At 37.5% G+C, this 72,089-nt stretch overlaps 4 protein-coding genes and 1 pseudogene across 5 annotated transcripts in view; 2 read left to right on the plus strand and 3 right to left on the minus strand.

Moving 5' to 3' along the window:
• Positions 1-164, plus strand: part of LOC143608308 (cytokinin dehydrogenase 6-like) — a 3,748-nt gene extending 3,584 nt beyond the window's left edge. Inside the window, exon 5 of the mRNA XM_077083370.1 lies at positions 1-164. This exon is cut by the window's left edge and continues 578 nt beyond it. The gene's annotated coding sequence lies outside the window, so the exon portion shown is untranslated.
• Positions 165-32,716: 32,552 nt separating this feature from the next.
• LOC143608309 (putative LRR receptor-like serine/threonine-protein kinase At1g07650) lies at positions 32,717-41,077 on the minus strand. Its single transcript, XM_077083371.1, has 7 exons — positions 40,921-41,077; positions 34,674-34,744; positions 34,129-34,263; positions 33,836-34,046; positions 33,530-33,761; positions 33,296-33,446; positions 32,717-33,106 (listed from the first exon to the last, which is right to left on the minus strand). The coding sequence occupies exons 1-7, from the start codon at positions 41,075-41,077 to the stop codon at positions 32,717-32,719; spliced, it is 1,347 nt and encodes a 448-aa protein (XP_076939486.1).
• A 6,460-nt stretch (positions 41,078-47,537) lies between these two features.
• LOC143608351 (uncharacterized) lies at positions 47,538-48,238 on the minus strand. The gene is made up of 2 exons (XM_077083403.1): positions 47,960-48,238; positions 47,538-47,755 (listed from the first exon to the last, which is right to left on the minus strand). The coding sequence occupies exons 1-2, from the start codon at positions 48,224-48,226 to the stop codon at positions 47,612-47,614; spliced, it is 411 nt and encodes a 136-aa protein (XP_076939518.1). The 5' UTR covers positions 48,227-48,238; the 3' UTR covers positions 47,538-47,611.
• Positions 48,239-48,895: 657 nt separating this feature from the next.
• Positions 48,896-55,013, minus strand: LOC143608310 (glycosyltransferase-like KOBITO 1; annotated as a pseudogene). The gene is made up of 11 exons (XR_013149238.1): positions 54,757-55,013; positions 53,221-53,370; positions 53,011-53,063; positions 51,753-51,861; positions 51,520-51,654; positions 51,153-51,197; positions 50,394-50,581; positions 50,103-50,244; positions 49,972-50,018; positions 49,805-49,892; positions 48,896-49,724 (listed from the first exon to the last, which is right to left on the minus strand). The product of XR_013149238.1 is annotated as a glycosyltransferase-like KOBITO 1 (transcript).
• A 6,444-nt stretch (positions 55,014-61,457) lies between these two features.
• On the plus strand, positions 61,458-66,673 carry LOC143608343 (ubiquitin carboxyl-terminal hydrolase 24-like). The gene is made up of 7 exons (XM_077083398.1): positions 61,458-61,630; positions 63,115-63,657; positions 63,840-64,021; positions 64,107-64,354; positions 64,427-64,569; positions 64,992-65,168; positions 66,187-66,673. Exons 1-7 carry the CDS (start codon positions 61,613-61,615, stop codon positions 66,373-66,375), a joined length of 1,500 nt encoding a protein of 499 aa, XP_076939513.1. The 5' UTR covers positions 61,458-61,612; the 3' UTR covers positions 66,376-66,673.
• Positions 66,674-72,089: the final 5,416 nt, after the last annotated feature.

A 72,089-nucleotide genomic window follows, 5' to 3' on the forward strand; every position in this document is an offset into this window, starting at 1 on the left:
CTTAGATTGATGTAAATTATTATTTTACAAATTTAAGAAGATCTCTCTCTGTTTTCTTTTTTTCTAATGCATTATTAGTTAGACTATCAGTAGTTATTTAACTAAATATGGTGTATTTGAAAAGCTATAAACGAGGTTGTATTTGAAGGAAATGAGGCTAATCAAAGTGGTGTAGCGGGAGAAATAAAGCCGTTAAGTTTTCTTTGGGTCTATAATCTATACTATATATAATACATCAAACAAGGACAAATTAAGACACAAATTTTTAAGTAATTTACAACACTTAAAGCATGAGGTATATGTGTTAGTAAGGGTAAACATGTCTTTTAAACACAATCCATTCAACTTACAAATTTGGTCCTTCATCTTTAACCATATTATATTTTTAGTTTAACTTGTAAACTAACTTCCCACCCATGATTTTTAAACGACTATAGCCTTTTCATACATTAATATTTTTATAAACAAATTGCACCATAAAAATGAGCAATTTATTTCTTTAATTTAGATATGATATTGTTGTAATTTTTTTTTCGTTTTAAATAAATTAATATGTTACATAGGGGTGTTCAGTGTCGGTTTTGATGGTTTTTAATTTAAACTTGTGAGTCCAACCGTTAATACCCAAAACCAAACTCAACCAATGAAAGTTGAAACCGAATCGTTACTAACGGCCTGGTTCCAATTTGGTTTCACAGTTTAAACTTTAATAATAAATTTAGTTTAAAATAATTAATAATTTAATGTACCATCAATTCATTTTAACTAAAAACCAACATAATCAATGTTTTCAAAATCGGTATTTTACTTGTATCGGATTAGACTAAAAATGGTACAACCGGTTGAACCGGGTTATACCGAGAGGTTCAACCGGTTGAATAGTTTACCTTATAATTTTCTATAAATGTAACTTCAATCCAAAAATAACCAAAAACTATATGATTCCTATAATAGAAAATAATCTTAAAGTTAATCCATATTAAAAAATTAATGCAAAAGCACTCAATTTAAAAAACAATAATTATAAAGTTTACACGTTTGAATGCTAATTGTTGGATTAAAAGTAATTTTGAAAAAATATAGGCCGTAAATATCAAAAAATTCTCGGGCTTAAAACCGGTTTGCCGGTAAAAACCCGGTATTTTAGACAAAAACCGCCGGTACGATGTTCAAACAAACCGGTCAAAAATGCCGGACTTAAAATACCGGCCTACTGTGCGAAATCCGGTTCAACCGGCCGGTTTGAACCGGTTTTTAAAACACTGAACATAATATGATACTTGAGATGATCATAAATAAAAAATGATAATTTTAGCCACATAAATAGTAAATATTAATGGAAGATCTAGGACGTGAAATAATAACAACAAAGATTACAAAAAGGAATCATGTTGCAATTAGGTTAATTTACAGTCTTTTCTAGCTTCATATGTCCGGTTGCCTATATAAACTGCGAACCAACCGTTCACTACGTTTTGAAACTTTTGAAACCGACCAACAAACCGAAAGTAAAAAAAAAAGAAAAAAGAGTCAAACCAATGACCGATTTAAACGATTTCAAGGTTTTAACCGAACTATAAGCACTTATATTTCTACGTGATTAACAGGTTCAAACACCCGCTGCATCGCGCGGGCAACCGTTAATGAATAATTATTTATACATATTTATTGCATCATTTTATACCTAATGCATGTTATTTTCTTGATAATATTATTGAGAATCGGTTCTAATAAGTCTTTATTTGTTTTTATAGGAAAAATGAGCTTAGAAAACCAAACATGATGAAAAACAAAGAAAATAATCAAGAAAAATGAAAGACTGTCAGCTAAGCATGAGCCAAGCCTTAGCCAGCCAGGCCCCATGTCCATCTGAAGACACATCAGCTAAGCATGGGCCATTCCTTAGCCAGACATGCCCCACGCCTCCTCCTCAGAAGATGACAAAATAAAGTACACTGTTGATTGTCCCCCTTTTTGAAGACACACAGGGTCATGCCTCACCAGGCATGCCCCATGCCAATCAAGCTACCAAGAAAGTACAAATCAGTATCATGCGCATTTAATGCTTGAGGGACCAGCACAGACCATGCCTCACCCAAACATGCCCCGTGCCTAGCTATATGCCAAATAGTACATCAGAGAGCACGTGGTGTACTACAAGAGGACCAACATGGGCACACCCCTTCTAAGCATGGGTCATGCCTGTGCACAGTGAGCCTATATAAAGACCATGCATGTTGCTCATTTGGTGTGCACAATTTTGGAGAAAAACACATCCATTTTCACTCTCATAATTCATAGAAGTAAAGAAAGAGAAGCTCTTGAACCTTCATACAACATCAAGAAGAAGTCTTAGCATCATCATAATTATCTAGCTTGGTTAGATTATCTTAATATTAAACATGAATGCTAATTTCTTCTATTTTGGTGTATCTTTTATAATTATCATAAGCTAAAACTCTTTATATCACCTTAACTCATGATGAAACTTGACAACTTTTGATGGTTGGAATTAATATATGATAATTTTATGTTAAAATAATGACTAGTTCTTGGTTATCTTTTGATGAAATATTGTGTTTAAACAATTGAAAGTAATATACAAGAATTATAAATGGTACATCTTGTTATGTTGAAAGACTCTTGATTTTATAATTTATTTATAAATGTTGTTCATGCAACTTTATAACTTTTAATCTAGAAATAGTTAAAATAATTATTGTATGCTACATGAAAATTGGTTAAACACATATCCTCATGTTTAGATTTGAAAAGATTGAACATTTGTTATGAATTGATATTCTTGTCAAGTAATATTATAAATAATTTGTTAACACAACTATTTTAATATTACACCTGGGTTGAAAATTCATAAATCAAAGGAATACTTGAACTTAGTCTAATTTAATCAACCATAGGTGGATTATGTGTTTTGTTCATGTAATCTTTCCAACCGGTTGTTAGATTTGAGTTTCGTAATTGAATGATAATATATATCTTTAAATTTCAACATAAAGGTTCACTTACATTATAGTATGATTTGAGGTGATTAGTTTGTATAATTCATACTAAGTTTTTCAAAAAATCATTTGGATGGTTATCTATAACTAGAAACTATTCTTTTTAAAACAAAATAGTGAATTTATCATATATTTAAGTTTACCATCATTAGGAGTCAAGTGGATTCTAAGTTAAGATGATAGCTTCTTAATTCTTGTTTATCTCTACTATCGTGTTGCTTGCTTTAATTTATTGATACAAGTTTTTTCTAAAAATTAATCTTAAAAACAAATCAATTAAACTCATTTCTCATGGTTATTATATTTGCAAATGTTTGATATTAAAATTTACGTGTCCATGGATTGATACCTTGTTCTCGCCGTTACTATATTACCACACAACGGATACACTTGCTTTTTATGTGTTTGGTTAAGTCTAGGTGAAAACCATTTTTAAAACCCGACGAAGTGTGATAAATCTTTAATAAAAATATATATATATATCTCACACCACATCACCTGTCTAGTATGTCATAATATACAAGGCTATCTTGGGAAAGATGGGGGGATTTTAACTTTAAATTGTAAGGGTTATTGGCGGATTGGGTGTTTGGTTTAAGGTGGTTATTTGGTGGGTGTATTTTTGATGGGCTGGAATCTTGTTGGTCTTCGCCTTTTTTTTTCTTTAATAAATTTTTTGATTAGTCGTTCAGAAAAATAAAGTTATTTAACTAAAAAGTGAAAATGGGTTGTCTTGTAATTGTTGGGCTCTCACTAAATTTTCCAACAAAGTGCGTAATTGTATAACTCACAACACAATTACTACTTAATGTTAAGTATTAATATAAAAATGTCAGTTGGTGATTGTTATTAGTTGGAAAAAACCGGAGGCCCCAAAGATATACACAAGTTGTGAAACCCGGTAAATTCCCAATCCCTTAAACCAAGTAATCAACCTAAATATTAGGTAATTTTGTTATGTGCGCCCTGCGCGAGCGCGCCATGCTAATCAGCGCGTGCATTTGTTATGTGCGCCCTGCGCGAGCGCGCCATGCTAATCAGCGCGTGCATTTGTTATGTGCGCCCTGCGCGAGCGCGCCATGTTAATCAGCGCGTGCATTTGTTATGAGCGCCCTGCGCGAGCACGCCATGTTAAGAACCAGCGTGGGCATATGTTATATGCGCCATACGCGAATGTTTTGGCTTTATGTTTTCATGTACCTTAACGTTATGATGTCTAATGGGTTGACCGTCACGCATGATGCTAAGGCGGGTGCACCCTAAATCGTTTATGCGCGTGCGGAAGGGAACTAACCTCCCCGCATGGCGGGAACATTGAGAGCTAGTTTGTCTGAAGCTCCAAGATGGAATTGACTTCAACATAACTGATCACTATGTTGAAATACCAAGACCACCTGGAGAATCTACAAATGAAACTCAATGTCCCTGACTGCGAGAAGGTCACGCACCTACCCGCAGCAAAGAAATGTCCTTCACGCAGAAAGCTATGCGCACAAAGTAATACGCGCAGAACACTTAGTCTATTCTCCAGTTGTAAGGAGATTACTCCCGCCCAAAAAGAAACGGTAGCGTGTTTCAGAGATTTTCCACTTTTTACTGTACACTGACAAAGTACCTGAAAAAGCACACTGTAACATGAAAAGTCAACTGTCAGCCACCCTACTCCCACCAACCACAGACCTGCATGTCCTGTCCAAATCAAATCAAAATCTTTTATCCACTACTCCACTTTTAAATAAATAATAATAATTTCCATACTTTATCATCATTACACCTAGATATGAAAAGATTACAATCCCCTAAAGCAAAGGATTGTGTTCCCTTGAGTTTGCCTATAAATATGTAACCTAAATTATCACCCAAACACACTTCAAACTTCTCTCTTAAGAACTGCAAACTTGCACTAATCATCTCCCAAGCATCCATTGTTTTCGTTTCCGATCCTGTTGCTAGGTAAGCCAAGATTATAACCTTGAGATCTACTTTCCAACCCTTATATTCTCCTAATTCTTGATCTTAATATATATACTTCTTGTTATTTAATCGTATTCTAGACCTTCGATTCCGAGGCCAACACCAAGAAAACCCGAATCTCGATTAACCCCTTAACAAGAACCACAGGTGAGTCTCACAGCCCCTATTCTCGCTGTTTTCACTGTTTTTAAACTGTTTTCGGGGCGAGGGACACGTACTTAAATAATGTTTTATCATGGTATACTTACAAGCTATGCAAGCGATTATGTGTTTAAATTATATTTCATGATGAGCAATGCGAACGGTTATCTAAGGTTTTTGATGTATGTGCGCTAGAACTCGAGTAAGTGATCACTTTACCATTGGAACTCTAAGGGTAGGGACTGCTGGTTTGATCCACCCACTCGTAGGGGTCGCACCTCTTTGCATGGACGAGTGCCTAGTATGGTCATGGGGCAGTACTATGGGTTTGAGCCCGCTCGTAGGGGTCGCGCCTCTTTGCATGGACGAGCGCCTTGTTTTCCGGCACAACGTCCGCGCGTAACCCGCGGGACGGAATTATTGATTAGCTCGTAGTGGCAGCGCCACTTTGCATGGACGAGCCCATTTTCCTGAAACGTTCGCGCGTAACCCGCGGGACGGTATTACTTATTTTAGCTCGTAGTGGCAGCGCCACTTTGCATAGACGAGCACAGTTCCCAGAAATGTTCGCGCGTAACCCGCGGAACGATTTTATCAGAATATGTTGATAGAACTATGTTTTACCGAGCATGTGTTTTAATGATGCTATCAGAATTATGTTTCAGAATGATTTGTATCAAGATTATGATGCAATACGATTTATCAAGTTACTAAAACTTGTGAACTCACTCAGTTTATACTGATTCAAATGTTTTTACGTGTCTTTCAGGAGATAATTAGGTAGCGCATGGAGTCACACTTAGAGCACCTCACGCTGAACATCTAAAACTAGCTTTTTGGAAGATTTTAGTTCTATCCCTTCGATGCGCGTGGTTGTTCCCGCCGCGCAAGGGGATATGGCATGGAAATCTTCAACAGTTTTTATACTTGGATGTTTTTATGTAATTTTTAAACAATGTAATGTAATTGTATTAAACATTTCATGCGCAATGAAAATCTTTGAATGTTTGCAATGGCCCGTGCTTAATTATCAATCCCCACTCGCGCGCGCCCGGCTGTTTCCGCCGCTCAAGGCCGGGTGTGACAGATTGGTATCAGAGCGCTGGTTATAGCGAACTAGGAAAAGAAGTTTTAACCTAGACTATAACCGTTGGGGGAAATCGCATGAAATATTTTTCAAAGAAAATATTTTCAAAAGAAACTATACACACACTTAGGAACACGGGTCACACAGTGTAGTAAATAATGATAACATTATGTGCTCAAAGTACATGCGCTAAGTTTGATATATTTTCACTCTTTTAAAGCGAGAATGCCTCCAACTAAAGCCAAGGGAATTACCATGACACCCGAGGAACTCGCGGAAATAATCGCGCAAGCAATCGCAACACATGAGGCCAGCAAGGCCGAATCAAGTCAGGGTCGTCAGAATGAGACCCCAGAACCCGAATCAGGAGCCTTGGACAAAGGATGCTCCTACAAGACATTCATGGCCTGTAAGCCTTGGCCATTCAAGGGTATCGAAGGGGCCATTGGGCTCTACAACTGGATTGACAAGATGGAGACAGTTCTCTCCATTAGCGGATGTAGTGAGAACCAGAAGGTCCTTTACGCGACCTTCATGTTCCAAGAAGCAGCTTCGTCTTGGTGGAAGCTTCAAGTGAAAACCTTGGGGCGACAAGTTGCTCTTCACAAGACCTGGGAGGAACTGAAGGAAATGTTGATGAGAAAGTTCTGCTCTCGCGCAGAAATTCAGAACCTACAACAGGAATTCTGGAACCACACCATGGTAGGAACGGATATCGACGCCTACAACAACCGGTTCAACGAGCTTTGCCAGTTGGTGCCAGACATGGCAAACACGGAGGAAAAGAAGATCGAGAGATATATCTTTGGGTTACCTCCTGTTGTTAGGGTTCCGCTCAACGCCGCAGCGCCTCCAACCTTTGATGAGGCGGTAGCGCGGGCTATCACCCTTACAAGGGATACGGTCCGTGCGGGTATGTTAACTACGCGCGGAATCGAGCAGCGAACCTCTGATCCCAAGAGGAAGTGGAACTCTCACCACCGAGGGTCCGACTCCAAGCAGCCACCGTTCAAGAAGCAGGAGAGCGTAAGGGCTTACGCGATTCAGGCCGCGGAGCCACCACGAAAAGGATACAGCGGGCCTCGCCCATGGTGCAACAAATGCAAGTATCACCACGAGGGTGAATGCGCAAGAATCGAATGCGCCAAATGTGGCAGACCAGGGCACAAGACGATGAATTGCCGTGTCAGAGAAGCTGGAGCGAGCGACAACTGCTACGCATGCGGGAAGCCAGGGCATTTTAGTCGGGATTGCCCGCAAAAGGGAAACCAAGCTCGCGGGAGAGCTTTTGTGATCGGCGCAGGCGAAGCTAAAGAAGAGCCGAATGTGGTAACCGGTACGTTTTTGCTTAACGGACATTTTGCATCTGTCTTATTTGATACTGGCGCTGACCTAAGTTTTATATCCGCTGAGTTTAAAGACTCCCTAGGCCTAGCAACCAGTAGGCTAGACACACCTTATACTATAGAACTAGCCAATGGTAGGCAGTTATGCGCAAACGAAAGAACTGAACAATGTGTAATAGACATGGGAGGTCACGGGTTCAATATTAACTTGTTGCCAATAGACTTGGGAAGTTTTGACATTGTGATAGGTATGGATTGGTTAGTCGAGAACCACGCGGAAGTTATTTGCCATGAGAAGCAGGTTCGGGTCCCACTGTTGAACGGAGAAACCTTGGTAATTCAAGGGGAAAGAAGGGGAGTTGCGACGAAACTGATTTCGTGCCTAAAGGCGCGTAAGTGCCTAAGGAAAGGGTGCTACGCCTTCCTGGCGCATGTCGTAGAGAAGAAAGGAGACGAGCGAAGAATTGAAGACTTACCAGTAGTGCGCGAATTTCCAGAAGTTTTTCCTGAAGATTTGCCCGGATTACCGCCGCCGCGACAAGTCGAGTTTCGTATTGATTTGGTCCCAGGAGCTGCGCCAGTAGCTCGAGCGCCTTATCGACTAGCTCCATCTGAGATGCAAGAGCTATCCAATCAGTTACAGGAACTATTGGATAAGGGTTTCATACGCCCAAGCTTTTCACCTTGGGGAGCTCCAGTACTGTTTGTTAAGAAGAAGGATGGTTCGTTCCGGATGTGTATTGACTATAGGGAGCTGAACAAGCTGACAGTCAAGAATCGGTACCCCTTACCGAGGATTGACGACTTATTTGACCAGTTGCAAGGATCCAGTTATTATTCGAAGATAGATCTACGGTCAGGATACCACCAACTTAGGGTCCATGAGGAAGATGTGTCGAAAACAGCCTTCCGAACTAGATACGGCCATTATGAGTTCTTAGTGATGCCTTTCGGGCTAACTAATGCGCCGGCTGTATTCATGGATCTGATGAACCGCGTGTGCAAACCATACTTGGACAAGTTTGTGATTGTATTTATAGATGATATTCTGATTTATTCTCGGACCAAGGCCGAGCATCAGCAACACCTGAGATTGATTTTGGAATTGTTGAGGAAAGAAAAGTTGTATGCGAAGTTTTCCAAGTGCGAGTTTTGGCTTAGAGAAGTTCACTTTCTCGGTCACGTTGTAAACGAGAAAGGAATACACGTTGATCCTTCCAAAGTCAAGGCCATCGAAAACTGGGAAGCGCCAAAAACCCCAACTGAGGTGAGGCAATTCCTAGGACTAGCTGGCTACTATCGACGCTTCATTGAGAACTTCTCCAAGATAGCTCTACCTCTGACCGCGCTAACTCAGAAAGACAAGAAGTTTGTTTGGGGCGAAAATCAGGAAGCAGCGTTTCAAATGTTGAAACAGAAGTTATGTAGTGCGCCAATTCTGTCTCTGCCCGAGGGGACGGACGACATCGTCGTTTACTGTGACGCTTCACATCAGGGACTCGGATGTGTCCTTATGCAGCGAGACAAAGTCATAGCGTATGCCTCGCGCCAACTCAAGACCAATGAAAAGAACTACACAACGCATGATCTGGAACTTGGAGCGGTTGTCTTCGCGCTAAAGATTTGGCGCCATTACCTCTATGGTACAAAGTGTGTAATCTTTACGGATCACAAGAGCCTTCAACATATATTTGATCAAAAGGATTTAAACATGAGGCAACGAAGATGGGTTGAATTGTTGAACGATTATGATTGTGAAATAAAGTATCACCCTGGAAAGGCGAATGTGGTAGCAGACGCGCTAAGTAGGAAGGAGCGAATAAAAACACTACGAGTCAAGGCTATAAGGCTGACCATTCGCGCAGATCTCTTTACCAGCATCCGAGACGCTCAGCAAGAAGCTTTGAAACCAGAGTTTGCTAAAAACGAATCCCTTGGGGGTATGATTAAGAATTTGGAACTTAAGAACGGCAATCTATATTTCGCTAACCGCATATGGGTCCCTCTCAAGGGAGGATTGCGTGAGCGAGTATTAAACGAGGCTCACAAGACGCGGTATTCCGTACATCCTGGCGCAGACAAGATGTACCAAGATGTTAAAGCGCTGTATTGGTGGCCCAATCTTAAAGGCGCCATCGCGACGTATGTCAGTAAGTGCCTGACGTGTTCAAAAGTAAAGGCTGAATATCAGAAGCCGTCGGGGTTACTTCAGCAGCCAGAAATTCCCATGTGGAAGTGGGAACAAATCTCTATGGACTTCATCACCAAACTGCCAAGGACACCTGGGGGTTATGACACGATCTGGGTTATTGTGGATCGGCTAACTAAGTCAGCGCACTTCCTGCCGATCAAGGAAACCGATAAGATGGAAAAGTTAGCCCGATTGTATATTCGAGAAGTAGTTTCAAAACATGGAGTCCCAGTGTCCATCATTTCTGATAGAGATAGTCGGTTCACCTCAAGATTTTGGAGATCGTTACAAGGAGCTCTAGGTACTCGCCTTGATATGAGTACAGCTTATCATCCTCAAACGGATGGGCAAAGCGAGCGAACAATCCAGACATTGGAAGATATGCTGCGCGCGTGCGCAATCGATTTCGGTGGTAGCTGGGATACTCATCTCCCATTGGTTGAATTTTCTTACAACAACAGTTATCACACAAGTATCAAGGCTGCGCCGTTCGAAGCTTTGTACGGGCGCAAGTGTAGATCCCCACTGTGCTGGGCTGAAGTGGGTGACAAGCAAATGACTGGTCCAGAATTGATCCAAGAAACAACAGACAAGATTTTTCAGATAAGGGATCGCCTTAAGACAGCGCGCGATAGACAGAAGAGCTACGCAGATGTGCGAAGGAAACCACTGGAATTTCGAGTAGGGGATAAAGTACTTTTGAAAGTCTCTCCATGGAAAGGAGTCCCCCGTTTCGGCAAGCGAGGAAAGTTGAATCCGCGCTACATTGGACCATTTGAGATCCTGGAAAGGATCGGTCCGGTTGCTTATAAACTCCGTTTACCCGCCGAACTCAGTGGAGTTCATGATACGTTTCATGTGTCCAACCTCAAAAAGTGTTTATCTGATGAAACGTTGATTTTACCGTTGGAAGAGATTCACATCGACAAACAACTGCACTTCGTAGAAGAGCCTATAGCCGTAACCGATTGGAAAGAACAAAAGTTGCGCAGAAGTCGAATCAAGTTAGTAAAGGTTCAATGGAACTCAAAGCGTGGGCCTGAATTCACTTGGGAAAGAGAAGATCAAATGCGCCAGAAATACCCACACCTCTTTCAGAGCATGGCTTCTGCCAGCAACGTCTCCTAAATTTCGGGACGAAATTCGCTTAACAGGGGGAGAATGTGACACCCGGTAAATTCCCAATCCCTTAAACCAAGTAATCAACCTAAATATTAGGTAATTTTGTTATGTGCGCCCTGCGCGAGCGCGCCATGCTAATCAGCGCGTGCATTTGTTATGTGCGCCCTGCGCGAGCGCGCCATGCTAATCAGCGCGTGCATTTGTTATGTGCGCCCTGCGCGAGCGCGCCATGTTAATCAGCGCGTGCATTTGTTATGAGCGCCCTGCGCGAGCACGCCATGTTAAGAACCAGCGTGGGCATATGTTATATGCGCCATACGCGAATGTTTTGGCTTTATGTTTTCATGTACCTTAACGTTATGATGTCTAATGGGTTAACCGTCACGCATGATGCTAAGGCGGGTGCACCCTAAATCGTTTATGCGCGTGCGGAAGGGAACTAACCTCCCCGCATGGCGGGAACATTGAGAGCTAGTTTGTCTGAAGCTCCAAGATGGAATTGACTTCAACATAACTGATCACTATGTTGAAATACCAAGACCACCTGGAGAATCTACAAATGAAACTCAATGTCCCTGACTGCGAGAAGGTCACGCACCTACCCGCAGCAAAGAAATGTCCTTCACGCAGAAAGCTATGCGCACAAAGTAATACGCGCAGAACACTTAGTCTATTCTCCAGTTGTAAGGAGATTACTCCCGCCCAAAAAGAAACGGTAGCGTGTTTCAGAGATTTTCCACTTTTTACTGTACACTGACAAAGTACCTGAAAAAGCACAATGTAACATGAAAAGTCAACTGTCAGCCACCCTACTCCCACCAACCACAGACCTGCATGTCCTGTCCAAATCAAATCAAAATCTTTTATCCACTACTCCACTTTTAAATAAATAATAATAATTTCCATACTTTATCATCATTACACCTAGATATGAAAAGATTACAATCCCCTAAAGCAAAGGATTGTGTTCCCTTGAGTTTGCCTATAAATATGTAACCTAAATTATCACCCAAACACACTTCAAACTTCTCTCTTAAGAACTGCAAACTTGCACTAATCATCTCCCAAGCATCCATTGTTTTCGTTTCCGATCCTGTTGCTAGGTAAGCCAAGATTATAACCTTGAGATCTACTTTCCAACCCTTATATTCTCCTAATTCTTGATCTTAATATATATACTTCTTGTTATTTAATCGTATTCTAGACCTTCGATTCCGAGGCCAACACCAAGAAAACCCGAATCTCGATTAACCCCTTAACAAGAACCACAGGTGAGTCTCACAGCCCCTATTCTCGCTGTTTTCACTGTTTTTAAACTGTTTTCGGGGCGAGGGACACGTACTTAAATAATGTTTTATCATGGTATACTTACAAGCTATGCAAGCGATTATGTGTTTAAATTATATTTCATGATGAGCAATGCGAACGGTTATCTAAGGTTTTCGATGTATGTGCGCTAGAACTCGAGTAAGTGATCACTTTACCATTGGAACTCTAAGGGTAGGGACTGCTGGTTTGATCCACCCACTCGTAGGGGTCGCACCTCTTTGCATGGACGAGTGCCTAGTATGGTCATGGGGCAGTACTATGGGTTTGAGCCCGCTCGTAGGGGTCGCGCCTCTTTGCATGGACGAGCGCCTTGTTTTCCGGCACAACGTCCGCGCGTAACCCGCGGGACGGAATTATTGATTAGCTCGTAGTGGCAGCGCCACTTTGCATGGACGAGCCCATTTTCCTGAAACGTTCGCGCGTAACCCGCGGGACGGTATTACTTATTTTAGCTCGTAGTGGCAGCGCCACTTTGCATAGACGAGCACAGTTCCCAGAAATGTTCGCGCGTAACCCGCGGAACGATTTTATCAGAATATGTTGATAGAACTATGTTTTACCGAGCATGTGTTTTAATGATGCTATCAGAATTATGTTTCAGAATGATTTGTATCAAGATTATGATGCAATACGATTTATCAAGTTACTAAAACTTGTGAACTCACTCAGTTTATACTGATTCAAATGTTTTTACGTGTCTTTCAGGAGATAATTAGGTAGCGCATGGAGTCACACTTAGAGCACCTCACGCTGAACATCTAAAACTAGCTTTTTGGAAGATTTTAGTTCTATCCCTTCGATGCGCGTGGTTGTTCCCGCCGCGCAAGGGGATATGGCATGGAAATCTTCAACAGTTTTTATACTTGGATGTTTTTATGTAATTTTTAAACAATATAATGTAATTGTATTAAACATTTCATGCGCAATGAAAATCTTTGAATGTTTGCAATGGCCCGTGCTTAATTATCAATCCCCACTCGCGCGCGCCCGGCTGTTTCCGCCGCTCAGGGCCGGGTGTGACACAAGTGTGTATTGAAAAAAATATATAATAAATAAATAAGGTTAAACTACAACCTATAGGTCCGTTTTAAATGGCATGTTCCAAACAGTCAGCTGGACCGTTAAACGGAGCGCAATAAATCTAAAACCAGGTGAATAGGTGGACTTACTTTGGTTTGGATGGTTTGTTGGTTTGGCGGTTTATAAACACAGTTATTGCCTATTAGTTAGTGATTAATCTAAAAAGATCCACCTCTTGAAATGGAAAAACAAAACGAACATGTAGAAGGATTGTTTCAGGTTCATAATATTTGACAACTTGAACAACTAAATTAATGTTGCTTTCTTGGTGACAGCAGCATATGTTGTTGCCTGTTGGTGAACAGGAAACTTTTATATAAACTTTAGTCTTAAACTGAATAGTATGTTACTGTTACCGAGAGAACCTTGAATATTATGAGTATCTTAAAAGTAGAGAGAAAAAAAACAAATTCTAGGTAATATATCTACTGATACAACATGGCTGGCCAATATGAAGTTGAGGACTCATGATAGGGAAGTTGCAGCCTTTTGGCTGTCCTTTATGGTGAGGGGCTTCGAAGCCCTCAACCAATATGCTTCGCTGTGGTTTAATGCCCATATATATATATATGTATTTATTTGTGTGTGAGAGGTTGAGAGAGAGGAAATGGGAGGGGGCCCACACAATTCACTCATCCGCGCCGGCCGTTGCTTTGCCTAATCCCTCCGCGCCCTTGGTTGGACCGCGCCCCACGGTGGTGTTCGGCGCCCAACGATGCCCGCCACATCACCCAACGGAGCCCCATAGCGACCAGCCTTATAGATTCCAATAATGACTTGTGGTTGGATGGTGCATGTATTCTGAGGATAAAAATAAAATAAAATATTCTAGGTAATATGCTTTTTATACTAACAATAAACCCGCACGATGTGACGGAAAAGCACGGCATGAATTTAAATGGTAACAATACAGTACTAACACTTGCTATAACAACCAGAGGAGAGCCCAAACTATAAAGTCATAACATAATCAAAATGATATATACATAAAAAGTATTATTATATAAGTGCAGCAATAACAACATCTAAAGAGTAAAGTTGACCAAAAAATTTTGTAAGTATAACAACATTTTTGTTTCTTAGAATTTAGGACATAAAAGACTGTCTTCTGCTTCAATAGTGTAAACACTTTTATAAAACATCACTATTGCTCTCTTAACAAACGAAATAAAAAACATGTCAGAATGTAACAAAAGAAATAAATACATGTCAAGTATGTGTGATATTTGAAAAGAAAGAAGTCAATGACTTTAACAAAAGACATTGTAAAAAAGGTTGTTTGGATAGATTTGGTGAACATGTCTTTCAATGTAAGGAATTTCCGGGATTCAAGTATCGTCACGACTAAGTTAGAGATGTCTTATGAGATGTGCTTAGGCGTGCCGGGATCTCAGCCAAGAAAGAGGCACCTGTTAACTTTCTGACTAATCCGCGAGAGGGGAGATCTACCCCGCGTCTTGCGGACGTTCTTGTGTTTGGATGGGCAGGGGGTAAGCATGCGTGTGTCGACCTCACCGGGGTGTCCCCGTTGATGGGGCTGAGAGACAGTGGCTTCGTTCCGGGACATGCGGTTTTGAGGGCGGAATCTAGGAAGGTTGCTAAACATGAGGCAGTGTGTTTGGAGAATCAGCACGTGTTCATTCGTTTTGCCTTGACACATTTGGATCCCTAGCTCCCGAGGCGGTTCGCTTTTTGGAGCGGGTGCAGAAGGTGGTCCACAGTGACTCACAGAGCCCGAGGAACCAATGATTGATCTTTAGTAGAATAGGCTTTGCGATTCAAAAGGGGATAGCGGCGTAGCTTGTTGCTAGCTTACCCATTATCCAGATGTAGTTCGGTTTGTGTTTATATGTGCAAGAAAACAAAAGACATGATATTTACATGTTCGAAATTATTTAAATTAAAAGGTATTATATGCTACTTAAAAATTTACATAATAGCAAAATATTCAACTTTTGTTTTCCTCTTTGAAACACAACAAGTTTACAAAAACAATTCAGGTAAAAGTGTTTAGGTTCAACCTAACCCGTATCCACATGTAGCAAAGAACTACATGTTTTGAGACCCTTATCCAACACGCCAAGACTCATTTGATGAATAGAGGATGAGTCTACTCACTTTCCATGACACAACATGAAAGGAAAGAATATAAATGATTTCTCTACTTACCACATTGAAATTGTAGTTGTCAATTTTTTGTTCTTTAATCAGTTCAATGGTTGCTAACGCGAACCAAATAACCAAGTCTTTTAATAAATTTTGACATTCAATTTTGACAAGCATTCAATTTTGACATTTTTCGATTCAAATCTCCCCACTTGCCAATCATTTGATCCTTGTTTTGTTCGGTTGCGCCGGGAAGTTGCGAGAAATGTTCTTTAATACGTTTCCATAACGCTTCTTTTCTTTGTTGGCCGGTTTGAGTGTTTTTTTGATTCGGAGCAATGTAAATAAGCCTTGGTCAAGGCGACCTCCTCATCGGCCAACCAACGCCGAGCACCTCTTTGATGTGGCTCCTCATCCGCGGATTCATTTTCATCCAAAGTTTGCACTTCGTGACGAAAAGCACTTGCAAATTGATATATAACATCGTTATTGTCTAGGGGATCGACGGACATTTGAGACGGTTGAGACGGTTGAGATCCAAACATTTGAAAAGCATTATTTGGGTAATTTTGGGTAGAAAAAGGGGGAATAAAAGGTTGGTTTGATACGATTGGTTTTGGGACGGTTGATAATAACGTTGTTGTTGGGAAGGTTGTTGTTGGTTTGGGACGGTTGAAAAGGTTGTGGATAATAAGGTTGTTGTTGGAAGGTTGGTTTGTGTCGGGTTCTTCTTGTAAGCGAAATCTCGTCGGTTCGCCTAGATTTTGTCGAACCTTTGGTCGGGTTTGGGTTTTCTTTGAACCCGACCCACGTTTCTTAGAACCCTCCATTTGATATGTTAAAAATGGTGTGTGTAATAGAAGATTTTGAGTTGGATTTGGTTTTGAGTTGGATTTGGTTTATGTTTTGGTTTTGGTTTTATATTTTTTTTTTGATTTAAACCCCCCTACCCCCCCCCCCCCCTCAAAACGGCTACTTCCATCTCGCTCAACGGTCATTTTTTCCTCAACAACCCCACCATCACCCTCCATCACTTGCGTAATGGCCACACTCTACATTGCCATCACACGTGTGATAGCCCACCGGCAGCGGTGTTGAGTGGTGCCATCACGCGTGATGGATCTTCTTCACGCGGTGCCCCAGGTCCCCCAACAGTGTGCCGGCCACCAATAACAAAATCGCTTCTGATATGTTAGTTCCACCAAAACTCAAACTTTACCTAAAATTAGTCAACCACACTAAAAAGTCAACATTGACCAAAATAGTTAAAATTATCCAAAAAAAAAAAAAAACATTGTTAACTCTCAAAAGGTCAACATTTGCTTCTTCGTCACTATGAATTTAAAGTTTCAAAAAATAAATACAGATTTTGACTTTTGAAGTCATGAAAAGTTGCATTGACTTTTAATTTTAAAATTGTATTAACCGTTGGTGTGCCTTGTGTTTAACTTCTAAGAGTAAACAATGAACACAATTCCTTGCAATTTAACAGTTTAACTTTTAAAAGTAAAATATAAACATGATTTCTTGTAGTTTGGCAGTTTGGCTTTTAAAAGTAAAAAACGAACACAAGTTTCTACAATTTGACAATCTTGACTTGACTTAAAAATAAAAACTATCTTTCAGAAATTAATTTTGGATGCCCAAACTTTAGATTAAATCAATAACTGATAATTAACATGTTAACTTACCACTTAGCTTGAGATCACAAAATACGAACACGAACACGATCATTTTCTTAACAAATGAACACGAACAAGAAAAACCCATTTGTTTAATTTTTCGTGTTTGCTCGCTTGCCTGGTTAAGTTAAACGAACAAACATGAAATGATGAGCATGTTTCGTTTGTGTCCGTTCGATTCCTTTACATACCTAGAAATATTGATATGAAAAGAAAACTTAAAACCTAAACTACCCTTACTATCATTTTCATATAATTCAGCTTGATATAAATCAATAATCACTTACAGGTACTATTTTTGTTTCATCCAATTCCCTCTGAATTTTTAGCAACTTGTCTGTCTGCGCAGGATCCTAATAATTTTAAATTAATCAAATGAAAAGGGAAAAAACAATTTAGTACAAGTCATCAAGTTACATAAAAAAGAGTTTATTATTAGGCTAAGGGTAAATGGGCTTGATCCCACCCCAAGTAATCCAATACATACCCGGCACGTAGGCGCTGACGTGACACAAGACCAAACCCCAGAGGGTGTAGTGGTCCAGATGATCCGAGGCTTGATTAAATTTTTATTTATTTATTTTTTCGTTAAACAAAAAAATACTAAATTAAAACATTTCATTAAAACATAAATAAAAAAGAAAAAAAACAAAATTTTAAAATGCAACAACCTCTAAAAAAACATAAAAATAGCGTTTTTTTCACGCCAATTCCTTTCGAATACGATCTTTGTCTTCCTTCATTATCGCTTGGTCGGATGACGGTAGGCGGCTAAAGTCTTTGGCTAGAAAAGCCAAACTCTTGAACCAGTTTTTGTATGTCGAGTTTCACCAATCGAGAAAAGGCCATTTGACAATTCCTCAATTTCCTTTTTATAGTCGTCATTACCAACCGGTTTTTCCCATGTTCCCTACCCGGGGGCGGCTACAACCTTGGTCTTTCAAATAACCTTCGGACAAATTTAGGTCGAAGTCAATTTGATTTTCCGACCCGCTCGAAGAGAAGTATGAGCCAAACGAACTAGTTTCAGTACGTATTTACACCTTCGCCAAAGTCCTCCACACATTGTTGCATCCATTTCGAGCACTTCCTTGACAAATCCCACAAGTAGCCCTCGTCAAACGTCTTCACCATCCCGTACTTCTTAAACACCTCTTGTTTCCATTCATCGCAAGTGACTTGGAAAACCGAGAGGTCATCGGTCTCACTCGACCGCATTCGATTAACATTTCGGTTATGTAGGTTGGTAAACAATACTACGAATTTACGAATAACGGTCCATCGACCCGATATCATATTTTCGGTACGTTCCGTACTCCCCAGTTGCTTATACAAACATTCCTGAACCTTGCCCCAAAAAACTCGACGTCTTTGAAAGTCGACTACAAAATAAATAACAAAAAATGTAATAATTGCATACAAAAACTAAAAAAATATATTAAAAAATTAAATTTGAAAAATAATTTACCCGCGTTCCGATCTTGGGATATTTCAATCCAAGCATTTGCCAACGCGAGTTTCTCTTCTTTAGACCACAGAGTAACCTTCCACTTACTCTCAACCGGTGCCTAAGAGCCACCCACTTCTCCGGTTTTCTTCCCCTTACCTTTGTGGGATCGTTTTGCGGGTTTAGCCGGCACCGGTTCCGGCTACAGTTGTGGCTCCGGGACCAAATATTCAGCTTGTGACATCTCGGAGTTATAAAAAGTCGCGTTTTGAGAATGCATGAAAGTTTGAAATGATGCATCGTCCAAGTAGTTCAATCTTTCGGGAAAGTGAGGGTCGTTGATGCTGAAATTACCTGAACCCGACATGGTTATAAATTTGAGAGATTTAGAGAGGTTTTGTAAATAATAGTTGAGAGAAAGGGAGTGAGATTGGTGTGTTATTTTTATTAAATGGGGTTGTTTGTTATAGTGGTAGTGGTAGGGTTTGTAATTAAAAAAAACCCGGAGAAGCGGGTTTGTTCTTTCTATATCACATATCTTTCACTTCATTTAAACAAATTACTAAATTAATTATGTTTGGCTTAAATAATTTTATTGCTTGATTTTTTTTCTATAGCCTTTATATCATTTAATAAAGTATATTATTAAGGAATAATTTTTACCATCTAAATATGAATATATTAAATTGTTTGAAGCTTCCTAAATTTGTTTCGATCCTTTTAACAGATAGAAAATTATAAATTTTGTTCTTTTGAACTGCTCAAATTATGGAATGGGTCCTTTACAAAAATGAGTTTATTATTTATTTGCATATTTCCCTTAGTATTAGTTCTTTACACTAATGGGAGTTAAGTGTTTCAGTTAAATCTCCTCATATACACTACACATGAGGATGTTATAGTTTTTTTACTCCTTAAGGACTATTTGTATAAATAAAATTCACCTCACCCCTACATCCCTACACTGTCAGATTCACAACCACTACCATGCCATTCCATTGCCACTCGCCAGCACCACCACAACCACCACACCCAGATAGTCAGCCGAAAGGCCACTACCCACCTCGTCTTTTACCATCACCGATCCCCTTACTTGCCACCGCCACCATCTTCGAAAACTCTGGTCACCATCGCTACACACATTAGTGTTCACCTGTAGATCTGAAAGGCTTACTCCACCCAAACAACCTCATTTGCCCTTTTCATTCAAAGCCAAGCCCCCATCATCTCTCTCTCTCTCTTTGTAAAGTGGGGTTTTAGATCGAAGATTTGTGGAGACCTAACCTACAAATCAAACCCCATTTTACGAACTCAATCATTTCTAGGAACTACTAGCAAAATCAAACCTAATTTTGAAAAACCACCGGTTTTCCATCTCATTCGAGCGAACAAAACCAACTAGAAATTAAATATGGATACTACAAATTAAACCATGGTACAAGTTATTGGTGGTGGTGGAAGTTAGGAAAAGAATGGGAGGAAGGGGTGGCCTTGGTGGTGGTAGACGATGGAATGTGTTAGGTTATGGGGTTGAATAATAATTGAGTGGTGATGGTGGTTCATGGATTTCAATGAAAGGGAAGGGTTTGGTGAGATGGATTAATAAGTCTAATCATATACTTTTTTTATTTTTATCTTTTTTAATATTATTTAGTTTATTTTAATCTCAATGATTAGGATATTCATTTAGGTTAATTACATAAGTTATCCTTTAAGGGATAGAAAGAATAAAATGCCTTCACGTGCGTTACACATGGAGTAACTTAACTGAAAAAATTAACCTTCGTTAGTCTAAAGGACTAATACCAAAGGAAATATGCAAATAAAAGATAAAGAGTGAAACTCATTTATGTAAAGACCCATTCCATAATTTGGTTAATTCAAAATGACAAAATTCGTAATTTTTTCCTTTAACACAATATGTAATTAAGGATTAATTTATGTTATTTAGAACATATTATCACGATATTGTAGTATTAATAAATCTAGCCAAACTATTGATAAATCATTAATTGCTTGATACAATATTAAGATTATTTGCTAATTGCTAACAATTCATGCTTTTAAAGGTTTAGTTACGATATAAGAAATGTTTATATTTAGACCATTCGGTTGAAACGTTCTAGTTCCGTCACCGGTGGTGTCGACTTTTTATACTAATATTTTTTTTAAATTTAAATGAATTACACTTCTTTTCTTTTAGTTTTTCTCAAAAAGAGACATTTGCACAACCCCAAGAATTCAAGCACCCCCACAACGCTTAGTCGAAATGTTCAAACAAATCAATCTTAATTTTTTTGTAAAGTCCTTTAATTGCAAGGCTATATAATGTAAGGCCTCGTACCTGGTAGATTTACTTTGACGTTGGATTTATTCTAAAAATCAGTTCAACACCGCATAAGTTTAAACAATTCGCAACGGAAACTAAAACTTTTTAAATAACAACTTCTTTCTTTAATCCAAACTTCAATATAGATAGCCTCGTACGCACATCAAGCTCGCTACGTCATCAATAATACTTGCACACATACTAAAAGTCAGCACAGGCTAACTGAGTTCTAACGTTTCTGTCTTTTCATAAAATACGATTTATAAATAATTCACATATTTCGAACATCAATTCATACATAACTTATAATTACTTATTCATTCTTTACTTGTTGGAAGTTGTTTCTACCGAAAGATGTCGGACAAGACGAGGCCTGCCACGACGTCCAGTGCGACCTCCTGCTCTCACAACTTCTCTAGCTCCAGCAATCGTATTCTAAAAGGAAAAACACAAACATCATCACTCAAGGAATTATTTAGCACATGACTCGTAAGGTAAGTAGTTAATGACAGTGGTCAAGTGTAACTAACTCTTTGCATTACTCCTCAGGTTCGACATACTTCATTTTTATGATTTCACTTGTGCTAGTTTCTACTTTTAAACAGTTAATCAATCAAACAATCAATTAATCATATCCCTAACCTGCATATATCCTTCCTTTAACAATTAAGCGAACATCTTTATACATTATTTAACATACTTTACCGTTACTGAGCTTGCTTGAGTGACACATGACTATCTTGAACTGACATCTTCTTTCTTTTTTTACTTAAATCCCATTTTCTATTCGAGTCTAAGCATGTAGGATGCTTAAATCTCTCGAACTTTGCTCTGATACCAACTTGTAAGGCCCCGTTTCCGGTGCCTCACTTTAACGTTGAATTTACTCATAAACACAGTTCTAAACATCAGAGTTAAATAAAACTTTCGCGGAATATTAAAACTTTCATAAAACATTACATAATAATTCATAACTTGTCTTAATTAAAAATTCTTGTCTTTCAAAATAAACGTTAATTAACATTAAAACATCTAGAGTCTTCATATGCCAGTCTCTTATTCGCCCACCATGTGCCCGCTCAAGTTAGCTGTCCCAATATACTCACCTGCGTGCATACTAAAAGTCAGCTACGCTGAGTGAGTTCTAGTTAATCAGGAGACATACAATACATACACATATCATACATACATACATACATATCAGAAGATACATATCCATACTTAACCAGTTACCTTTCCAACATACATTTATGCATACATACTATTACCTACCTCAGCCTACCGAGAGTATGTTCATAGTCCGCCGTCTATACCTATACTCAAGGTCGTGAACACGTAAAAGGTCTGCAGTCCTTACCTATGTTCACCATTTATGGTACGTGCAAGGTCCGCAGTCCTTCCCTGTATCATCCTACAATAACAACACGTGCAAGGTCCGCAGTTCTTCCCTATGTTGCAACCTAGTTCATAGCACGTACGAGATCCGCAGTCCTCCCCTATGCTATCACGATACAATTATAGCACGTATAAGGTCCACAGTCCTTTCCTATGCTGGATCATATCCGAAGTACGTATAAGGCCCACAGTCCTTATCTACTTTCTCATTTATCATCTATAACACGTATAAGGCCCGCAATCCTTAACTACGCCATCACATGCCAAGTCTACATCCAACGGAAGTTAGAGGGATTTTCCATCCTAACTTACTACGTCGGACATAGAACTCATTTACCATTCCTATACGTGCATACACTTACCTTGCATATACAACAATTACATCGTAGCATAAGAACACTCTAGGCGTTCTTCACATCATTCATTTAACAATCACACTCCTTATCCTTACGTGCAATATCCGAAGATCGTTCACGTCCCAACAAGCATTCATTCGTAACGTTCATACATCATCCATACATTACATATAACATTCATATCTTTATTTATAACCTGACGGTAAGTGCAATATCCGAAGAACGTTCACATACCAACAAGTAATCATTCATATCTATCACATATATCATATATAGCATACACTTACCACTCAGGGTAAGTGTATTAACTAATCACATCGAGTATGCACACATCCCCGAAAACATAACAAGGAATGGGGCTAGAAACTCATCTGAACTCGGTTACGTTCACCATTAACAGTTACTCCTTTCTTTAGCTGTGCGCGACTAACTGTATAACAATTACGCATATCAATTAACTATTACTATCCATATCATATTTCTAGTTCAACTACAACCCTCAACGAACGGGGGTATGGGGGCAGCGCCCCTGGCAACAGGGTTCTATGGTGGCAACCCCTAGCAGGGTCCAAGGGGTTGAGCCCATGGCTGGGGTCGAGCTGCCAGGTCAGCTTGGAAATTTTTCCATCATAGATAAATAATATATAAAATATTATTCTTGGAAATTTCTGGACGTTACAAGTCTTCCCTCCTTAAAGAGGTTTCGTCCCCGTAACCTAGCTTATTCCTTGTAGGAGGAACACTTCTTGTATTCAAGCACTTTCATGGATCGTCTTTGCTTTATGGGTTACCCTTCTTAATTCTGACTTGGTGTCACCGAGCCGTGTTCATGTGCTTTAGCTATTTAAGGTAGCTTGTCTATGAGACCCTCGATGTTACAAGTCTCGTTTCGTCCTTCCAAGGGACCTTGTTTTGTACTATTTAACACAATTGTCTAAAACAACATTTTATCATACCATAAATAATCATTCATAACCCCACTCCATATATTACACGTCATAGATAAGCATAAGTTTTAAACCTTAACACAAAACAAGTCCTTAGGCAATCATAATTAAAACAAAATACAACTATTGCATAAGCAATTATTCCTTTATCGAGTGCTCCTCTCTGCAGTTTTCCTAAGTCTTTACCCTTTCCGCACCTCCCGCCTCTAATTCCTTGCAATCCCTAGCCATGTGGTTAGTTTTTCCACATTTAAAGCATTTCGAGCGATCATGGCATTCTTGAGAGTAATTCCCACTCTTTCCACACCGATAACACTTGTCCGTCCCAGTCTTGCACTCTCCCTAGTGCACTTGCCACACTTCTTACATGCATCCTTGTTTCTAACCTTAGTCTTCCTCTCATCAGTTGTTACCATCATATCGCTAGACCGCTTAGTTGGAATAGCCCATTTCTTCTCCTTCTTTTCCTCCACCGCATCATCTGCCATCAAGTCGTCATAGACCAATTCTGCGAGTCCCACAGCAAAATCACGGGTAGCAGGTCTACTGGCCTTGACCAAGACGCGAACATTTTGTGGCAGTCCCATGATGTAACACTTAATCCGATTTGCTTCAGTGTTCACCATGTCTGGCACCAGCCTAGACAGGCGGTTGAATTCAATGGTGTATTCACGGTGTGTCATCTTTCCCGCCCTCAGACTCAAGAACTTCATTTCAATTCTTTCAACCTCAGAATCTGCACATAATCGCTTCATCATTAACTCCTTCAGATCGTCCCATCTCAAAGCCTTAATCTCTTCCCGACTCTTCCTCTGCTCAACCAACTCCCACCAGTGCATTGCCTCATCACCGAATGATTGGGTAGCACAACCCCCAGCTTGGTCGGGACGGCATTCGTTGATGCGGATAATTTTATCCATGACGGTTATCCATTGAAGAGTAGCGATTGCGTCTCCCAGACCAGTCAGCTTTGGTTGGTCACAACCTTTGAAGGATTTGTAGTTAAACCCATATCGGCCTTTCTTCCTATCGTCAACCTTCACTGACTTAACCACGCTCGATTCCTCCTTCTCTCTTTTATCATCTTTCTAACCCTTCTCTCCTAACCCTTCGACAGTTCTCCCATGGCTTCCAGCAGATCTTTCAGGATCCAGGTTCTTCACAGCAGCGGCTACAACTTGAACAATAGCTGCTTGGATTGCGGGATCCAGTTGAACCCCTTCGTTGTTGCTTGGGTTTCGCCCAACTACGCTTCATTCGTCTCCGTGTTGGAAGCCGTTTCTACTGAAAGTTGTCGCACAAGACGAGGCCTGCCACGACGTCCAGTGTGACCTCCTTCTCTCACAACTTCTCTAGCTCCAGCCATCATATTCTAAAAGGAAAAACACAAACATCATCACTCAAGGAATTATTTAGAACATGGCTCGTAAGGTAAGTAGTTAATGACAGTGGCCAAATATAATTAACTATTTGCATTTCTCCTCAGGTTTGTCACATACTTCCGAATAATGATTTCACTTGTGCTTGTTTCTACTTTTAAACAGTTAATCAATCAAACAATCAATTAATCATATCCCTAATATGCATATATACCCTTCCTTTAACAATTAAGCGAACATCTTTATACATTATTTACATACTTTACCGTTACTGAGCTTGCTTGAGTGACACATGACTATCTTGAACTGGCATCTTCTTTCTTTTTTTACTTAAATCCCATTTTCTGTTCGAGTCTAAGCATGTAGGATGCTTAAATCTCTCAAACTTTTCTCTGATACCAACTTGTAAGGCCCCGTTTCCGGTGCCTCACTTTAACGTTGAATTTACTCATAAACACAGTTCTAAACATCAGAGTTAAATAAAACTTTCGCGGAATATTAAAACTTTCATAAAACATTACATAATAATTCATAACTTGTCTTAATTAAAAATTCTTGTCTTTCAAAATAAACGTTAATTAACATTAAAACATCTAGAGTCTTCAGATGCCAGTCTCTTATTCGCCCACCATGTGCCCGCTCAAGTTAGCTGTCCCAATATACTCACCTACGTGCATACTAAAAGTCAGCTACGCTGAGTGAGTTCTAGTTAATCAGGAGACATACAATACATACACATATCATACATACATACATACATATCAGAAGATACATATCCATACTTAACCAGTTACCTTTCCAACATACATTTATGCATACATACTATTACCTACCTCAGCCTACCGAGAGTATGTTCATAGTCCGCCGTCTATACCTATACTCAAGGTCGTGAACACGTAAAAGGTCCGCATTCCTTACCTATGTTCACCATTTATGGTACGTGCAAGGTCCGCAGTCCTTCCCTGTACCATCCTACAATAACAACACGTGCAAGGTCCGCAGTTCTTCCCTATGTTTCAACCTAGTTCATAGCACGTACAAGGTCCGCAGTCCTCCCCTATGCTATCACGATACAAATATAGCACGTATAAGGTCCACAGTCCTTTCCTATGCTGGATCATATCCGAAGTACGTATAAGGCCCACAGTCTTTATCTACGTTCTCATTTATCATCTATAACACGTATAAGGCCCGCAATTCTTAACTACGCCATCACATGCCAAGTCTACATCCAACGGAAGTTAGAGGGATTTCCATCCTAACTTACTACGTCGGACTTAGAACTCATTTACCATTCCTATACGTGCATACACTTACCTTGCATATACAACAATTACATCGTAGCATAAGAACACTCTAGGCGTTCTTCACATCATTCATTTAATAATCACACTCCTTGTCCTTACGTGCAATATCCGAAGATCGTTCACGTCCCAACAAGCATTCATTCGTAACGTTCATACATCATCCATACATTACATATAACATTCATATCTTTATTTATAACATGACAGTACATGCAATATCCGAAGATCGTTCACATACCAACAAGTAATCATTCATATCTATCACATATATCATATATAGCATACACTTACCACTCAGGGTAAGTGTATTAACTAATCACATCGAGTATGCACGCAGCCCCGAAAACATAACAAGGAATGGGGCTAGAAACTCACCTGAACTCGGTTACGTTCACCGTTAACAGTTACTCCTTTCTTTAGCTGTGCGCGACTAACTGTATAACAATTACGCATATCAATTAACTATTACTATCCATATTGTATTTCTAGTTCAACTACAACCCTCAACGCACGGGGGTCTGGGGGCAGCGCCCCTGGCAGCAAGGTTCTAGGGGCGGCAACCCCTAGCAAGGTCCAAGGGGTAGAGCCCATGGCTGGGGTCGAGCTGCCAGGTCAGCTTGGAAACTTTTCCATCATAGATAAATAATATATAAAATATTATTCTTGGAAATTTCGGGATGTTACAATCTTAGAGAATTAGGTATATAATTATACATAGGCTTTGATCAGTGATAAATATCAATCTTATTATAGAGCCACCAGTTTCAGAAAATTAGGTACTTGATTGAGAATTAATTTCCTAGGCTTTGACCAATAATGTTTATATATTACGGACAATTCTTAATAATAAGGATAAGATAAGAAAGTATTCCTACCCCTATGCATAGGTATTCGATCATCATTTTTGTCATGGATCAATTGAGCCTCCATCCGGTAAAGGAAATGGAGATATGGTAACACCTCTACCCCCGATTTCGATATCCAGTGATGAATATTCATATCAAACAAAAATGGAAGAAGATTCGGATTCATTCGACACTAAGACCCCACCAGTTCCAGTATGTAAAACCAAGAAAATCATCGAATGGGATCAAGTAGATCCAAGGAACCGATGATGTCAAAAGAAAAATAAATAATGACTTATCCAGAATAATACCTTAGGGACAAGAATACAAGCTAGCAATTCAAGATCCTTAGTTTGCTCACATTCACGGTGAACGTTGGAGCATGGATATAAATTCCCCATAAGGAATGTACAACATTGAAGATGATTCTACTCATTATGAAATCAATGTTACCAAGATAGCAGAAGCAATGTTGAAAAAAGAATTAGAAACCGAAGAGAAACATAAAGAAAAGGAAGCAGATGAAACACTACGAAGGACAACAAGATCAAGAAATTGATTGTTTGTTGAAAAAGTAGACAATAAACAGTTGTAAATAGTATAGTTGTAGTAATGTTATGTATTCTTGCAACTACAACATAAATAAAAGATATGTTTGATTTTCCTCGAAATATAAAACTTATCTTTGAGGTTTATGTCAAGAAAGGATAGCAGAAACTCTCAGAGTAAATCTGGAAGTGAGAGAAAATCAGTAATGAGATTAGGAAAAGTCCAGGTGGATAAAAATCTAAAAGATGATTTTTCAACATATTAATAATAGAAATAAACCGAGAGAGAGAATAGGAAGAATTCTCATGGTCTACCTGTACACAAGATATGTACTAGTATTTCAAGAACAATTAATTGGTAAATTATGGAAATCACTCCAGAACAAGGATTTTCAGAAAATAATATAGTAATGATGAGATATATGGATCTATCGCCTTATACATCATTCCTCAAGCAAAGGACAAACATTTGGATCATGCTTTATTTGAAATAAATAACCTCAAGAAAAAGTAAGTTAAGGTCCAGAAAAGAAGAGGAAGGGTCATTCAAATTCACAAGACCAGTTTGTCCAAGTCGTGGCAGAAAACACCATGGGAAATAATCAAGATCAACTAACTTTCCTAACAACAATCTATTGATAACACGTACCTTCTACAAGAAAATCAGTCATTCAGAAGATGATTGCAGGAGGAATACACTTGTATGCTTTAGTCACGGAGAAAAATGACATTTCAGCAAAAAATGTCCGAAGAAGATAAGCAACGCAAGTGGAAGCAACTCAAAGGAAATGCTAGATAAATATGTTAAACATATAAGATGCATCCGACAATCAAAAATAGAAGCAGAAAGGAGTATGCCAAATGAATGTTCAAGATCCGAAGACATTAGAAATAACTAGTAGTTTGGTTAACTCTTGTAAACCGTTTGTAAACTCATTTTTAAACAAGAAGTTTTGTAAATGATAAAATGGTATTTAAATCCCTAATGTATATAAGAAAGATATTATGATACATATCATGTCTTTACACAAGAATGCTTATATTGATCAAAGAGATAGTTAAATCAAAATGCTATAAAATATATAGAATACAAGAGACTGTACATTTAATATAGTCCAAAATTTTCAGAATAATGAAGATAAAGAAAGTGATGAATTAAACTAAGCATAACAACATGTCATTTTCAAAGAAAATCGGTTATATGAACTTAGAGAGTTCAAAAGAAGTAACTGGTGAAAAGGGACAGAAGGAATCCACCAAAGCCTACGAAGATCATGGAGTGACGAATAAACATAACTCCAGTATAAGTATCCTAAAAATTTATCCGGGTGAAAAATTGAAAGGATTCAATAGGCTGAAGTCAAGATACAACCTAGTTAAAATCAGTAAATGTTTAGAATATAAAATGTAAGGTAAATAGTTAAACACAACGGACCACTGTGCTTAGCAATTTACAATTACTTATGATATTCTAAATTGTTGACTAACTACATCATTGAAAGATGTAGGGTTAACAACTAGAACTTTAAATTTATACACATGAAATATTCACAACAAAGAACACGAATCTTGAGGACGAGATTCATTCCAAGGTGGGGAGGATGTAACATCTCGAAAATATCCATACCAATTTTGTCAATTTAGGAAATTGAGAGACTAGTGATCCATTTAGCTAAAGATTTATGGAGGCGACACGTGTCCTATGACTCATCACTGTGAGAAGACACATGGCACATGGTGGCAACACAAAGGACACATGTCAACACATAACAACTCATACTCTCATAAAATGACAAGCGGCTAGTGACTAATCAATATGAATGTCGCATGTCAACACCTTATGGCACGCCTCATTATCAAGAATGACACATGTCGCATGTTGGTGAGTGACGGTCCGACCGAGGATGGCTATAAATAGTAAACATGGACTCCTTAATTGTGGCATCAAAAACACCTAAACACTTTCACTTTCTCTAAGTTCGTGCCACTTAGTTGAAGTCCTGATGACACTCTATAGTTCGACGTTCCATACCACAAAACCCTACGTATAGTCGAAGTACCGCTCGTTCGTCTTTGTGCGTTATACCCATTTTAAGGTAAGATTTATGTTTAAGATATTTTAACTCATAGCTTAGATCCTAGTCGAGGGTATAGCCTAAACCTTGGAAAGTTTATATATATTTAAGCTCTTTGTATATAAAGGTTTACAAAAATAGACATTTCTTTATTATTAAGAAACATAAAGTTTTGCATACAAAGGTTATTGTCAATTGACGTTCTTCTAAAAGAAAGAAATGTTAAATTTTTATATAAAAGATAACTCTACCGACTTCCCGTCGCAGATCGTAATTATAAATAGTTACTCAGAAAAACATGATGTGCATGTAGTGACTAGAAGGGTGAGAACACCGGTAGCCTAGTCTATTGTCCAAGGAAAGTAATTCGTATAAATCTCAATCAACCGCGGGACCAGTTTACTTTACTGGAGAGCTTGATTAGAGTGTTTGAACCTATTAGGCCAAAGCATGCTACACCAAACATTATATGAACCAAAAGGCTTTAAGTAAACAAAGTAATTATTCTAAATAAATAGTATTTCTTCTAAAAGATGAAATATAAAAGTTTTATAAACACGATTTCGTCTAAAGGAAGAAACGTAGAATTTAGATGATTTCTTCTACAGGAAGAAACGTCAATATTAAAAGTAGAATTTTATACACTAAAGATCTAAAGTAATATTTTAAATATTCAATCAAGGTTTAAAACTATTTAACAAGACTAAATGTCTGATGCTAGATCATTTTATCTAGTTGATAAATTATTAAACTATTGTTCTTGAACTATATGTCCGAGGTAATCGTTCATCAAATACATAGAATTTGTTAATTGAACAACTCTTCAAAAGGTGAATACATTCAAACTTTTTTATAATTTATAGCGTGGATACAATCAGTCATTAAGATAAACGGGTTATTTATCTTAACAAGTCAGTCAAATATTCATATGAGATTACGTGATCTCTATCATATGAAGATTTAAGGGATTACGTGATTCCTAAATTACAAGGTAGAAAATAAAAACAACTCAGACTGACGTACACATGTGTACGTCTGGATCCAAACATATCCGTTTAGCCTATCAATTACGGCTACGTGGCCGCATGTAGGGGTGTTCATCGGGTCAATTCGACGGGTTTTGGGTTAATCGGGTCGGGTTAGTCGGGTTTTTTTGCTAAATATCTAACCCGAAACCCGACCCTATTAAGATTCGGGTTAGTCGGGTTCAGGTTATTCGGGTTTCGGTTTAGTCGGGTCGGGTTAATCGGGTTGACCATGTTACTTTATAATTTTAAGTTGATTTTATGCTTGTAGCTAGCAGGTTGCAAAATTTATCATTCCACTCAATTTTCAATTTCTTTCACAAGTAATTATCTTATAATTACATATAGTCTTGAGGCGTGCCCGTGTTCGTTTGTTGAACTTTAAACGAATATGATCACGAACACTTACATGAAAAAATATTTGCGTACATGTTCGTTAGTTAAAAATTGACATGGTCGTGTTTTTTATGATCGTTCATTAAAATTCAAAACAAACAGTTCACGAACATAAATTAACACAATTAAACAAAGACAAACGAACATGAATGAACATGTACATACATTAACAGAAACAAACATTCATAAACAAACACACATGAACACATTTAAATGAACACGTATAAACAAATATAAACATTTTATGGTGATATAAATTCCAAATGCAAATAATATTTAATATTTCTAATAATATGTAAACGATCACGAAAGAACGTAAGAAAACTTAAATGAACGATCATAAACGAGTGTTCACGAACATAGATGAACGAGTGAAACCTTTGTTCATGTTCGTTTGTTTATTTTAAAAGAATTTCCAGTCTAACGGTTCATAAACAAGCAAAATAATTAACTCCTATATAAGCATTTCAGTATTGACTTTTTAGTGCTTATTTCACATTTTCATTATTGTATTTGAAGTAAAGTATCATCACTAATCGGGTTAACCCGGTTGTTTTCAAAAATGAACCCGAAACCCGACCCTATTAACAATCCAGTTTATTCGGGTCAACCCGATTAATACTTTTTGGCCTTATTTAACCCAACCCTAATTAGCTTATTCGGGTTCGGGTTAGGTCGGGTTAATTGGGTTCGGGTATTTTGGACACCCCTAGCCGCAGTCAACCAGTCATAACCAAGTTCTCCAATGGCAGTAGTTCCTGAAGAACCTTAATTGTGTGTGTATGGCAGGTAGTGCTAATCCCGAGAGACGACTCTGCTAAGCTTGTACAGAAAACTATCTTGTCAGTCAAAAATTTAGTAAATGTTTTTAGAGTTAACGATTCACCAGTATATCGCTGGCGTGAATCCCCCCCCCCCCCCTTTCAGGGAATCAAATTAACACAAGTAGAAATGAATTAGAGTCACTCATTTAGTTAGATGCTCGTAAGGTAGAGATGACTCAGCTTTAAATTATTAAAATATTGTAAAGAAGATTTAAACATGGGATTTGTAAATCAAACACTCATGTATTTACTATCCTAGAATTTTTCAAAATATATTAAAATTTTATTATAAACAAAGTTTTCCTTTAAATAACCCGCAACTCTAATATATTTACAAATATGAGTACCAACTATTGGTCACACGCCTATGCCCTAAATCAGGGTATGCCATTTATCTTGATTGTAGAGCGCGCATATGACATCGTTCTTATTGATATATTGTTATTGCTATTGTTCTTCTGTTACTAAGCAAATTTTTAGTTCAGTCGTATTTTTCTTTTGGTGTTTCCTCTTTTATTAAAAGCAGGTAGTCATGGGAAGCAGGAGAAACATGTGATGAGTGAGAGATAATAAAAGTTTAGATTATGGAGGACATGAAATGAATGTAAGTTGAGCATTAAATGTAATAGACCGTTGTAACACATAAATCATATCAGGGTTTTGAGACTCTAATTGAGTCATTATTAATGAATGTAATTGGGCGTATTATTTAACACGTCAGTCCTACCTAGCCCGGGTGTTACAATAAGTGTTTATTTTAATTATCTAAGACCCCGTGATAACGGACTTTGTGACAAATGAGGTGGTTAGAGTACTGGAATCCGTGACACTTGTTTCTTGAGTTGTGGCACCACTGGTTTTGCCACCATTGTTCTCAGGGTTCATGCGTGACTCGCTTACAATCTTCCAAAGATCTTTCTCAACTTCATGGTGAGGGTTCATCCAAGACCTGTTGAAGTCCGTTTGGATATCTGGAACTTCGGTTTTGCCCTCCAGCATCTTAACGACTTGAGACATTGTCGGTCTAGCCTTGGGTGAATCCTCAGTACATAAAAGTGCCACAGTTAGAACTTTCACTCCTTGTATTCTTGATTCGGATTCTATGTCTGAATCAACCAGTTCTAGTAATCGTCCTTTCTGTTGGAACCAGCGAACCTGTAGAACAAATAAAAAAACAAACAGATGTCACCGTTTGACCTTTTCAACAAGAAAATAGACCAAAAGTCGCAAATAATTAATTTGATAAACATATGTATGTAATTAAACCTTAACATTAAAAACTGATATTTATGGCACAATAATGAGATCTAAAAAGAAAATCATATAATAGTAGATTTTGCTTACCTTGCCAAGAAGGGAGTAATATTCTGTCGTGGGAACGTGGCTGTGGCATCTAGTTCCTGTCACTATTTCAATTGCAACTATTCCAAAACTGTAAACATCTATCATAGTAGTCACTATATGATGAAGCGCATACTCCGGAGCCAGATAGCCTCTTAACAACCAAAAAATAAATAAGTTATCGACTAAACCAGAAATGAAAGTAGTTTGAGATGGGTAGTTAAAGAAAGAACATACGGAGTTCCCACTATATGGGTGGTGATTTGTGACTTTTCATCATCCATTAACTTTGACAAACCAAAGTCAGCGATTTTGGCATTGAATTTTTCGTCCAGCAAAACGTTGCTAGACTTTATGTCTCTATGGATGATTTTGTGTGATCCCTCATGTAAATACGTAAGGCCCTCAGCAATCCCTAAGCATATTCTTGACCTTACTGGCCATGTCAGCTTCAATCTTCTTGTTACATCTGTAGGAGTTAATCACAACCATTTAAGTTTCTACATTAATGTGATCGAATATATATATATAAGACCCTAGTACCTGCAAGGGCCTGAGATAGGCACTTATTTTCCATGTACTCTAAAATCCATGACAGCTGATTTCCTTCAACACAACACCCGTAAAGTCTAACGAGATTTGGGTGTCGTAGTGCAGAAAGCAAACAAATTTCCGTGACAAATTCACGGTCTCCTTGTTTAGACTTTGATGACAGTTGTTTTACTGCCACTAATGTGCCATCGGATAGTTGTCCCTACATAATTAATATAGTTTATAAATTATAAGTAACATATGAAAATGTTACAATCTCGATCGAATTAATTTCCAAACCGCACCTTATAGACAATTCCAAAACCACCTTCTCCAATCTTGTTTGATGGATGGAAATCTCTTGTGGCTTGTTTTATTTTTGCTAATGTCATAATACATGTTTGTGGATCTAGACCACTCAACTCTGTTAAACAAAACTCCTGAATATTTTTTGAGGTATTAGAAAAATCAATTGAAAACTAGAGGTGTCAAGACGGGTGAACATAGTAACCGTTGTATTGAAACTGGTCATTGTCTGTTTTTCAACCAAAAAAGACTACAAAATATTTTAATAAACATTACGAAAACAATATTATTATTATTATTATTATTATTATTATTATTATTATTATTATTATTATTATTATTACCTGAATTATTTAGAAATATTAGAATATATTATATGTATTACATATGATTTGTTTGAAATCAAACAACTCGCAAAAGGTCCAACTTGTCACCTCTAATTAAACCATTAGAAGATAATGAAATATTTACCTGTATTAGTTTTCTCCATGCAACTTAAGTAGCCTTTTCTCCAAAGAAAACCAATTACAAGTAAAATACATACAGCCACAAACCCAGACACAAGCCCAATCGCTAGAGCACTCATCGGTTTTCCATAACTTGGGGGCTTGAAATCTGTAAAATAATAATAATAATAATAATAATAATAATAATAATAATAATAATAATAATAATAATAATAATAATAATAATAACTTGGGGGTTTTCCAGTTATCGCCTTTCCCTTATCATTATTGCAATTTGCTAGTTATTGCTTAGATTTATTGCTTATCTACAAGTTATCGTTAATCTTTAGTTATCGCTAAAAGTTATCGTTTTTCACTAGTTAATGCTACCTATAAATTATTGCCAATCGTGTGTTTCCGCAGAAAGTTCTCTCTTTTCTTAGTTGTCGCAACATAAAAGTTGTCACCTTTTTAAGTAGTCACAACCCATAGTTATCGCATTCACTATAGTTGTCAATAAACTAAGTTCCTGCACCTCAAAGGCTATCGCCTTTTTTTTTTCCATTTTCGTATATTTCTTATAAGTTATCATTAAGCAATATGTCTTACCATAACTCCTTTGTCAGCCACTAGCTTATTGGCATCCCACAATTCACATAAGTTTGCCTTAAGTATTCTATCACCGGTAAATTGCGTGTACAGAAATCTATGATCTAGCCTTTCCTAATCACAAACAATCTTTTTTACTATAGTGACGACTCAACCCCTTGAAGAGTCTGTTGCCATTGCCTGCTATGCAACTTGTAACATCCGATTTTAATTAAAAATATAATAAAACAATTTTACTATTATGTGTATTATATTTATCTTTTAAATAGTGAATGACAAGAATGTGTTTTATGGTCATGGGCTTAACTAGGGAAAGATGGGCCTTGGCCAAAGAAGTGGGCTTGAGGTCCATAACCTTGAGTATAAAATGGTCATAGGTGTTAAAAAATCCAAATCCGTATCCGAAAATCCGAATCTGAACTATCCAAAAATTCGGATACCATAATCTCAGACATCCGAAATTTCGGATTCGGATAGTGATTTATAACATTTTTGGATAGTTTGGATATCCGAACTGTCCGAAATCTTAAGTTTATATCTTTAATTATTTTATATATTCAAACACATACAATACATCTGATGTTTAGGAACCATAATTTCTTAAAGTAAAAAAAAGAACACGACGCCCCTTTCTTCTCCAACCTCCTCAACCCTCTTCTTGCTCACATCCAAGTCTAATTAACCTTGTTGCTCGCTCACATCAGCATTGTTGGTCGTTTGGTGGTGTTGTGGTGGTCCTCACTCCTGAGTTCTCACGTCCAATTGAAGTGTTCTTGCTTTCTCCCCCATATCCATAACCATAAGAAGTAATTTTAGTTTGAATAGTTGATTTGACTTTGAGCAACTGATTGTTGCTTTGCTACTCTCTAAGTGTAGATTTGTCTCAAATCATATTGAGATGTGATTTTATATTCAAAGTGGTATAAAAACTAGCTATTGAGATATGTTTATTTTGTTAGTTTTGTTCTTTTTTATTCTGGATTTTCGAATGTATACGGATCCGGATACCAAAATTGACTATTCAAAATTTTTGGATATCTGAAACTCTGAATATACGGTTTTGAACACCCCTACCCATGTTCCTTCTAAAATCTCACCTATACCATCAAACACACACACTCACTCTTCATACCATATATTTTGGATTCATCGACCAACAAGATTTGAGCTCGTTTGCTGACCTTTTCACAAAAGCCTTTGATCGTGCTCGATTTCTATTTCTCGTAGGGTCGCTCGACATAATCTGTTTTGACTAAAATTTATTTCTAGCTTTTTGTTTATAAAATCGTAAATATTTTTCAAATATGTCATAATTTTAGAGGAGAAAATGAGTTAGGTTTAACTCATCAAAAAGATTTTCTTTTTATATTTAAGAAAAACAAAAATGAGTCACTTTACTTGCCAAAAAGATTTTATATTCTCTTTAAGAAAATCAGAAAAGTTTCAAAAAAATATTCTCTCATTTAGAGGGAGCTCATGTTTAGAGGGATTCAGATAATATAAAATTATAAAATTTATAAAAAGTTTGTGAAATTGATCCGACCTTTTGCAAATGATAAGAAATTGTATTTAATAATTCTAGCACACGGAAAGAGTAGCTCAAAAGCCAATAAGATCATTGCTTAGTGTGTAGATAAGCTTTACAAATGAGTAAGTATCAGAGTGATATAAACTTAAATTCTTACCTTTACTAGTGGTTACAAGTTCATGAAGCAGTTACATGACTCCAATAAAAGTCATATCGATGAAGGCAAAAATGTTATTAGTCAGTCATACACGAGCCCGTTAGTGATTAGTCACCATAAAAATTATTCTTCTCTTAAATAAAAATATTGAAAATCAATATGTTAAAGCAGAAAAACTGCAAAGTGCTTAAAAGAATATAAATTCAAAAAAAAAAATGTTGAAATTTAACAAACATAAAGGGGTATATTGGAACCACGTAACGTGAGGCAAACAAGTAAGCCCTAAACATTTTATACGAAGTCTTGTAAGTCTGTTTGACAAGTAAGTCCATGTTTCAACCTTTATTGTTTGAAAAAGTTTGCAAAAACTTTAAATAAGCTCAAAATGTTTTGATCAATCAATAGGGGTCGGAGTCAATTCTGGTTGATCTGGTGAACACCAATTATGCTCAAGGTACGATGGAGTCAGTAACTTGTTAGATTAAATGGGGAGCACATAAGTGTTGTGCTTAATATATACCTTAACGTATCATTTTGACATCAAAATACTTGTTAAGTTTAAGGTGGAACAAAAATATCTACAATCGACTTTGGGTTCTCTACATAATAATATCCAAATAGAAGTGTGATCTAGAACGTTAACGGATAATGTGATTCCGTGTTGTGATCTTTCGCACAAAAATATTAAATTCATTACAAATTTTTCATAAACATTTATATTATATAATATTAATTTCATTTTTACTCTTGGAAAATTTTAATCTACGTTTTTCTTGAATTTTAATTTTCAATTTTTTTTTGTTTTGTTTTGACTTCATATATAAGTTTATTTTATTTTATAATTTAAATTATTATCTTTTAACTAAGTTTTAGTTTGTATGTTAAAGCTGGTTAACACAAAAGTTATTGTGCAAGTAAACCAACAAAAATATACCTTGTAAATATATAAAGTATTCAGATCCGTTGTAAAATATTTTTCAGGTTTAAATGTGTAAACATTTTCAAAGTTGAAGGATCGGGTGTGTAAAGTCGTTTAAATCTCGAAGTATTTTTACCGTTGACCTTATATTAAGAAAACTTCAAAATATTCTTCAATTTATCCTCACACACTCCATCCTCGTCTTCTCAACTCTGTTTCTCTAAGAAAACCCTCAAACTTCCGCTGCTGCTTCTCTCTTCAAATAAAATAACCTAATCTCTCAAAATTGTTGATTTATGTAACATCCCAAAATTTCGAATAATAAATAATATTGTATATCGAGTCGTTATGACGGAAAAGTTACTAGAGTTAATAAATAAATAGTAACATGGTAAAAAGGAAAGATAAGTAGGCTAATTAAATGGAATTAATCATGGACTAAAAAGGAAAGATGTGCCTTAGGTCCATGGGCGTAAGGGAGTATAAATACCCCTTAAACCCTAATGTAACATCACGTAAATTTCGGGCAAAAATGTCAAGTTTCTAAAGTCAAGGGACTAATTCTGCCAATTTCCAAACTCCAGGGACTAAAATGTAAATTCTAATTTTCCTGACTTATCGTGATACGCGATGGGTCAGAGGAGACACCCATAGCGTATCGTGATAGGGATGTCTGACACGCGTGACACGTGTGTCACGTGGCACACGGTGGCAACGTCTGCCGCCACGTGTCACCACGTGGCAACACGCCCGCCACGTGTGGCCACGTGGCTCGGCGCCTGCCACGTGTTAACACGTGGCAGGTCTACGATCTGACACAGCAGGCCTATATCGCGATACGCGATAGGCCTGCCAAGTAACCCATCGCGTAGCGCGATAGAGTCCAAAATTTGCTCTATAAATAGCAGCCACGGGTTCAAGCCAAACACACCTCAAATTCACATACATACTCTCTCACTACTCTCTCTCTCTAAACCTAGAAGTTCGTGCCATCAATCCCTCTCGAAATCCGTGCCCCGTTACCTCATATTCCGTACCTTACACCTCGATAAATGTGCCACTTTCCATCAACGTTCCGAGTTAAAAATGAGGTGCTGGCCGACGTCCCAACGTTTACCTTGAAGTGCGTGCCAAGAGTGTTGGTGCCTCGATAAGCATGTCAAAGGTTGATCGAGCGGGTGTTGATAAGAAGAATAGAGTCGAAGTGCTGCCCGAGTGAGAAGGGAATATTAAGCCAAGCAAGGTAGGCATAATGCCCAACCAAAATAATAATAAAATATTGAAAGTGCTTAATATCTTAAGTCAAAATTATTCTCGATAATCAAAGAAAGATATAACAAAGAAAATAAAGAAAAGAAAAGATAATATATATATATATATATGAATAGATATATATATATATATATATATATAAGATTATTCTTTGTTATAAAATATATTATTTAAGTATAATGAGTATGCTTAAATAATAAAGAAAAGAATACGTTCCTTAATGAAGAAGAAACGTCGGGTTTTATAAATAAACTAAAGGTTTATAAAAATTAGTTTTTAATTAAAGGTGTTAAAGTAAAAGAAGACATGAACTAAAGGTTCATCGAGATAAATAAGACTAAAGGTCTTACGCCGGATCGTGTATCCGACTAATGAATGTTATACTCGTACTATAGGTGCGAGATAGCGAAGGAGAGACTAACGGACGGTGTTGGAAGCCGATCCCATTGAAAAGGTGAATATGCCCCACTTTTATAAACTTGTTTTCAAACAAAACAAAGGTGTTATGTGCAAAACTTTACATGAGGCTATGTGTCTCTAAAAACATTGTAAAAGAGTATAAGCCAGCCCTCAGGCTATGGTATACGTTTGTCTGGATCCTTACATATGTGGAACGCGGTGGGCACATCGCACCACGCTTGGTCACGACCTCCAGCCACAATGGGCCGGACCTAAGTTACGTCCGAGTGAGGAATGACCATGTGTATATTTATGGTACCTAAGTTATGTCATAAACGCTGCGATGTTTCGCTGAAGTGACCTAGTGCAGAGACTTTAGTTTATGATGATTGATTTAAACTTGATTATTCCTAAGCCCAGATGGGCCGAGGCTTACGTGGTCTCGAGGGGTTATTAAGTAAAGAAAATGTTTTTAGCGTTAGCATATTCACCAGCATACGTTGCTGACGTATTTTATTTACATTTTGCAGGTAATCATGAATAGAGCTTGAAAGACGAAGAAGCTCAAGAATCCGATGGCTCGGATAATTTTGTGTAAATATTAAAACATGGTGGTTTTGTAAACATATAAACAAGTAAAACAAATCGAGACTTTCGTCTCGTATTTTGTAATGTAAATTATTTTATATTATCGATCCTTTGTTTTTATAAAGTCTTCTGCTTAAACCCGTAACTCTGATTTATTTACAAATATGGTACCAACTATGGTTCACACTCCTAGGCCTAGAATGGGGGTGTGACACCTAATCCTTTCCATTTCCATCCATCCTACGCTCTTTCCTACACCATAAAACACACACTTAAGCCTAAAACACCTCCATAGCCGTCGGCCACCATCCGAACCCAAAACCAAGCATCATAACATAGGATCTTCGATCATACAAGTGAGCTAACAAGTCCAAGATCACGTCTCAAGCTAGTCGTGACCTTACAAACGTCTAAAGGTATGTTCTTTACGTTTAAAGGTTACATTTTTATGGATGGTTTGCCATGAAACTAAACCCTAGAGTAGATCGGGTCTAAATGTTTCCTAAAAATGCAAACTTGATGATTAAAACGAACTTAATGTACTCATGGTTGGATACGGTTCATAAAGGAAACCCTAGTCTAGCCTAGAACGTTTTAAACCTAAAGATGTAAGCTTTATATCTAAAACGGGCTTTGAAAGAAATAAAGATTCAAGATTTATGCTAGAAATGGGTTAATCTTGATAGTGGGTTGATAGTGGATGGCTAAACGGTTAAGGAGGGTGGTTGTGATGGTTAAAATTTATGTTATGGGTAGTTAAACGGTTACCTGAGCCTAGGTAAGGAGATAAGATAAAAAATATGAACTGGAAGCATCAGACCCTGGGTTTTCGGTTAAAATGGGTTTTCGGTTGAAATGGGTTTTCGGTCAAACCTGAGTTCTCGGTCAAACCAAGGTTCTCAGTCAGAACAGGTTCTCGGTCGTCATGGTTCTCTGCCTTGAGTTCTCGGCCATCCAGTTTTGTTGGGCTTGAACCTAGTTGGGCCCAGATACCATAATGGACAGTTGAACCTGAATAAGCTAAGCCCATATCCAATTTAGACAAACTAGCCCATTATCTTAGGCTTATCAAATAAGCCCAACTTTGAAAATGATTTAAAATGTTAATGGAAAATGTGTTAAGGCGGTTAATGAAAATAAAATTTGTTCCAAGCTGACCTGGCAGCTTAACCCCAGCCAGGGGCTCTACCCCTTGGACCTCGCTAGGGGCTTCCGCCCCTAGAAACCCCGCTTCCAGGGGCGCTGTCCCCGGACCCCCGCTCGTTGAGGGTAATAATTGAACTAGAAAGATGATATAGATAGTGATAGTTAATTGATACGTGTAATTGTTATACAGTTAGCCGTGCACAACTCAAGAAAGGAATAACAATTAACGGTGAACGTAACCGTGTTCAGGTGAGTTTCTAGCCCCATTTCTGTGTTATGTTTTCGGGGCTGTATGCATACTCGACGTGTTTGTTAATACACTTATCCTAAGCGATAAGTGTATGCCTTATGTGATTATGTGAAAGTATGAATAATTACTTATCGGTTCGTGAACGATCTTCGGATATTGCACGTTCTGTCAGGTTATAATGCTATGTATGATGTAAGTATGATATGTATGCTTATATGTATGAATGTTACAAAGTAAATAAAAGAAAGTTAATGTATGGTAACGAAGAGGGAACCGAGCCCTAATAATACTCGAGGTATGATGTATGGTTGTATGGTAACGAAGAGGGAACCGGGCCCTAATAATACTCGAGGTATGATGTATGGTTGTATGGTTACGAAGAGGGAACCAGGCCCTAATTATACTCGAGGAAGGAGGGAATCGAACCCTACTAATATTCGAGAACTAGGGAACCAAACCCTACTAATATTCGAGGCAAGAGGGAACCGGGCCCTAATAATACACGAGGAGGAAGGAACCGGGCCCTAATAATACTCGAGGAAGTAGGGCGTAATGCTCTTTATAACGTAAGATATGAATGCAAGTAAGTACGAATAAAGGTATGAAGAATGAATGAGGGTATGTAAGTATAAAGTATGAATGAAAGTATGTATGTATGTAAAGTATGTTATGTTATTAACTAGAACTCACTCAGCGTAGCTGACTTTTAGTATGCACGCAGGTGAGTAGAATGAGACAGCTCGCTTGAGGGGAACACATGGCATTGAATAAGGGGCTGGCAGCGGAAGGCGTTCATGTTTAATGTCATGTTATTTTAAAAGACAAGGTGTTTATTCTAAGACAAGTTATGGATTAATGTAATGTTATGAAAGTTTTTATATTCCGCGAATGTTTTTATTAACTCTGATGACTAGAACTATGTGAATGAGTAAACCCAACATCCAAATGTGAGGCACCGGTAACGGGGCCTTACAATTCACACTTGTTATTCATCAACAATAAAACCCTCTCCATCGGTAAATCTTTCAATATGATTCAAATTTTTGTTTATTTTAATTGTGTTCTTGACGGTTCTAAGAGGAACCGTCGGAGAATTTGTGGGACTTTTACGTGTTGTTTGTTGACCAAGTGGCCATCTAAGTCTTATTAACGACATCATAAAGGACCTTTGTACAGATTAATTGCGTTTTTACACTTGTTCGTATAGTTTTCTTGATTTCTAGGGTTTCGAACAGTTCTGGTAAAATTGGCCAACAAGTCAGAAATGTGATGCATGCAAAAGACATAGCAACATTTTGCACCAGCCAGCAGAACCATTATATCCTATTATATCCCCTTGGCCTTTCATGAAGTGGGGGATGGATATCGTGGGGAAATTACCAAGAGCTCCAGGAGGAAAAGTCTTTATGTTGGCTATGACAGATTATTTCTCGAAGTGGATCGAAGCGGAAGCCTTTGTTCTAGTCAGAGAGAAGAAGTTATCTCATTCATCAAGCGCAATATCCTGACCAGATTTGGGATTCCGGCAGAAATAGTATATGACAATGGCTCAAAATTCATCGGCAAGAGAACAACTAACTTCTGTGTCAGTTGGGGAATCAAGATGATCACATCAACACCTGTCCACCCTCAGGCTAATGGACAGGCAGAATCAAGCAACAAAATCATTATCAATAACTTGAAGAAAAAGTTGGGGTCTAAGAAAGGAAAGTGGGCTGAGGAACTACCTTTTGTTCTTTGGGCAGATAGAACCACTTCTAAGAATGCTACTGGTCAGACTCCTTTCTCATTAGTGTTTGGAGCTGAAGCAGTTATCCCCACAGAGATGGGTATCCCGACGGCCAGAGTCACTCATCAAAATCCTGAAGATAACACTCGTAGCCTACTTGAAGATTTAGAGGCAGTAGAAGAACTCCGGGATTTGGCAAAGATCAGAATGGCTTCTTATCAACAGAAGATAGCAAAGTCCTATAACAAGAATACCAGAGTTCGAAGGTTTCAAGAAGGGGATTTGGTTCTCCGAAAAGCTTTTCAAAATACTACCAATCCTACAGATGGGAAGCTCGCACCAAAGTGGGAAGGTCCTTACCTGATCGATTCAGACGCAGGAAAGGGGGCATACAAGTTGTCTACTTTGGATGGTGACTTACTGCCAAGGGCTTGGAATGCTATACATCTCAAAAAATATTTCATGTAAGATTTCTATCCTGAGGATAAATGTTATACTAAACAGTCAAGGTATGTACTCCAACCTATACTTTTATTCGTTCTTTAATATTATTATTTTTCAAACATGGTACTGACTTAAGCATCGGAGGGGTGTTAGCCTTGCTAACACCCCTCACTTAGAGTTGACTGTTTTGTAGATATGAGGGATTCTCATATGAATAAAGTTAACAAGGCCTTCGTCGCCAGTTTCTAAGGGCCCTGTCGCCAGCTTATTCCTAAGGTATGAGAGGTTTTCACCTTTTCTAAGGTCAAAGGGATCTTCATCTCTTCTTACGATCGCCTGTAGCGCACGTTTATTCGGCCATAGTTTGAGAGACGGGGCCAGCACATGAAATATAGTGACTTGTTACCTCGTTATCCTCGGCTATTGGTTTGAATCTTGAGGTTTAAGGGATCTTCATCTCTTCTTAAGACGCCTGTAGCGCATGATTTATTCGGCCTTAGTTTGAGAGGCGGGGCCAGCACATGAAATATAGTGACTTGTTACCTCGTTATCCTCGGCTATTGGTTTGAATCACAAGTTTATGGTAGACGTACCATAATCTAAGGTTAAAGAGATTTACATCTCTTCTAAAGGGCCTAGTCGCCAGTTCTTACTTAAGGTTTAAGAGATTTACATCTCTTCTGAAGGGCCTTGTCGCCAGTTTATATAGGCCTTGTCGCCAGTTTATTTAGGCCTTGTCGCCAGATTATTTACGCCTTGTCGCCAGAATTTTTAAAATATTTTTCAGGATAATGCTCATGTCGCAATTCTATTACTAAATCCTCAGGATTAGAAGAATATCCTGAACAGTGATCTTATCGCAAGGATAAGACTGTCTGGACAATCTCTAGATTAATTGATACACGGTTCTGGTATGATTTACTATTTGCAAAAATTTTATCTTTCATATTATTTAAAGTTTATGACTTAATATTGGTTTGCTGGTAAAAATTAAACTATTACTAAGAGATTTTTCATGAAACTTAGATTTTTCTAAAAACAGAAAAAGTAAAAAGCATCTGATATAAGTCATAAAAAGTTATACTAATATTATAATGCAGAAAAAGATAGTCCCGGTTTCACTCAAAACGGAGCCCATCCACCCGAACTATCATAATTGTTCTAAGTGCAGAAAGTAAAAGACGGTTTGGGTTTCGTCCTGAACCAGGATCCCTCCACCCAAACCATTATCCTGAGCATGCGACATTATCCTTACACAACCATAAGAGAAATTGTTCAAAACAAACATTCAAAATACATGAAAACAACCTGGCAACCAGGTTCAAGCCTTTCCACCCTCAGCATCATCACCTTCTTTCTTCTCCAGATCCGTAGTCTCCCCAGCCTTAGTCTCCTTCACATTCTCACTAGCTTCAGCATCCTTGATAACCTCAGAGGTCCCATCCATCTCATCCTCTTCAATCTTCTCTCCCCTTAGCACCTTAAGCTTTTTCTTCCAAGCTCTAGAATTCCAAGACTCCATCACATGACCCTTCGCCTGTACTTCCTCGGACATCTTGATCATCGACTCCAGAATGCTAGCAGCTGCACACTTCTTGGCATCTTCAAGAAACTCATTTTTCTCTGACTCAAATGAGGCTTTGAGATCCGAAATCTCTTTGTCCTTCTGTCTGAGCAGTAAGTCCTTGATGCTAACAGCTTTCAAGGGATCGGCGAGCTTGGCTTCGGCCTCTTTCTTGGACAATTCAACATCTTGGGATATATGACGGTAACTTTCAGTTTTCTGTTATTCCCAAATTAATGTTAGTTTTTCTGCATATTACTATTTTCAGGTTAAGCAAAAATTACTTACTGTTCAAGAAAGTTAGCAAGAGCTTGAAGCTTCTCTACAGCATCAGAGGTGGTCATATCAGCAAAGGGCTCGGTCTCAGCCGAAGTGGTGGCTTTCCTCTTCTTTTGTGCATCACTTTTTTGACGAGTAGTTGGAATTCTCACCGACGGAGAAAGTGTCTTGGAATGCTCTTGCTTCACTACAGGCTTGTCCTCAATAAGATCGTCCAAGTCAACTAAGCAAAAAGACTTTGGCTTCGGCATCCCTACACAACGATTTATCTAATTATTTTCAAGATACCAAAATCCTTAGAAAACCTAAAATCCCTAAAATACTTACCAGAAGTCATACTCTCAGCAGGTTTCTCAGCGATCAGACTCGTTTCTCATGTTTCTTCCTCTAACCAAAACTCCCTTTCCTCTGCTGGAATATTGAACAACGCCTTAAGCCTCTTCTTCGTGTCCTTCCTAAGCTTTATCAAATCCTCAAATACCACTGTCAAAAAACAAACCATGTTAGGATAAATCGTTTACAAAAAGAAATTTTATCCTACAAAATTCATACCCTTATGAACCCATTTGGTAGGCAGGTTCATCCCGTCAAGAATAGAATCCCGACGAACGAAAAAGAAGTATTTTTCCCAATCGGGGTCGCTACTGGACACTTTGGGAATCATATAAACACGGCTGGACTTGGATTGACGACAATAGAGAAAGGATATGTGGGTTCGAAGATTATAAGTCGCGGCAATCTCAGGCACACCTATGGATAACCCATGGGTTTTGTTTAAACGATCTACTATTGCCAAAACCCTCCACACCATTGGCATGACTTGTGAGTACGAGAATCCGGTTACGTCAAAGAACTCTTGGATGAGTGGGGGAAACGGATATGAAAGGCCAATCGAAAAGGGATAATAAAAGAAGCAGATCCAGGTTTTAGAAGAAAAGTCGGCCTTGACTTTGGGATCGAACGGCCTAATGACGGCTTCGGCAGGTAATAAACCCGATTCTTTCATAAACCTAATATCTAAATCTTTGAACAGGCATTGATCTTCATCGGTCGTCGGAATGAGACTTTGGTCAACGAAAACGTCTGAGGTCGCGAAACAGAAAGGCTTAGGTGCACGAGGGGTTCTTTTCCTCATCTTCAGTATGAATCGAAATGAGAACTTCAAGAAATTAAGAAGATGAAAGAAGAAAACTAACCTGGTTATGAATCGCCGGAAGAGGATTATGGTATAGAAGAAGGAAAATGCTTTAATTATAACCTAGAGGGGCGGTTGTAGAGTCTCCTCGATTCCCGCGCACGTCATTTCACATATCAGAGATATCATTATTTTTGAAATTTAAAATTTTTACAGCTGTCACGCAGTAAAAATTGGGGGCAATTGTTGGGTGTGGATTTTTAACCTCGGAATTGAGCTTAACTTAAGGATATTGACTCAAGCGGTTATTCTGAGGAAGGTACGTTGACTAATTCAATTGTCCTATATTATCTAACTGTTTTGCAGATAAGAACACGTGTTAAATATGTTTATAAGAACGTGGATTGCAACGGAATATAGCTTGGACTTCGTCATCTAACAACGTGGATACTAACGGCTCGTTGAAGAAGTAGTCTAGGGTTTCCGGATTTATCGGGATATCAGTTGTAATCTCTTATTATATATTGAGCTGATAATATCGATAGAATACACACACTCTTTCACGACTTTGCTACTAGCAATCATTGTAACACTTAGTTTTCGATATTCAATCAGCTCCAACCCTTGTAACCACTTGTTTTCGATATTAATAAACTTGACGGTGATAGTTTTCACCGTCCGGGGGTTTTTTGTGCCGGCGATCATAATAATCAAGCGTTAATTCGATCAAAAGTTATGTTCATAATCCTTAACCGAAGCAGATTCGACTAAGGATTAAGTTGAAAACTTTTGACCGAAACGAAGACTATTATAATCAAGGGTTTTTTCCCTCGTGATCATATCCTCATGTTCAATCTTTTTACCATTTAGCACCTAACCTCACGCACTAATTTGATCAAAAGTTAGTTGTTAATTTTTGACCGAAACAATAACTATATATTAATGTAATTTGACTTCAGTTACAAGATTATGTTGAATGAAGCATAATATTAGATTATTCGTTTGAAACATAACGAGTTACCTTCCTGAAATCTCAGCTTCGCGTTTGGGCCGGTTGCGAGTCCTCTGCTGACTTGGAGGCTCTTCATAGGCTGGAGTAACTTCTTCGTCTTCGTCTTCTTCTTCTTCCTCCGCTTCTAATATTGATTGATTAACTTCTAGCTGTTTCCGTTTACAACAACATTAGAAACAGAATCATTATCATTCAATTGGATACATATCATAAACCTGTATTATCTATATTACTTCTAACTGCAAATTAATATATACACACACACATTAAATATGTACAAGAATTAAAATAAAAAATGGGTTGACTATTAAAATAGGTGTAACTAAAGCTTGCATTATTGTTATTATTATTACCTCTTGGTAGAATTGTCGGTCGAGTTTATCTGAAATCTGGATGGAAGTGAAGACTGTAACAGCGAGAAGAGAGAGTGGAAAGAGGAACGCGAAGAGGTAAGTGTTGGTGCCTGGTGGGCCCGCTCTGGTGGCTACCAACCGTCTCCGGCCAAACCTACATGAAGATTGTTTACGAGGAGTAACAGACAACGACAACGGCGACGGAGATGAATCATAATAATCAAGACCCAGGAAGAGGAAATTAGAGGGTGTTGTGAGACTCGCCATCAACGTTATCCAATACCCACACTGAATGGAATGGAATGGATGGTAGAACTAATCAATCAATTAGTATTTTATATCAATCAATATTGCATAACCACCCCCACAATATAAGGAAGTGTAAAGAGGTGTTAATTTGTATCAGTGATTTCAACTCTTACCCTAACTAATTAATAACTTTGATATTTACTGTTTATAAACTCTAAATATGAAACATATCACATGTATCATAGTTAAAGCAACAAGTTTAAATTTAAGTTTGGTATTTATTATTTATAAAGCATTTTCTATAAATATGTGAGCCAGTTATGTAAATAATATGGTATAGTTATGAGTTGTGAGTAAAGGACAAATAATTTTATATAGAAAAGCTAAATTTAAGTTTTCAATGTTAATATTGTATAATTTTTGTAATATTTCTCTAAAGTGATTGTAAGTAGATATAGAGAAAAAATAATAAAAAAGATACAAAAATATTATTTTTATTGAAAAGAATAAAGTAACTATAAAGGTAATGATTTTTAGTATAATTGTAAGGATATAACAGAGAATGAGCATGGAACACAACCTATCAAAGCTAAAGCAATAAGTTTCTAATTGTCAATACGATTCTCACAATAACTAACTATACTGTGTATTTATTGTTTGTTTTTTTAACTGCGCACCTGAATAAATCTTTCTGAGAGGGCACTTATCTTTTTTTAAACATGAAACACACGTGCTTATATGACGGGTCACCATGGCTAAAAAAGAAAACTACGAGCACGTCTTATCATGGTCAGTTATCATCTAATTATCTCAAGAGAGTTCACCATCGTAGAGTCATATACTCGTATAAAAGGTTTGTAAAGTTGTCATGTTTTGTCAAATTCGATCCAAGGTCAGGCAATAATACAACCCATGGGCTCGAGATCTCAGCAAACCTACATAAACCAAGCCCGCTTGCTCAGTCCCGGATACATCTATACAACTATACGTCACGTCAAAGTTAAGCAAGCAGAAGGATGAATACGTATTGATCAAAGTCATACTACACACTTTAAATACACCTATACATATTTCACATAATAACAAGACTCAAATGAAGTAACAACTGTGTTTCTAAACCCCACCTCACAACTTGCCTGCACGCTTGGCTAATATGATCGGGAACATCCCTTAATCAAGCAAAAGTCAGCTCATATCAAGTCAAAGTCAACTCTACAATTATCAATTATCTGGTCTCGGATACGCCCTCGTTTTTCAAAGTGGGGCCCGGGGGAGATAACGGCGGCACAGCTACTTGCTGAAACTCTGCAACTTCCAAAGCCTTCCTAACAGTTGCTCGGGATTCGTTCTCTGGGTTTCTTCTTATCTTCCTTGGGGACGGTGAGCGGGCCCCACTAGTCCTCGAAGAGTTACTACTCTCTATAGAAGCTAAGAAATTATCCCGTGACAGAGTTGTATTGGCGTTAGCAAACACCGAGCTAAACACACCCGATTCCTTCAAACCCTCAATAATAACCTGTAATAATATATTAACATAGTCTTCGTAGCCACAATTAACGCGTTATTTTTTTTAAGGCTTAAAAGTATAACTCTTACCGATGGAGCGTATATGCGAGTTAAAATCCCTTTCCTTAACAGTTTCAAGTTTATTGTTTTGTCGGTCCATACCACGTGTTCACGATACCTGGCGATTAATGACAACCATAATCAGTTATTAAGTTAATAAAATTGAAGTTTATAAAGTTAAAAGGCTTAAGATTTACCAGTTTAGCTTTTCTTCTTCTGTAGCGGTCGAAGCAACTATGAACGCCTGAACCAATCATATTACAAGAAACAATTAAATAAACTCAATTAGTTATAATAAAAACAATAAACAATAATTTAATGAACTTACGGCTCGATCAAATTCTAACATAAAGCATCTTTTGACATCATCTTTAGTAGGCTTGCATCCACATCTATCGCGCCTCGATGTCAAATCAGAGAATTTAGCATATGTATAATGTAGAACAGCAGCTTCTTCCAGTTTTATCTCCCTGTGAAATCATCATACAAACATGTCCTTTTTGGTAAATTCATCAATGAAAATGGTTATTCAATATCACAACTTCAAACAGCAGAAACAACGATATTGGTTATTTAATATCACATGTTTATGTGTAAAGTAAAAGGAAAGAGAAATTACTTTGGAGTTTTCATGTAATTGTGCCATCTGTGAGCACCGTTAGGTCTTAAATGATCCTGAACCCGAGCAACTGATTTTCCGTTCCCATAAGTTAAAAAGTAATTTGGATTCCCGCGAGTAGATTCTTTGTACATGCCAAAGTAGGTGTCTTTTGGAAGATGATCATAGTTCCTTTTAAACATTGATACCTAATTAAATACATACAAAAAAAATCAAGTTAAAAAGTAATTTGGATTCCTGCGGTTAGATTCTTGTGGGGGTGCTTATCAGTTCGGGTTTCAGGTTCCTAGTACAGTTTCCTTGGTTTTGTTAACTATTCGGTCAAACCAAACCCTAAACCAAATTTGAATTTAAATTTGGTTCAGTTTCCATTTAAAACCGAAAAAAAAAACAAAACCAAACTTTAACAAAATAAGTGTTAATCGGTTTGTTTTCAGATACAAACTGTAACAAGTTTTAACATGAGTGTTTAACAATTCGGTTTCGGTTTTAACCAAATTTAACAAGATGGGTGTTCTTTGGTTCGAGTTTTGGGTTCCTCGATTTTGAAAAGAGCGAAATGTTAATGAGCCCAATATAACTAACTCGGTTCGCTTTTCAGAACCGAATAACTAACTCGGTTCGGTTTCAAAACCAAATAACTACGTCAGTCCGGTTATTCGACTTAGTTAAACACAGAACCAAGAACAATGTAATACGGTTCGCGTTTAAAGGTTCCAGTCAAGTTTGAGGAATATCTTGTTTACACAAGTAAATTACCTCTATAAAAGGATCCTTAATGTCATCGCGCTCTACACTGCTCTCCTGTTCAAAAAAAATACCAAAAGGAAGTCAGTTGTTAGTTAATAAGTTAATAGCATGGCGTTGGTAATACTATAATTAACTTAGTCAATGATAGATGATTAAATAGGTCAAACTTATTCCCATGATGAAACAACTCTACAAAATTAAAATAAAAAAAAAAAGTTAAAGTATTATGCTTGACTTGATCATTGAATTAAGTGTATAATGATTACTGAATTGTGTTTGTGTGTTTCATTTAACCCCCAAAACAAACAAGAGTGAGCATTGCAAAAACAACAATAACTAGTGCAAATATTCTCATTAGACAGGTAGCATAACATACATAATTTGGAAAAACCACCATATCCACATCACTAGGAATATCACGAAGTAACTTCCTTAAAGAATATTCCCCACCACCAGCTGGGTGTATCAATTCATCTGTGTCAAGATGAAGTATCCAGTCCATTCCCGAATTCTAGAAATTTCACAAACAAAAATGTCATTAATTATCAATAATAGCATAATTGATGGTGTTTTCATGTTATAATATAAAAAGAAGAAAAATACGCATACCCTTGCCATAACTATCGCCATTTCCATATTGGGCGATTGCTTTACAAAAAGCTCATAATTACATGGTTTATAAAAGAAACTTGACAGCCACGTCTCATTCCAGATCCGACTTTTGATGCCAAAATAAAAATTAATAAATCAGAAAATTTGCATGTTAATTTTCAAGCAAAAAGTAAAAAAGATAGTAACTAAAACATGTTTACATTAAAACAAGACTAATTAGATTTTAATAATACAAACTATGACCCATTGGTCAAAATAATCAATACTAGCAACGTGACAAATAACATTCCTAACTTTCACTTTCAGCAACTTTGTCTACCCTACTGAACAGTTAACTGATTTTAATCACAATCAAATCGTTGTAAATTGTTTTGAAACGGCAAAAATGATAGTTAGGGGCAAGCGAAATAACTTTTTGTTAAGAGTGGGAATGCAATTAGCAACGAAAGTGAAACATAGAAGTATAGGTGGCAATCGAACCATTCTTGGTTTGGGCAAAAATAAATTGCATATGGGTCGATTCGGGACACCTCAAATTAGTCAATTAGGGTCACCTCGTATCAGTCAACAAGTCAAGACAAGCAAGCATTATGGAACTTGTTTACTTAAAAGAGGTTCAAATGGGGTAGCACCACCTAAGACCATGTTTCTCTCCACCACCGACTTGTTGTCGCCGACGCCACTCCACCAACACCTAGCGCCACCGTGGCACGCCCGCTGCCTCAGCAACCCCTGATGCAACCTTGTAGTCATTCCCACCACCGCTGCCGCAACCCCTGATAAAGCCTCGTAGTCATTCCCACCACCGTCGCTGCAACCACCTCCACTGTCACCAGTCACCACTAGCCACCATACAATAATATAGCCGGTAAACCTATTTTGGTACTTTTTCTAAAACAACTCATTTCAACCAGACTCCCTTTTGACTACAAACCATTTTCGCCCAAAACCGAATTGATAATTATTTAAGCAGCTCATTTTAACCCAGGCCGGTCCTGACCCGTGAATCAAACCACACGACCAGCCCACTCTCAGTTTGCCAAGCCTAGCCGCTTATTTAGGAGTGTCATTCGTCACATTGTCGGTCGGAATTTGGGTCATATTTTGGATTACTAAAATAAAATTTGCGCCTTAAAATTTCCCCTATTCATATATCTGGTCGTTCTTGAGCCATACTTGAGGGTTTCATGAATGAAAAAAACTAGAACATGTTGCACAGCCTCAAATCAAACAGTTACATGGACAAAATACTAACCTGTTAGCTTGTTGCTCTTCTAATTCTTTTGTTCTGTATATGACTCTGACCCCCTAAAAAACAAAAACAAACATTATGTCACAGTTTTCAATAAACCTATAAGTAACTTCACATAACAGAATATGCATTGTAAATATAAACAATGAATTAATCAATCTAGTAGAAGATTTATCTACAAATAAAGGTGGGGCTGTGGGAGTTGAAACTTACAGGAATAGATTCAAGAACTTTTGAAACAGCTGGAGATGCAGCTTTGCCTTCAACAAACAGAAAGAATGTCCCAACCCCAAGAACTTTATGATAGAACATCCAAGGCAAGATCTGATCTAATCCAGCAGATGTACTAGTTGTAATACATATCTGATCACATATAGATTAAACTGTTAAAACAATTCATCGTGATGAAAAGAATAACTTATCAATGATACAAAAAAAAACGAATATAATATGAATACTTATTACTGCAGGTGTGGAACATGCAGAATCAGAAAACTAAAGCAACAGCAGAAATAGATAAAACACAATGTTAGGTATCCCAACACTGTGTCCTGTTACTCATAAGTATATATTTGAGTATGCTCAGTCATACGATACAGCGGTTTAAAGATAAAACAGCAAATCCATCTAAAGATGCTACAAGGGCTTCATCTTCAATATCATGTAGTTTTACAACATATGAATCTATTTACAGGAGAAATTGTAGCCAACATGAACCCTAATGGCAGTGTGTGCCTAAAGGCTAAAACCCCAAATTGACAAGGAATATCATATCAGATCAGCTAGCACTAACTCACAGTTAGCAGCTTCATGGAATTTTGAACTAAAACACCTAAAATTAGTGTACTTTCACATCCAGAACAACTAAATTCATGATCTGATTTCTGACCAAGCAAAATAATATTCTCTCATTAATCTGAACTGCATAAATGTAATGATTACATGTCTCAGTCCTAAACTATATTAACTTTCACTTGAAGATTCATGCATATGAAACCTAAATTCATAATCTGAACAAGCAAAAGCATCTTCTCTTAGCTTTCACTTAAAGATTCAAACATATGAAACCTAACACATCTGAAATTCAAATTCCACACGGAACGTACAATGCCAAATCCACTAATTTAAAACTCACTTCACTAGCAATATCACATCAAATGAGCTAGCATTAACTCACGATTAGCAGATTCATCTAAATTTTCAATAAAAACACCTAAATTTAGTGTAATTTCACATACAACGTAACTGAATTCATGATCTGAAGCGAAAGCATTATTAACCTTAACCAAAACCTAAAACTCAGAACAAAACTACAATGCCAGATCCACTAACTAAATTAATACTCAAATCAACGAAACTCAAACATCAACAACAGAATCAGCTAGCATTCATCAATTTAAAACACCTAAATTTAGTGTAACTTCACATACAGAATAACTGAACTCCTGATCTGAAGTAAAAGCATCTTCTTAGGTCATAAACCTAAACTGTATAAACGTAATAGCTACAGGCCTACTTCATACTTACTTATAAAACCTAATAGAAAAAAATTACAATGGCAGATCCACTAAATTAATTAATAAATAGTCAATCAGTAGCAATAAAAATAATATCAAATCAGCTAGCATCAACTCACAATTAGGCAGAATAAAACAGCGTGTGATTTCACATACATAACATAATTAGAATGGCAGATCCAGAAAGTAAATAAATAAATAATATAATAGTGAATGATGGATGATAGGTTACCTTAGGTTTAAGATGTGTTGTATCATAGTGAAACTGATAATAAGGAGATTGAGATTGAGGTAACGATAGGCAATCGGATGATGCGGAGTGGTGTTGGGTAACAACTGTAGCGAGTGGCGAGGAGTCCATTCCAGGGAACTGAAGAAGCTGGATCAACAACACCGCCGCCATTGGAGAACCAAGGCGAAGGCGGCAAGTGTGATTGGGAGGAGGATTAGTTTCGAAGCCAACGACCCGCTGGTTGTTTGCGGTGGTTTTGCCGTTCGGGTTGGTTAGTTGGTTGTGTAAGAGAGAAAGTAGTCCACATTTGGGATTACCTAAAATACCCTTCTTTTCAGATTTGGGATTATTATGGAGCTAACGATCATTCATTGATTCTATAATGCCTACATAAAATGTATAATATCTAGATTAGAAAAGAGGGATTTAATAACATGGATAAATGATGATAAGAACTTACCCCCCATGAGACACGAGTAACACTAGAAAGCCAGCACAAAATTATTGTATCGTGTGCTATTGAGATTGTCACTCCAATTAAATATGACCAAGGGTAGTTTGTGTTGGTTTGACAAAGCAATTGCATGCCCTATTTATAGCTTACACTAGCATCCACGTTTCCATATAATAACAAAATTAGGCATGCCAGAAATAATAAAATTGTTTTATTTCAACCTCTCATATTACACATTTATAAACTTCATTTCATGATCCTTAATTCTTCATTTATTTTGTGTTTTACAATAAAACAACATGAACTCAAAACCCTTAAAAAACTTATACACTTTCAAGGTGCAATATTATGTTTTAATAATATTTTATAAATACAAATTAATTGTTTGAAGCATCTCGCATAAAATTCAGAGTAACTAGTGAAGTATATTTGCTAAGTGTTTAAGTAATCGTGCAACGAGATAATATATATAGTTTCTATTATGATTGCCTTTTTTTTCTGTACAAGTAATAATTTTGGTTTTCAAGTCTTTGATCAGTTTAGCTGATTGTTACATGTTATTTTTTCGTGGTTGGTTGGTTGTTTACCGGATAGATCGAGTGTTATAAAGAATCATGATCATGTCCACTATGAACGTCAACGATATCAAGCCATAAATAATAAAATTGTTTTATTTCAACCCCTCATATTACATACATTTATACGTAATAAATTGTACTATCTTTTCTAACTTCTTTATTTCTTGATCCTTAATTCTTCATTTATTTGTGTTTAACAATAAAAAACATGAAGTTCAAACCCTTAGAAAAACTTTATACAAGGTGCAATTTTTTGGTTTAATAATATTTTATTTTTTTGGTTTAATAATATTTTATAAATACCAATTAATTGTAAAGTTAGAAGTGTATGAACATAGATGGAAAACAACAAAAAGTAATATAATAATATAAATAATTAGAAAGGTTGAAACATAATAAAAAATTTAAAAAAAAAATCGCATGTCACTTAAAAGTGTTTTATTCTTTTTTGTTACTATTGATTTTTCAGATACATTTTGACCTTGGTTTAACAATCCTAAACTAATGATTCTTTTATCATCCAAATATCCAACTTTAAAAAGAACCTTGTTTCAAAAGCCAAAAGATGAAGGTTTTCACCCTTGAGGGTATTATGGGAGATTAGTGAATCGGGCAAAATAGCCATTACACAAATATTATTATTCAATTTTATTTATTTCAGTTTATACTTCATTTTCTAAACAAGTATTAAAAATCTTGTGACGATTGTGGGAGCTAATCCATTTCATGTCAGTAACTACCCAAACCAAGCATTTCATCTTCGCAATAATTTTTGCTAATAGAATTCAAGAGTATGGATAACTGAAAGAATATTGGGTGAAATTTTAGGGTGACTGAGATCGACATCATTTTTTATAGTTAACGATCTTTGCCAATTGAAGTTTCACCCAAATACATATCATAAACCCGTATTATCTATATGACATCTAATTGCAAGTATCTATCCATTAGTTCGCAGATGTAAATTGATAGATAAACATCCTCTAATGAGAATTCGAATCAGTGTTGTAAAATCGGTATTAGCTGCATATTAGTCTAATTGGTGAATGACCAACGTGATCTCAGCTAATCGGGCCCAATAATCAGTAGTCGGGCAAAGCCGGACAAAATCGGCCCAAACTGTTCAAAGTCAATCAAAATCTTTGAAATATTTGAAATTTTATATTTGTTTATCCAACCCATAGTTGTCGGTAGCGAGAATAGCGCGAGCGCATCATAGCGTACATGTATTTTCCCTCTATTTTATGTTTAGCGCCTTAATAGCTAAATATAGTGATGATTACCGTAAGGATAAACACATATAATTTATTATAAACACTGGCTATATATTTTCTCGCGGTTTATTACAACAATTTCACCTATATTTGCATCTATTTTCACACACTTTTATAAGGACACTGCAAAAACTCATTTCACAGCAACAATGATATTCAGGATTAACTGGGCTAAAAAGATCTTGGGTGCATATATTTTGCTTTCTACAATCCTTTTCCACGGGTCGTATTTCTTTGCCTACAAATTGAAAAATATATAATATCTAGATTAGGATGATGTTTATCTATAATAGAAAAGAGGGATTTGATAACATGAATAAATGATGATAAGAACTTACACCCATGGGACACGAGTACACTAGAAAGCCAACACAAAAGGGTGTCTTGTAGAAATTCACCATTGTATCGTGTGCTATTGAGATTGTCACTCCAATTAAATATGACGAAGAGTACAAGGGTAGTAGTTTGTGTTGATTTGACAAAGCAACTGCATGCCCTATTTATAGGGATATTATCATAGAGCTTACACTAGCATGCACTTTTGCATATAATAACAAAATTAGACATGCCAAAAATAATAAAATTGTTTTATTTCAACCTCTCATATTACACATTTATAAACTTCATTTCATGATCCTTAATTCTTCATTTATTTTGTGTTTTACGATAAAAAAACATGAACTCAAAACCCTTAAAAAACTTTATACAAGGTGCAATTTTTTGTTTTAATAATATTTTATAAATACCAATTTTTATTTTTTTATTTATTTTTTTTAATAAATGCCAATTAATTGTTTGAAGCATCTCGCATGGAATTCAGAGTAATTGGTGAAGTATATTTGCTAAGTGTTTAAGTAATCGTGCAAGGAGATAATATATATAGTTTCTATAATGACCGTCTTTTTAATCTGTACAAGTAATAATTTTGGTTTTCAAGTCATTGATCAGTTTAGCTAAACTGATTGTTACATGTTACTTTTTCGTAGTTGGTTCGTTGTTTACCGGATAGATCAAGTGTTAAAGAATCATCATCATGTCCATTATGAACGTCAATGATATGAAGCCACCAAAGATTTTGAAGAAAAAGGACCGTTGGCATGAACGAAAATTGAACTTGCAGAAGCTAACCTTTACAGCAAAAAAGAAAAGGTAGATGCGGAATTGACAGGCCAAGGAATGCTTATAGGAGTCTTGCACACAAACTACAAGTGCCTGAGAAAAGAACCTTGTTTCAAAAGCCAAAAGATGAAGGTTTTCCCTTGAGGGTATTATGGGAGAGGTTAGTGATCGGGCAAAATAGTCATTACACAAAATATTATTATTCAATTTTATTTGTTTCAGTTTATACCGGGAGCTAATCCATTTCATGTCAGATTGTTAATAACTACCCAAACCAAGCATTTCATCTTTACAATAATTTTTGCTAAAAGAATTCAAGAGTGTTGAAAAACTGAAAGAATATTGGGTGAAATTTTAGGGTGACTGAGATCCACATCCTTTTTAATAGTTTGAGTCTTAAACGATCTTTGCCAATTAGAAGTTTCACCCAAATACATATCATAAACCTGTATTATCTATATGACATCTAATTGCAAGTATCTATCTATTAGTTCGGAGTTGCAAATTGATAGATAAGCATCCCCTAATGAGAATTCGAATCAGCGTTGTAAAAATCGGTATTAGTTGAATATTAGTCTAATTGGTGAGTGACCTACGTGATCTCAGCTAATTGGACCCAATAATCAGTAGCCCGGCGAAGCCGGACAAAATCGGCCCAAACTGTTCAAAATCAATCAAAATCTTTGAAATATGTGAAATTTTATATTTATTAATCCAACCCATAGTTGTCGGTAGCGAGAATAGCGCGAGCGCATCATAGTGTACATGTATTTTCCCTCTATTTTATGTTTAGCGCCTTAATAGCTAAATATAATGACGATTAGCGTAATATTATTTATTTACTAAACTATCGATATCATTTGTGAAAAAGATAAGGAGAATGTTGACTTTCAAATTAAGTCAGTGGAATTGAACAGAAAAATTGAACATTTCAGAAACTCCTCTATTTTTGGGAAAGCCAATGTTTTGTTGTAACCACTTTAGACGCGGGTTTCTCGATTGCCAGTCGTTCTAATTTGCAAGCCCTTTCACGTGAGGGGCTGGCTGGGGTGTAATTAGGGGGAAAAGGAACAAAAATGCCGATGTACACTTATGAGTTTACGACCAGACTTAACGGGATTAATGAATTCGGGTTTAATTGCAAGTGAAATGAAACCACGGGGACGAAAATCGCAAATTTGAAACTATTGGACTAAAACCGCAGATTTAAATAAACCACGAGGGTGAAAACCGCAGTTCGCTCTATATATATGCTATAAAACCATTACACACCTAGAACAAAAATCTGCTCTTTGCTGATTGGGCACCAAACATCACAAATCGTCCTGTTTTGTAGCTTCTGCACTATACATAGCCTTAGAATTTCATGTGTCACACTTATGTTATGTACGGTGGTGACGGGCTACGTAAGAACTTTGGACGCGAGTTTCTCGATTGTCCCTCTCCAATCCCCTGCTCATACCATTGAAATAGCTAAGGGCAACCCACGTATGTGGTGAAAATAGGTCTAAAAGTTGGAAGCACAATCATGGATGTAAGTTATAACTTCTTCCAATGTAATCTTTGGCATGTCATTTTTCCTATGTAATCTTTGTTTAAACGTATAGAAGTTGTGGTGGTAAGGTAGAGTTTCGTTTCTTCAAATAGTTTGAGTTTATCTAATTCAACAAGGAAGGCCTTATGAAGCTATGTCACAATCTATTGCCTTTCCAAAGGTGGATCCTCCATCGAACTTTAAAGGAACAATTATCACCTTCAATGATTTCATCACAGATTGAAGGTGGCTCGTTCAAGCATTTAGTGCAGGACAAATACTTCACTACAAGACTAAGAGAAGAATGCAAGAACCCGTTAAAAATGCCAAATACTCAAGCCTAGAGAGAGATTGTATGAATAATATCATGTAACAAGCTTGTGTATGTATTTTTATTTAATCATGTAATCGTTTATATATCTTTCACTCTTTCAGTACATTTAAACACTATGTAAGCTCATTCGGGGCTTTATGAATGCATTTGGGCTAGAGGCTATAAATAGGCAAGACATATTGCCCTGGACCCCAACCATTGCGCTGTGTATTCATAAATCTTTTATCCAAGTCCAAACTTTTTTACCCACCTATTAGTTGCCACTGATGAAGACTTACTTTCGACAAGTTATTCGTGCTAGCATAGTTTGATACATACAACAAGTAACCCCATCGTTCACAATACCTCCTATATCTCCGTAGTCATTCCTTATACTCTACTCAGGGTTTGAATTTGATCACATCATACCATCTATGCTCTACACGAAGTAAATGGAACCAACTCTAAACCTAATTAAGCAAACGAACACAAAGAATAAAAGAGGCGATGCACTAACTGAAGCATGCAAGCAACATATTCTTACCAAATTAAGCCAATTGCCACCAAAACAAACATAAACCACAACCAAACGCTTGCGTTAAAGTGCACAAAAACCCTAAATAAATGTTATCATACCTCAAAAGACACAATTATTATGGTCTTGCCACATTACGAAAAGACGTCACAACATGTGGCAACTTAAGCATGCTTCAAGCACTTGTAATCGATGCATAACAATTAATCACTAACACTAAATTTGATAATTATTACTATATATATAAATAAGAACTTTGGTGCCCCAAGTACCCTATTGGGCCACCTGGCGGTACCATATTAGACCGTGAATTAGTTGTACGAATGTAATGGAAACCGACCAAACATCGATTTTTTTTGTTGGAGTTTCGGTACCATAACGCAACTGACGGAAACAGACTTAATTTGCATAGTCTCGCCGCCTCAAGGCCCGTGACCGACAACGCTCGGCACGCACAAGTTTAGCGACCCCCAATTGGTCATTGGTCCACCTTGTTTTCCCCCTTTTAAGCTCTAGTACCGTAACGAACGTACACGAAACCGATTGGATTCGAGTCAAGTTACCAACTCAATGCCCGAGATCGACAACTCTTGGATTTTACCACCACCCAGGTTTGCCGAACATCATTTTAAATATTTTGTTTTTAAATGTGTTAATTTGATGATGTTTTGGGTTTGAACACTTAAATTTGTCAATGATGTCTATAACGTAACGAACGTAACCAATGCCAACCAAATATCTAACGAGAAGAAATCAAATAAGTGGAAAACATAAAGGACCAAAATATCTATTTCCCCAAAGAAGAAAAGAAAAGAAAAGAGATTTAACAGAAAACCTAAACCTAAATAACTCGAGGCCGCCTCTTGTATTATTATTATTATTATTATTATTATTATTCACCGTCGATGCGCCACCGTTGATCACCGTCACGGCAGCCTCATTGACATTTTATCAAACACCTTCCGTGCACTCAAATTTTACTACTGTTGGTTGTTGATTATTATTATTACAATACTCGTAATTATCAACAACCGACTTCGGATTTCACCATGACTGATCAACCTCAGGTGAGTGAGTGAGTGATAATAATAATAATTTTTGTAATTTTGATTGATTTCAAGAAGCTTAGATTGTTGGTAATTTGTTTTCTGTGATCTAGTTAGTTGTGCTAGGTTACCAGAAATAACCAGGGATAAGCAAATGATACCAACTATTTATTTGAGTTTTCGGAATCGGTACGGTACCGACTATTGGAGGTTTCGGAATCGGTACGATACCAGCTATTTGAGGTTTCGGGGCTGGTACGGTACCAGCTATTAGGTTTCTGGATTGGTTCTGTACCGCTGTTTAACAAATTAGGGATTGGTACCGGTTTTATCGAGCATTGTTGGTACCGGAACCAAGTTTTTGGGATATTTGGGATCGGTACCGGTATGGTATTGAGTTTAACTATAGGTTGTGTTTTGAACTATTAATATTTTGCCCAACTTTGATTGCTTTTTAAAAAGTTCGTTTGACGTCACATTCAGTTGAAATTTGCGTTTTTGTTTTGTTTTCCCGCAAATTGGGTAGCGGTTCACGGTGATGTTATACAATTTTAATTACGTGTTTGTCGTTTATTGATTCTAGCACTTGTGGTACTATTGCTTCTGGTGTGTAAGTAGTGAGTAGCTTTTAAATGATTTAGAAACACCGTCCTTAGTTGTTCATATGTTGATCACTGTCTATTTTTTATTGCATTCAAGCAGAGCAAGAGTTATTCTTTGCTTAAAGATGATATTAATAAGGTCTTTAGTCTAACGACAAACCTCAAAAGCCTCGCCTAGCTTTTGTGCATTTTTAAGCTAAGGAAGTCTTTTATTGCGCTTGAATGCGATAAGACGAGATAGGTTTCGTTGTATGAATGGAGGATGGTTTTAACTTTTAAGTTGCGTGATGCTGCGTTCTGTTGCTTTTTGTCCAAAATACAACGCATCAAGTATGCAATGCGCTCTTTATTAAAATAGGCGTGCATGATGCGTGCAATTTAAGGCCAAGTTCACGCTAGATGTAGTAGTACTACATGTACTAGGATTTTGGAGAGTGGTTATTGTAGAACACTGTTGCCAACTGGTTGATGATTCATCGTTTGTTGTTTATAAACTCTACTATACACACATCAATATTCTTAACCTTGAGATTAATGGTAAAGATATTTCAATTTTTATGCATTCTTACATTGAAACACCTATTATTTTTGATTGAGGTAAATTGTATTCTAAAGCGTAAAGCTAAGAACACATGGCTGTTAAAGCATACAAACAATGAATTTTATGCGATACAAGATGATCGTCAAATATCCTAATTATTCTATGCATATATTGGTCAAAATTTGAACGGAAACGAGGCAATGTTACAGGCAATAGTTTTCGCATAACAAGCGCTTATCAAGTCAACAATAGTTTCTAGATGTGATTGAAATATAGTTAATGGTTGAAGTGTGTGTTTCATAATAATGCATATATAGTTGGTAATATACTAATATTCTTTATTTTATTATTTAATCTTGCAGGTACTGTTATTTGGTTCATTTTCTGAAGATGAAGTCAAATCATGGCTTAATAAGCCATCTAAAAATGCTGAAAAGCCTGTGAAAACTAAACCTATGGATCTTAATTCGTTAAAGATATCAGATGGAATATCTTTTGGTAGTTTTAATGGTGAATCAAATAACAACCCGACTGGCGTTTGCAAGAATGGTAAAGTTAACCATACCGAACCTGTCAACAATATCAAGCCTGAAGCTTTAACACATCCAAAACAAAACGGAGCACCGCATCACAATGGCAACATTGGTCCAAAACCAGTTGATAACGTTAATTTGGTAGTGAATAGTAAAGTTGAAACTTTGGGTAGTGTGAAAGAAGAGAGGTTGAATAACCTGATTGATGGAAATGATGGAAATCATGTAAATGATTTAGATATGGGTTTATTACCTCGTGGGTTAATTAACTCAGGGAATATGTGTTTTCTCAATGCTACACTACAAGCTCTTTTGTCTTGTTCTCCAGTAGTTCAGCTCTTGCAGGGTATACGGACGCGTATTGCTCACAAGGTTTGTTACATTTTTGTAGATTCAAATGTTGTAAATTGTTTTCTATATTAGATGCTAGTGATCACACCGATAATTGTTTTGGCCGGTTTATTGGTTTCACATGGAACAATGAACATCCTTAATAACCTATAAATGTTATATGAACATAACTAAAAAGGTTATCTTGTTTTTATCCTATCTAGACCGGCTATCCAACATTGGCTGCATTTGGTGAATTTATTTCTGAATTCAAAATGCCATCTGGCACAATCTCAAAGGACCTAAACCATATGCAAACGGGCCGACCTTTTAGCCCCGCCATGTTTGAAGTAGTCTTGAAGAATTTTACTCCTGATGTTCCCAATAGCATATCCGGGAGGCCCAGGTACATGTTAAACTCAGCTTTATAAAATATTGTTCGAAAGTCGATTTAATGTTATGTGTTGACACATGAAATACTTTCTTTTTAGGCAAGAAGATGCACAAGAGTTTTTAAGCTTCATCATGCATCAAATGCACGATGAACTTCTAAAATTTGAAGGAAAATCATCAAATGTTAATGGCAACGGGTCATCATTTGTTTCGTCTGTTGAAGAAGATGATTGGGAAACCGTGGGCCCCAAGAACAAATCTGCGGTAACAAGAACACAAAACTTTGTTCCTTCGGAGTTGAGTGCAATTTTTGGAGGTCAATTGAGAAGTGTTGTTAAGGCAGCAGGTAGGGGTTGATTTGTTGTAATAAGAAGTTGAGGGCGTAAAGTGTAAATTTCTAATGTGTTTGTGTTTGCAGGGAGTAAAGATTCGGCTACTGTTCAACCGTTTCTTTTGCTGCATCTTGATATATCTCATGATGGTGTTGCTAATATTGAGGACACGCTTCGTCTGTATTCTATGCCGGAAACACTTGATGAGTATCGAACAACATCTGGAAAGGTATGCTTTAAGTACAATGGCACACACACACACACACGCACGCATATTTATCTATATATTTGCGCACATGCACATACACATAACATGTATGTATATACAAAGTTACAAACATATGCAGATAATACATACATATATAGATTACCATACATGTATAGATAAATATTCATACATACATATACAATCATACATACATAGATAAATACTCGTACATACATATGCATTTATACATAGATACACATATAGATACATGCATATGTATATAGATACATGCATATGTAGATACATATATAGATGTGTACATATCCATACATATAGATTTGTATGTTTATATATGTGAATATGTGATTGCTTTAACGATGTATAAAAATGGCTGATCACTATACATGCACGTGCTGATAAAACATGGTCAAATTGATTTTTAGGCTGGAGTTGTGACAGCCAGAAAATCTGTTAACTTACAAACACTTCCAAAGATAATGATATTGCATCTGAAGCGGTTTGGGTATGGAACTAATGGAAGTACAAAATTACACAAATCCGTACGCTTCCCACTCGAATTGCTCTTAAGTCGTGATTTGCTTGTTTCAGCTGCAACAAAGGTAAAGTTTGTTATATTCATTTTCATTGCAATCATATTTAGCACAAGTCGTTTATAGAAATATAAAATATGTAAAGTGATAGTTTCATACACCCATTTAAAAAACTTGGCATATTATCATATTTGCCCACAAAAAGTCATAATATATATTAGGAATACCGACTTTCAGTTTGTGACATTTATACTCTTCCCTTAAAATATGTATTAGGATATGAGAGTTTGGAGTGTAAGGAAAAAAAGGATGGGTATATAGCTCATGCCATAAAGTATATTTAATAAAATTAGTAAGTGTAGAATTCTAAGTATCTCCCTTCGTCCCATTAAAAGTGTCCATATTTCCTTTTTTATTTGTTCCATTACAAATGTCTACTTACAAAATTTATTAGCCAATTTCCAAGTTTATCCTTAAACACACACAACTAGCATTAATAAATAATATGATGAACCCAATTTTCAAGGGCATTATTGTCATTTGGTAAGCAAAAAAAGTAATCATTCAATTTACCTTAAACTTTGTGTTTTTCAAACTAAGACACTTTTAATGGGACGGAGGTAGTAAGTATTTAGTGCGAGTATATTTGACATAACTTTTTTTGGTAGGGTGACAGTTTTCAAGATGTCACCAATAAAAACCGTTTAGTAAATGGGTGGTGGTTGGGTTGATTTATCTAATTAAACTGGCTGTGTTCGAGTTGACATGTTTAACTGTTTTAATGAACAGGTCGACCCACCAACCTATTTACGACCTGTTTATCACAACCAATCGACCCAATTAACAAGCTAACAAGTTGATTACTACCCCGTCAACTCATTTGGCACGTTTAGATAAATGGGTTAAACAGATCTTGTTCAAGTTGACTTGTTTAACCCGTTTACTTTACGATCTATTTAACCCATTCATCCATCTAACGAACCCGATTAACAAGTTTACAACGTGATTACTACCCGTTTCACGTTTAAACGTGTCTATGCTAGCCTGTTAGGATTGATATTTTTGACACAAATATAAAACTATGCAGGGTCGAAAGTACACACTTATTTCATCAGTAACACATCACGGGAGAGAAGCGTCAAAGGGGCATTACACTGCAGATGCTTGTTATCCAAACCAACAATGGTTTCGGTTCGATGATGCTTCTGTAACCGCAATAAGCAAAAACAAGGTCTTACACGACCAAGCCTATATCCTCTTCTACAAAAGACTATAAACAGGAACATGGGCTTATTTTCTAGCACAAATCCCAGCTCAACGCAACAAGAGATGGCCCACACGGAGGTCTGCCCATGTGGCACGAGTTTAAACGCTGTTGTTGGAAAGCTGATGTCATCGGAAATTGATTGGTTGAGTTTGATTGATTTGGCAAAGTTAGTGTCAGGAATGGTTTTGCAAGTGAGGTTTAGTGTATGTAGAGTATTGATATGTATATTCTTTGCTTCGGTGTCTAGAGGTTTGAAGCATTGGAAATGCGGAGTATACATTTGTTTGACCTTTGTTGACTTTTTTTTTATCCGTTTGTTTCGTTTTGCATTTTGTTATTATTTGAAAATATTTTACTTGATACCAACCAATGAGATCACGTAGATTCCTACCGTGCTTTGGATAATTAGTGTTTAGTAGGTTATGGTAGGAAACCCGTGGAGATAAGATTTGAACGAACTGAATACGGTTAATGTGTAGAGGTTAGTTTAGTTGAAATTTGATGAACCTAAATGCAGCTCTCATATTTTCTTCACACACTTAAGGGTAAACTGTGAAAGTAAATAATGCTTTGTGAAGGAAGGAATCACAGGAGAATAGCTAAATGTATGAATAAGAGTAAACTACATAACGTGTTCTTTGTGTTGTGGGTTATTTCTAGAACATGTTCTTTAACTTCAGTACGTAGAAAAGATGTCTCTAAAATTGATATGTTGTAACAGTTTTCGTCGTGTTCTCTAACTATATTTTGAACATATATAGTTAGTAGAAAACAATTTATTTGTTTTTGTGATAATTCAAATATACAATACAAAATGATTGTGTCATTCGAAACAATTATGAGACTTTAACTCGTTACCTAAAGTTTCTAGGGCAGTTTTCATATAAATAACGATTAGTCAAATCTTTTTTGTTTCTTTAGAAAATGCATTTAACCTTGCATGAAAGTCTGATATATTTAACCTACTGCAAGGATTTGGCAAATGGTTTTTTCTTCTTGTTAGAGCTCAAGTTTCCGTCGATGATTTCACCCTTTGATTTTGAGCATAATCGTCATTCTCATAGAACCTCTAATTTTAATGGGCTCTCTTCTTGATTGTCACGCATTGACACTTGACAGTTAAATGGACGTTTGCATTTGTTTGATTTAGATTCGAATTACGGCTTCAAAACCATAAATTAACCAAATGAAGTATCACCGACCAATTAATCATAATTTGATTAACTAAAATCCCATTTGCCATTAAACTATTTAAAAGTGACACATGCTTTTGCTTATTTTCTTTCCCTTCCCTTCATATCACTTTTAATTGTTTCATGTTATTATATCTTATTAAAAAATAGTTAACATGTAACGCATTCACATAAATGATTTAGATTAAGATGGTGGTGCATTGCAAGTAGACAAAAGCATGTCTTAGAGGTGAAATTATGATGTTTTAAATATTTCATATTATCGTAGTTTAGTATAACATTATGTCCTTTTGTTGTTAAGTTCTATAAAGTTTATTTAAATAATGTTATAATTAAAAAGTAATAACCGAACAATGGTTTAACTTTTCATATTTTTTAAGTTCTTTTGTATAATATAAGAATGAGGGAATGTTAACGTACAAATGAAATTAACGTGCTAAACGTGAGAATCAAGTAGAGTAATTATATATACAAGTAGAGTGTTTGTGTAATTACATCATAGAGTAATTACATAATTACTCTATGATGTAATTACACAAACACTCTACTTGTATATATAATTACTCTACTTGATTATCACGTTTAGCACGTTAATTTCATTTGTATTTGATTCAAACCCTATAAGAATGGTCTAAAGAAAGAGACTAGTTAAATGCCGCCCATATTTATAGCCATAATGCTCACGCCTAAAAGAATTTTGTCCATTTTTTTATCACTATATTTGGATTTTAGAACCATTATTTCTTACAAACCATTAACTTTTATTAAAATTAATAACTCCAGGCATATTTTTTCAATTGTGAAATGTATCAAGTTTTTCCATTAGTATTTGCTAAGAAAATAAATAATTTATATAAATACAATTTTATCATAAGCTTGTACTTCAAGCTTTCATGGTGTTTGTGCAACATGGGTTGAATATTATGTTGTTTGTTTTGTACCTTTGGTTTAACATTTTTTTTAACATAGTTGAAAACTTGGCATTGTGGTTTTATACTTTGTGGATGAAGAAACACTAGATGACCCCGGCAGATTAAGGATAATCTGGGGGTTAAGTAGATGTTTCCCACGAGGGTTAGGTCCAGCAAAGATGGTTATTCTTCTCGACCTGCAAAACAGACACCGTGAGCTCGTCACTGAGAGAGGGGGGGGGGGTTCCTTCTTGTGACCACCCTCCGGCGTGAGAATCAGACTAGATTGCTCTGAATATAAGTGTATATAGAGAGAAATAGCTAGAGAGAAGATAAGATCCTCATACCGTTCCAAGGTGTTGGAGTATTTATAGCCGAAGGTAGGTTTCCAAGCAGGTACGACCAACTGTATAATATTCCTTTTCCACCAACTACGGGCTATGTTCGTGCCACGATGGGAGTTGGTGGGTAGGCAGCGGCTGATAGTGACATTTTGTACTGGAGCGTGCTGCTCCTCGTACTATTGTCGGTGAGCTGTCACCCTGTGATTGGTTCATGGGTTACTTTTGCCAGATCTTGTCTATTTGTCCATACCTTGGTAGGTATAATACAAAAGATCTTCTAGAAGCGTACGGACTGGCTCTTTTGGGCGAGAATATTCCCGCCCTGCTCATTCCTTCTTCAGGTGACATTACTGAAGTATAAGAGTTAGTGCCTTATGCGTGTAGCCTTACTGTTAGTGCGGGTAGCCCTCCTTCTTGGCTTGTATCTGCAGCTGCGGGAACAGGCAGGGTACTTTACCAAGGGAGGCTTTCCTGCGGGAACAGCTGGCTTACTGCGTGTAGGTCTTCATCTCTCTGAGCATGGTGGGTCCTGCGGATCCAGTTGGTCTTTGCGCAGACGTCCCTCTTCAAGGTGAGTCTTGCGGGTCCAACATGGCTTTGCTGGGACCTACCTCTTCAAGTCCCCCCAATCCATTGTTCTTCTCATGAATTGTTAATGAGGGGAACTTTTGGACTTTAAGCAAGGGGTTTTGAAGAGGGTTTTTCGTTTTTTAAGGTTTTCCGTGGGGATTCTTCCCGCAGTTTTCCTAATGTCACTTGCAGAAATTCCCGACTTTTCTGCCTGATCTTTGGGTATGATGCGGGTAGGTGTGTAACCTCCTCGCAAGTCGGGAGCGTTGAGTTTCACTTGTGTAGATTCTCAACGAGGTTTTGGTAGTTTGACATAGTGATCAGTTATGTTAAACAACCAATTCCACCTTGAAGCTTCAAACAATCTAGTTCTCAACATTCCCGCCATGCGGGGGTGCTATTTCTCTTTCCGCAAGCATGGCCCATAAGATCCTTCTTGGTTTCAATTCCCTGCAGGTGCTAAGTATGTGAAGGTTTCGCCTTGACACTGTACCCGCACTTGTCTTACGGTTTCTTGTTTTCCAAGGTAAGGGGGGTATATTCCCTCTTATTTTTGAATCTTTTTGGAATTCGGAGAGTTGGTGAAAGGATAAGGACAGTCCAAACGGTTGAAAGGACGTTGGCGTCTTCTGACGGTTTCAGGACGTGCAGGAAGTTATGACGACGTGACAGCATGTGGTCAATCAGGACGCTTTTTCAGGCGCGTGGGCGCGAGTTTCATGACACGCGCCATTCCGACACCTGTTGCCAGCTTGCTGTATCCACACGTGTCGCCGTGTCATTGCGCCTGCGCTTTCTCTCTCATCCGCATTAAATTCATCTCATTCATTGCGATGAGTATATAAGGGGGGAGAGGGTGTATCTCGTCCCATACCTTCACTTCACCTTTCTTTTCCTTTTAAGCGATTTCCGGCGAATACTCATCTTTTCCGGCGAGCATTCTCCTGAAACCGTTTTCTTTAACATTTAAAAAATGTCTTCTTCTACTCATGATCCTGAGGTTAACGTCGAGGAGTCTGACGTTTACCTCGAGAACCCGAAGTCTACGTCCGATAAGGAGGATAAGAGTACTGCTGGCAAGTGCCAGTGTACTCTTTCTGTCGATGTATACCATTACATCGTCAAGAAGTTCATGCTGGAGCCGTATGAGCCAGAGTTTCCGGAGCCCAACCAGACTGTGTACGATGCCCCTAAGGGCAAGATAGGGGTTTACGCTTCGTTCTTCCTATATGGGAATCTAAGATTCCCATTAACGAAGTTCGTGTACCGTGTTCTGGAGAAACACGGTGTTCATTTGACGGAGGTGCACCCAATGGCGATTGCTAAAGTTCGCCATTTCGAATGGGTGTGCCGTATTTTGGACATCGAGCCCCGCGTCGACCGTCTGATGACCTTCTACACTTGGAGGTGCATCCAGGGCTGGTATACCCTTGTTACTCGGATCAAGGGGTTGAAGATCTGCGCTACTGACCGTAGTCTTCGTTCTTGGAAGCGGGAGTTTTTCTATCTCTCCGCTCGCGTCGTCCCCATCGCGATGACGTTCAAGAATGGGAGGGCACTCCCTAACCTTCACGCCTCCAATTACCAGGAGACAGAATGGTTCGCCAAGATCTCTCAGATCCAGACTCCGGTTTATCGCTTCGCGGAGTCTGGGATGGTGATGCTTGGGATGAGCCGCGTATGGAAGGATGCCGGGTCTGGGACACCGCAAATACCCATCGTCCTTGAATACGGTTTAAACTATATTCCTTACGGTATGCTCCGTCGTTTGTGTTGGTTTAGGATTTTCTTCTAACATTATCTTTTTTATTTTTTTTTATTTCAGAGGGGAACGACTTACAGTCGCTCTTGCATCCGCGGGAGACTGGTGGTCCAGCACGGTTGGGTACTCGTGATCTCGATGAGAACGAGTTGCCCATTTTGGAGCAGACGGCGGATAGATTCGTAGAGGTCTACCCGCCGGGCCACGAAATTTTAAGCGCCACTCGGCCAGGTAAGGAGTTCTTTAATCCTCGTCCTCTCCATGCTCAAACTTCTGCTGGAATTCCTCTGATTTTGTCATCTTCTGATGAGGGATCCGCAGATGGGCCTTTCTTTGTGAGGAAGAAGAAGGCTGCTGGCGTGAAGGGCAAGGCGAAGGTTGCTTCCGTCGTCGACCTGGGGAATCAGTCTGATTCCGAGACTGAAAGTGAGGAGGTGGCGGGGAACCTTGGTGGTGGTGACGAGACCGTTGTCTCAGAGGTTGAGACAACGGCTGTCACTTCCGAGCCACCAAGCGCTGCGAAGGTGACTGGCGCGAAGAGGCCAGTTTCATCGGGTCTATCTCCGCTTGTCAGGTCTTTCAGGATCAAGAAAGCCAGTAAGTATATTTTTTGTGTACCTTTTCCGCATTTCCTTCCGCCTTTGTTTTTAATATCTTTTGTTTTTCTTCATGCAGGAGTGGACTTATCCGCTTTCGAGAGCGGTGCGGGAGGAAGCGGTTCAGGACCCACGACGATAGGTTTGGTCAACCTATCCTAGGCGATGACCCAGGCGGCTGCGCCTGTTTCTGGTGCTGGTTCAGTTGCTCATACTGTTGAAGCAACTGTACCAGTTATGACGTCATCTCCGCCGGCCGTCAGTGCCATCTATACTACATCCTTCACCGGACCGGCGGTGACATTTTCCGCAAGCTCATCTGCGGCTGCTACCACGGTTATGAGTTC

This window comes from Bidens hawaiensis, unplaced genomic scaffold (genome assembly GCF_021521415.1).
Source record: "Bidens hawaiensis isolate Kalapana, Puna unplaced genomic scaffold, B.hawaiensis_p1.1 tig00419364_1, whole genome shotgun sequence".
Classification (NCBI taxonomy): Eukaryota; Viridiplantae; Streptophyta; class Magnoliopsida; order Asterales; family Asteraceae; genus Bidens; species Bidens hawaiensis.

Coding starts and splice junctions, on each gene's coding strand:
- LOC143608309 (XM_077083371.1), bottom strand. CDS start 41,077: ATGGGCTTAGCTTATTCAGGTTCAACTGTCCATTATGGTATCTGGGCC. Junction 34,047..34,128: donor GTTTTGGAATTGTCTATAAG/GTGCGGTTTGGA, acceptor TTAATTATGTAG/GGACAACTATCCGATGGCAC. Junction 33,107..33,295: donor ATTACTCCCTTCTTGGCAAG/GTAAGCAAAATC, acceptor TTTGTTCTACAG/GTTCGCTGGTTCCAACAGAA.
- LOC143608351 (XM_077083403.1), bottom strand. CDS start 48,226: ATGGCGAGTCTCACAACACCCTCTAATTTCCTCTTCCTGGGTCTTGAT. Junction 47,756..47,959: donor ACCGACAATTCTACCAAGAG/GTAATAATAATA, acceptor AAACGGAAACAG/CTAGAAGTTAATCAATCAAT.
- LOC143608343 (XM_077083398.1), top strand. Junction 63,658..63,839: donor GGACGCGTATTGCTCACAAG/GTTTGTTACATT, acceptor TATCCTATCTAG/ACCGGCTATCCAACATTGGC. Junction 64,355..64,426: donor AAGTGTTGTTAAGGCAGCAG/GTAGGGGTTGAT, acceptor TTGTGTTTGCAG/GGAGTAAAGATTCGGCTACT.